This window comes from Eleutherodactylus coqui, chromosome 6, assembly GCF_035609145.1.
Source record: "Eleutherodactylus coqui strain aEleCoq1 chromosome 6, aEleCoq1.hap1, whole genome shotgun sequence".
NCBI lineage: Eukaryota > Metazoa > Chordata > Amphibia > Anura > Eleutherodactylidae > Eleutherodactylus > Eleutherodactylus coqui.
This window is the reverse complement of record NC_089842.1, coordinates 13,497,794-13,559,150: the sequence shown is the minus strand read 5'-3', so window position 1 is coordinate 13,559,150 and position 61,357 is coordinate 13,497,794. Positions and strand designations below refer to the sequence as shown.

At 47.9% G+C, this 61,357-nt stretch overlaps 1 protein-coding gene across 4 annotated transcripts; it reads right to left on the bottom strand.

The window, feature by feature from the left end:
- Window positions 1–3,136: 3,136 nt before the first annotated feature.
- Window positions 3,137–46,312, bottom strand: KIF17 (kinesin family member 17). 4 transcript variants are annotated; one of them, XM_066606291.1, is made up of 15 exons: window positions 46,264–46,312; window positions 44,302–44,698; window positions 44,030–44,176; window positions 43,750–43,851; window positions 38,709–38,898; window positions 37,981–38,433; window positions 33,623–33,711; window positions 31,290–31,437; window positions 29,217–29,269; window positions 27,124–27,254; window positions 25,639–25,870; window positions 21,939–22,197; window positions 9,380–9,444; window positions 6,084–6,201; window positions 3,137–4,018 (listed from the first exon to the last, which is right to left on the bottom strand). In XM_066606291.1, exons 2-15 carry the CDS (start codon window positions 44,530–44,532, stop codon window positions 3,810–3,812), a joined length of 2,427 nt encoding a protein of 808 aa, XP_066462388.1. In that variant the 5' UTR covers window positions 44,533–44,698; window positions 46,264–46,312; the 3' UTR covers window positions 3,137–3,809. The 4 variants fall into 4 exon arrangements, with proteins under 4 accessions (XP_066462388.1, XP_066462385.1, XP_066462386.1 ...); XM_066606288.1 differs by having other exon boundaries at window positions 46,213–46,306; XM_066606289.1 differs by lacking the exon at window positions 46,264–46,312 and adding an exon at window positions 46,027–46,125.
- Between the last annotated feature and the right edge of the window lie 15,045 nt (window positions 46,313–61,357).

Genomic DNA, 61,357 nt, shown 5'->3' with positions numbered 1-61,357 from the left:
GATAGATATATCAGGGGTCAGTACAGAGATCTCTCCCATCATCTATTTTACCCAGGACTGTAACAAGGGGGCGCTCTAATAACTATCTATAATTTATCAAAAGACAGTACAGAGATCTCTCCCATCATCTATTTATACTCAGAACTGCAACAAGGGCGCGCTCTAATAACTATGTATAGATATATCAGGGGTCAGTACAGAGATCTCTCCCATCATCTATTTATACCCAGGACTGTAACAAGGGGGCGCTCTAATAACTATGTATAGATATATCAGAGGTCAGTACAGAGATCTCTCCCATCATCTATTATACCCAGGACTGCAACAAGGGGGCGCTCTAATAACTATGTATAATATATCAGGGGTCAGTACAGAGATCTCTCCCATCATCTCTTATACCCAGGACTGTAACAAGGGGGCGCTCTAATAACTATGTATAGATATATCAGGGGTCAGTACAGAGATCTCTCCCATCATCTATTATACCCAGGACTGTAACAAGGGGGCGCTCTAATAACTATGTATAGATATATCAGGGGTCAGTACAGAGATCTCTCACATCATCTATTTATACCCAGGACTGTAACAAGGGGGCGCGCTAATAACTATGTCCTGCGGTTGTCTGAGGTTCTGTCTGAGTTTGCCTGTCGGTGAGTGTGAAGTCTGTTTCTCAGGATCCGTTCTCGTGGTTGGAGCCCGAGCGATCACTTATCCTTTATACTGTGGATAGAGGATAAATGTCATTCGTGGACAAACCCCTTTAATGTCGTTTGGTTAAAGTCACTCTTAGCTTTACATGTCACGCATCAGCGATACATACACTTGTAAACATGCATGCTCCTGCTCAGTATAATGTGTACTGACTGAGACTTGTAGTACCCAGATGCAGCCCCTGACACTCCGGGCACTATGGAGTAATACTCAACAGCATCGACCCATACACACGCAACTGCTGCCGCCAATCATTGGCCTCTCCGTCTCATGTCATATACTGCAAAGGCCGGTCACTGACTGCATCCATCACATGTGTATACAGAGTGTCACCGCTACAACCAAGTGAACAGACCAGCAATGAGGATGCAAGCGGATCAGAGTGGTGAGTGTGCTCTCGTTTGTTCTTTTTTTAACCCTTTTTAATGCCCTCTCCCAAATTTTTCATTTACTTAGAAAGCCCGTTTTAGAACGCAATGTAGGTCTCCTACCCCAACGGATGAGTGTCCCGGCCAGATCGTAGGTCTCGTACCCCAACGGATGAGTGTCCCGGCCAGATCGTAGGTCTCGTACCCCAACGGATCAGTGTCCCGGCCAGATCGTAGGTCTCATACCCCAACAGATGAGTGTCCCGGCCAGATCGTAGGTCTCGTACCCCAACGGATGAGTGTCCCGGCCAGATCGTAGGTCTCGTACCCCAACGGATGAGTGTCCCGGCCAGATCGTAGGTCTCATACCCCAACAGATGAGTGTCCCGGCCAGATCGTAGGTCTCGTACCCCAACGGATGAGTGTCCCGGCCAGATCGTAGGTCTCGTACCCCAACGGATGAGTGTCCCGGCCAGATCGTAGGTCTCGTACCCCAACGGATGAGTGTCCCGGCCAGATCGTAGGTCTCGTACCCCAACGGATGAGTGTCCCGGCCAGATCGTAGGTCTCGTACCCCAACGGATGAGTGTCCCGGCCGGATCGTAGGTCTCCTACCCCACGAATGAGTGTCCGGCCAGATCGTAGGTCTCCTACCCCAACAGATTAGTGTCCCGGCCAGATCGTAGGTCTCGTACCCCAACGGATGAGTTTCCCGGCCAGATCGTAGGTCTCGTACCCCAACGGATGAGTGTCCCGGGACGGCCAGATCGTAGGTCTCGTACCCCAACGGATGAGTGTCCCGGCCAGATCGTAGGTCTCGTACCCCAACGAATGAGTGTCCCGGCCAGATCGTAGGTCTCGTACCCCAACGGATGAGTGTCCCGGCCAGATCGTAGGTCTCATACCCCAACAGATGAGTGTCCCGGCCAGATCGTAGGTCTCCTACGAGTGTCCCGGCCGAATTGTAGGTCTCCTACCCCACGAATGAGTGTCCGGCCAGATCGTAGGTCTCCTACCCCAACAGATTAGTGTCCTGGCCATATCATAGGTCTCCTACCGCAACGAATGAGTGTCCCGACCTGATCCTAGGTCTCCTACCCCAATGGATGAGTGTCCCGACCTGATCCTAGATCTCGTCTACCCCAACGGATGAGTGTCCCAGCCTGATCCCAGGTCTCCTACCCCAATGGATGAGTGTCCCGACCTAATCCTAGGTCTCCTACCCCAACGTACGAGTATCCAGGCTTGATTGCAGGTCTCCTACTCCAGTGGATGAGTGTCCTGACTTGATGGCAGGTCTCCTATCTCAACGGATGAGTGTGCCATCCTGATTGCGGCTCTCTTTATAGAACTCTGAGCATCACAGGAATCTGCAACGCTCATTAGTTTGGGTCCGGAGATCTGCAGTTCAGCCAGGACACTCATCTGTATTATCAATGCATAACTGCTGCCAGAATACGCTTGTCTGTCCTTGGCCTTAATTGCAACCAACACTAGTGAATGTGGTCTTATTGCAATAAGGATGCTACCTCAAAACGGCAGTCGCGAAACACCCAACGGGACAACGTGGAATTCAATGTGACGGCATTCACTATCATTAATTGAAATGTAAGGGAATCTTTCACTGTGTTTATGCTGTGTGAACCCCAGGCAGCATGACCCCGGGCCAGGTACGCCTGTGCTCCGTGCACGTGTTACCCCGAAATGCTGGGGCTTTTCAGAATAAACAGACTTTAAAATTTGACTCGGCACAGAGCTCTGAGTGAAAGCATTGAGCTGCGCCGGCCTCTCCCTGCCGCAGCATGCGGTCTGACATGAAAATATGTTGTTTCTGAAACGCCGCAGAGTTTCAGTATAACGCAAGCACAGAGACAATAGGCAGCCCCATCCCGGATTCATGGCACCCGCGGTTCAGACAGCATGAATGCGGTGACAGGTTCACTGTAATAGAGGGACATTGCAATAGTTTCTAAGAGGTTTCCAAGGGCAACCAACAAACATCCGAATGGCGTAAAGAACGCAAACAGACTCCCGATGAGTAAAACTACAGAGAAGTATTTACAAAGTCCTTATAAACTGTGATATGAACTTTAATTAGTTTTGGAACTACATAACTAGTTATGACCCACGTGAGCCAATTAGATTCCTGCCCTCATGTCTCAAAAATGAGAGCATGAATGTGATTGGCGGCTACGAACCTCTGTTTTCCTCCACATTTATTTCTGGCTGTGGATTGTATCGTCAGACACTAGATGACTTATGTCAGGGTGATCTATGGCGCAGGATTGTGGTTCGAGAACGTTCACGGGAGAACACAACATCTCCTATAATGTACCATACATCGTGTTGTTGGACCGTTTACAATTATTGCACATAGTATTCCTTCCATAGGGCTTAAATAAAAATGACCTGTGATCACATTTATACACAATATTGCAATGCAATTTGTATCCCTCGAAATGTCTAAGTCACAGAAAATCACATAAATTGCATGCTATCCACCACACGTGTGCAGAGCCGTCTCGCACCCCGGCCGCTGGTGTCCGGATCGCTCCACATTGTCATTTATGAAGTCCTGTTCTTAAGCAGATTGCCCCTCCCAACTATTATACACCCTGTGTGCGTCATGCAAGGAGGGCGTCCAGGCAGTGCAGAAACATCTCACGGTCCTTACAGAAGGTTCCTTCTGTCATCTTGGGGGTTCCGGATCAGCAAGTCTCCCCCAGATCTTCAGACAGCTTCTGGATTTGCATGGCTTCTGCTTTTCTTGCGCTTGGTTTTGGCAGATGAGGTGGTAATCTCCAGGGACTCCAGTCTAAATGGCCGGGGGAGCGGTGCGTCCAGGGATTGAACCGGGGACACAGAGTTGAGACTGGCAGGCAGGATGGTTGGGGATGTGTTGAGCGGAGAGCTGTAGGCTGGAGAACTGCTGTGTAGAGCTGAATGGGGAGAAGATGAGAAATGACACGATGGGCGTTAGCTAGGACTGCGATGCGAAACGTGTCGTGTTGTAACGTCGCATCTAACTACGGTCTACGGTGCTGTGTTGCAACTAAGGGAGCGTTCTGCTATTGTAGACGCTGCGCGACTTCTGTCGAAAACCGTAATGTGACGGAAACTCCTAACGTAAAACAAAAGGAACCATTCACTTCTATTGTGGATCAGACACTTCTTTGGTAATTACTGCGCAGGACTTTGGGTTCGGCTGGTTTCAGATGATGCGGTTTTATCACAATTCAGTCCGGTTGCAACCAAATCAAAAAGTGCCATAAAATCGCGTGCGATCATCCAGTGAGTTTGTAACCACAGCATCTGAATACAGGCTAAAACCCAGATATTCACCTTATGGTATACTCCTTGCTGTGCGACCGCAGAGCCACCTGCATGTACCTCTAGGGATACGGCCACTTTTTATACTGCAAAATACTGCTTTTTTTGCCAAGATTTTGCGGTACCTCTAGTAAAAACCTGCAACAAGACTGTTGATAGTAAATATATCCTAAGGCCACATTTACATGGGCGTATTTGTGCTTTGTATTACACGTGTAATACGGAGAGCTTAAACCCCATTGGTGGGAAATAAGGTATTCAGATATGCGTTTTTCACACACGTAAATAAAAATAGTTATTTCTTTTGGAAGTGGAGATGAAAACCCCCCAAATATCATCAAGCCCTAAAGTCCAAAAATAGGATGTGTCACTAAGGGGTTAAAATGTTGGAGTAAAGGTTTTTTTTTTTTTGTTTTAATTTGGGGTGCTGGAGTTGCCCTCTTCACCTTGGCTTGCAGCCAGCATGGCGATTCCATGCATAATGGATTTCTTAAGGCCTCCTTCACACGGGCAACAAAGTCGCATGCATGTGAAGCCCATGCTTTTCTATGGGTTCCTTCACACATGCGATATTTTGTAGCATTCAACAACCCGACACAGTAACCTCGCAGGTCCGGCGATATGCCCGCGACTCGTGAGGTTTTGTAGCCAATGTTTCCCTATGGAGCCTTCCTCTCTGTTGCATCAGATGAAAACGAGATTTTCGTCCAGTGCGATGCAACTTTGACAGTAGAAAATCCTCCTGTCAAAGCCTAAACTAAGCCTTAGCTGCAGAAAAAAATAAAACATGCACATCCATCACCTTAGATGCGCCGTCAGCCCGGCCGCAGCTTCTCCCAGCTTCCCGGCACTGATCATCTTCTGTCCGGGGATTGAAAAATCCCCACCTTCTGGAAGAGCTGGCTGTGATTGACTGACGCTTAGCCAATCACAGCCAGCACTCGATGAATGCCTGTGATTGGGTCACGCAACTTTGTAGCGCTACAAAATCGTGGTATTGCCGCAAGAAGATACAGCGATATCGCACGGACCAGCAATGCGATATCGCTGTGATTTTCTCGCGGCGATGCTGTGTCGCCCGTGTGAACGAGGCCTAAAGCCCATTTACACGGAACAATTGTTGCTCAAAATTTACTCAAACTTCAGCCTGCATAAAAATCATCCGCGGCAGGAGCGCAAACAACTGCGAACGAATTAGCGGTGGCGCCACTCGCTCATGCGCTTGTTCAAATGAGAATTCATGTAAAAGGGGCATTACTGGCAGTTTGTGGTTTGTGCATCTTTATACTGTCCAGTCTAGGTTTATATTACCTATTAATTGGCTTAGTTTTATGCCTTTTTTGTGCATTTTTGGCATACAAGGCCACGCCCCTTTACATTAGAAAAGGGGTGTGTCTTTGTTGCAGCCACACCACTTTTGGAAATGGCAAAAAATGTGTCTGAAAGGGTCTAAATCACCATAAATGTGGCGCGGAGCGTGTAAGAAATTTTCTGGCCCAACTTGTGCCAGTAAACTGTTGCATCCTCACCAGTCGGTCTGCCCCGTAGATTACATCTATTCCTACTGATTGTTAGACGACCGTTATATAGAAGTGATTTTAGCGCGTGACACCGATGTGCTGCACTGATGACCCCGGCAGATCTGACCACCCCCCCCGGAGTCAGAGCACTCACCCAAGCTCTTCATGTGATCGGCGCTGAGGATTTGGCTGGCACGCTTGGACTTGAAGTAGTTGCTTGCGAGGTTTTCACTGTCACTTTTGTTGAGCATGACCTTGTATCGGTCTTCACCCTGAAAAGGAGATTCTGTATAATCCAGTTTGATACGATTTTCAGTACAGAACTGACATTTCTAAAGAATCCTGCAATGTTCCGGACTATCTGAGTGTCTGCGGTGCGCCGCGCTGTTTGTATTCATGTTACGGACTATCTGAGTGTCTGCGGTGCGCCGCGCTGTTTGTATTCATGTTACGGACTATCTGAGTGTCTGCGGTGCGCTGTTTGTATTCATGTTCCGGACTATCTGAGTATCTGCGGTGGGCCGGGCTGTTTGTATTCATGTTCCGGACTGAGTATCTGCTGTGCGCCGCGCTGTTCGTATTCATGTTCCAGACTATCTGAGCATCTGCGGTGCGCCGCGCTGGCAGCTATTACAGCCACTTAGTAGAACACAAATCAGTCCATCTCGGGATGCCTCTGATTCATTATTTTTCCTTTCAGCACTTACTGCAAGACTGCGATAAAATGTAACAGTTTTGTAGCGATTTGGCAAAAAATGGTGTTTTGCGATAGTCACAGCATTCTTGACAAAGACCCTTATGTATTATTGTATCTTGATGCCACCAGGAAGAACTGGTGGAGTCAAGATTGACAGGGGGTGATGCCCCTTGTACCTGATTGGCTGCAGAGGTGGATGGGCTGCAGCTCCTGGCAGCCCAGTAAGCTCATGCTGCAGCTGCAATCCAGGGAGCCCTTCACCTCCGTTCCTTCCCAAGGCGCTTAGCGGCACACCCAGCACAGCTCTGGAGGCAGAGAGCAGCCTGCAGGGATTTCTGACAGGGATGGAGGATTAGTCTAAGGGTAAGTGTAACAGTTAGCCTTATATTATAAAAGTGAGGCTAACTTGTTACACTTACCCCTTACCCTAACCCTCCATCCCTGCTACAAATTGCCGCACGCTGCTTTTCCCATGCCTCACCCCTGACAGCCTCTCCTGCCACTGTGTGCTTCCGCTCCCCCTGCGGCCGAAGCAGGCGGGAGCGCTGTGAGTGGCATCCCCACTGCTGTCCCCTGCTCCTGCTCACCCTGCACTGGCACTGTAGTCTCCCGCTGCCGCTCCCCCTGCGGGCAAAGCAGCTGGGAGCGCTGTCAGTTGCGTCGCCGCTGGTGTCCCCGGGTCCCACTCCTGCTGCACCGGCTAAGTTGCCTCCTGCTTCCACTCCCCCTGCAGGCCAAGCAGGCGGCAGCGCTGTCACTGGTCTCCCCGGTGAAGTCCAGCACTGTAGGCTTCCGCTTCAGCTCCCCCTGCGGCCAAAGCAGGTGGGAGCACTGTCACTGCCGTCCCTGGGGCCCACTTCTCCTGTAGCATGTCTCCGCTTCGGCTCCCCTGCGCTGTTACTGGCATCCCTGGCTTCTACCTCCTTCCAGGACCTTTGCTTCTTGAGCCAATCAGGAGCTAGGGGTGTGAGAGGGGCGTTCCTCCTGTCAAACCCCTAACTTCCGGTGGCGTCAAGATACAATAATACTGACCCTTATTTGGGTCAAAACATTGTGTGTTATATTTAAAAGGGTTGTCTGGTACTTAAAGGGGTTGTCCCGAGGCAGCAAGTGGGTCTATACACTTCTGCATGGCCATAATAATGCACTTTGTAATGTACATTGTGCATTAATTATGAGCCATACAGAAGTTATAAAAAGTTTTATACTTACCTGCTCCGTTGCTGGCGTCCTCGTCTCCATGGTGCCGACTAATTTTCGCCCTCCGATGGCCAAATTAGCCGCGCTTGCGCAGTCCGGGTCTTCTTCTTTTCTGAATGGGGCTCCGTGTAGCTCCGTGTAGCTCCGCCCCGTCACGTGCCGATTCCAGCCAATCAGGAGGCTGGAATCGGCAATGGACCGCACAGAAGCCCTGCGGTCCATGAAGACAGAGGATCCCGGCGGCCATCTTCAGCAGGTGAGTATGAAGACGCCGGACCGCCGGGATTCAGGTAAGCGCTGTGCGGGTGGTTTTTTTAACCCCTGCATCGGGGTTGTCACGCGCCGAACGGGGGGGGGGGTTTAAAAAAAAAAAAAACCCGTTTCGGCTGGGACAACCCCTTTAAGGGATTTATTTCTATTACTGACCTATCCTCAGGATAGAATATCAATAGATGATCAATGGGGGTCCGCCATTCAAGATCGGTACAATTGTATCTTGTCTCCACCACCAGAATGGGTAGAGACCTAGTGATGGGCTGTATCCGCCCAGTGTACGCCCACAAGCTGCTGATTTGATGCCTGTGGGAAGGTCCTAGCAGCGTGGGGATTTAGTTATGCCTGGGATGGAGGGTTAGAGTTAGGTTCAGTGTTGGGCTTACATTATTAACTGTAAATACTTCCATGTGAGAGCGGCGCAGTAACATGGAAGCATTTACAGCAAATAATGTAAGCCTTATGCAAAAACTAACCCTAACCCTCAATCCTGGCAAAAAATTACTACCCACACTGCGAGGACATTATCGGACCTGTAACATAATTCCCTCCCCCCGGCCACCTCCGCCACTGCCAAGCTGTTATCGGGGCCGTGCAGAGAGTGTGCCCCATTTCATGGGCACAGTACGAGGACAGGAGCTCGTGGTGAGTGGCAGGACCCGAAGCCCGACGGCGAAAGCGAGCCGTCAGCGGAGAAGGGAGACCAGAGTTGTGAGTGGCAGGACCTGAGAGGCTGAGAGCAGGGAGTGAGCCGTGCAGCCAATCAGGAACAGGGGGCATCACCTGGCTGTCAAACAGTACAACAGTACCTTCAAGATCCCCGTCGATCAGCTGATTTTCAGCACCGGAGTCAGTATGGACAGTGCAGCAGTCTGGTTTGGTATTGCAGGCACCGCTTACAATGTATTCAGTGCCGTACCACCCGGGCTGCTGCACTACACACACAAATCTCACATGATTTTCGTAGTTGTGTGAAAACGGCCTGACGGAGAAGAACATTAGAGATGCAACCGCAGGAGTGAAAGGGCCCTTAGTTAAATAAAACAAGGAAAATGGGAGCAAATAGAAATGTATGACACCCCATTCACTTACAGACCTAATGCATGCAATTCGGAGTTTTCACCAGTAGGTGAAGGTGCTGCTCTGGTTTCTGTGTAGTTAAGGACTGCAGCACTATCACCCCGTGTGACCTTGGCAGCCAGTTACCTATGACACTTTATATGTATACATATATATAAAATAGAGCGTACAGTTATCTACAAGCAGCGCTGAAGACGTACCAGGTGGTGCTCTCCGTTCTCGCTTGATGGCGTCCTCTTTGGTTTCGCTGATGGAAGACCTGGAGCTACAGAGGAAGTGAGAATAACTGTTATCTGCTATAGGACGAGCTGCACATTACTAATACTAGTAATTATTAGGAAATTATAGTAAAAATGTTTCTTGTGGCGCAATGCGCCATGCAGCTGTGCTACATATACGTCACACACACACAGCTCTGCTACATGTACGTCTCACACACACACAGCTCTGCTACAGGCACACTACACACACAGCTCTGCTACAGGCACGCTACACACACAGTTCTGCTACAGGCACGCTACACACACAGCTCTGCTACAGGCACGCTACACACACAGCTCTGCTACAGGCACGCTACATACACACAGCTCGGCTACAGGCACGTTACACATACACGGCTCTACTGCATGCACATTACACACACACGGCTCTACTACATGCACGTTACACACACACGGCTCTACTACATGCACGTTACACACACACGGCTCTACTACATGCACGCTGCTCACACACAGCTCTGCTACATGCATGCTGCACACACACAGCTCTGCTACATGAATGCTGCACACACACAGCTCTGCTACATGAATGCTGCACACACACAGCTCTGCTACATGCATGCTGCACACAGCTCTGCTACATGTACGTCACACACACACAGTTCTGCTACATGCACACTACACACACACAGCTCTGCTACATGCACGTTACACACACACACACACACAGACACGACTCTGCTACATGCACGTCTAATGGTCTGGGGCCTGGGTGCAACCACATCCCCTATATTTACGCCCCTGCTGGTGAATCTTTCACTGTCAGCGCTGGGCGGGAGTCAGGTGACCGCTGGGGCCAATCAGAGGTAACAACGCTCTGTCCAAAATCGCTGGCATCATGGCGCCCAGGATGTGGACACTAATGCCGGGACAACAGAAGGTTACGCTATGGCCTCTAATTGGCCACTGTGGTCACCTGACTGCTGGCCAGCGCTGACAGCAGAAGATTCACCAGAGCTGCTCTGCTTTTTCCAGGGAGGAAAAGAGAGGTGAACGTCTATTCTTTTGTTATTTTAGAGCATGCCTGGCCATTATTATATATGTGATTATACTGGGAACACCCCTAATGACGCGCCCCTTTTTTTTAAAAGTTTTTGGTTTGTCATGCTCACTTTAAAAAAAACAAAGAAAAAAAAACATAATTCATCTATTTATCAATCGACGTCGTTGTCTGAGTGTCGTCATTCGTGGGACGACTTGTATTTTTCAGTGATGCTATTTACATTACCGTATAACGGGCTGATAAACCTTTACAACTTTCTAAGTGGAGTGAAATGGGTGGGAAAAGATGCAGTTCGGCCATCTTTGTGCGGTCCGGTTCTCACTGTGTGCACATTGTCGCCAAAATGACTGAACTTTATTTTTGTGGAATAGTAGGATTGGGATTCCAAATTTATGCAGTTTTTCTTTAACAGCCAGAAAAGATGGGAAATCTGCCATATTCAGATCAATCGGAGACTTGCCCAACTTTCTGGGTACCTTACAACTACCCATGATAGCGCTGCCGGACTGGCCTATGGTACCGACGGTTCTGGCCCCCACAGCACAGGAGCAGTGGCAGAGCGCACACCCCAAACCAAGACGGGAAAAGCAAAAGGCAATGGACAGAAACACCTGATCTTACTGCGGGACCCCGCCACGCACTATGCAGTAGTGTATGATCCACCAAATATATCCGGCATACAAGCATAGTCGCATACCTGACTCATACGGGAAATAGTACAACACACTGCATGATCTTCAACTTCACCCAAATTGTTTATGTTTGGGGAAGAAAACGAACTAGATCAGAAGATACCCAAACACATTCACTGAAAAAGCCAAAAATACCTGAAGGTCTGCAAAGCAGACACGGTCGCCATAGGCACGATCGCCATAAGGCAGGCACAATCGCCACCGGCACAATCGCCGTAGGGCAGGCGCAATGGCCTTAAGCCCTGAGGATATGTAGTCAGCCAGACAATAATGTGTGGAGGAGCAACTTGTTCCTGGCAAGCTAATATGCAGTCACCCACTCAACCCAGCCCAGAATGGGGAGGAGTGACTGCATATACTAAAAGCCTGCACATGTGAACGATACCAAAGATGTCAGCCATTGATAGGTGGTGACCCACCATACAGGATATCAACCCTGGCTGATATGACAGCGGGTTGCCCTGTATCTCTAAGGTGGGCCACACTGGCTGACATCTTGGGCTCCCCCACCAACTAGCAAACTACATACAAAAGTACTAATGCATACTGATAAAATGCGGGTGTTAGTACTGCATTTTGGCCAAAACGCATAGGCTGACGGACCGCGTCGAGGTCACACCGCTTCCGTCAGTACCTACGCTAACTCACGATAAATTACATAAAATCACAGAGGTGAGGAAAAAGAAAAAAACAAACACATTCACTGAAAAAGCCAAAAATACCTGAAGGTCTGCAAAGCAGACACGGTCGCCATAGGCACGATCGCCATAAGGCAGGCACAATCGCCACCGGCACAATCGCCGTAGGGCAGGCGCAATGGCCTTAAGCCCTGAGGATATGTAGTCAGCCAGACAATAATGTGTGGAGGAGCAACTTGTTCCTGGCAAGCTAATATGCAGTCACCCACTCAACCCAGCCCAGAATGGGGAGGAGTGACTGCATATACTAAAAGCCTGCACATGTGAACGATACCAAAGATGTCAGCCATTGATAGGTGGTGACCCACCATACAGGATATCAACCCTGGCTGATATGACAGCGGGTTGCCCTGTATCTCTAAGGTGGGCCACACTGGCTGACATCTTGGGCTCCCCCACCAACTAGCAAACTACATACAAAAGTACTAATGCATACTGATAAAATGCGGGTGTTAGTACTGCATTTTGGCCAAAACGCATAGGCTGACGGACCGCGTCGAGGTCACACCGCTTCCGTCAGTACCTACGCTAACTCACGATAAATTACATAAAATCACAGAGGTGAGGAAAAAGAAAAAAACAAACACATTCACTGAAAAAGCCAAAAATACCTGAAGGTCTGCAAAGCAGACACGGTCGCCATAGGCACGATCGCCATAAGGCAGGCACAATCGCCGTAGGGCAGGCGCAATGGCCTTAAGCCCTGAGGATATGTAGTCAGCCAGACAATAATGTGTGGAGGAGCAACTTGTTCCTGGCAAGCTAATATGCAGTCACCCACTCAACCCAGCCCAGAATGGGGAGGAGTGACTGCATATACTAAAAGCCTGCACATGTGAACGATACCAAAGATGTCAGCCATTGATAGGTGGTGACCCACCATACAGGATATCAACCCTGGCTGATATGACAGCGGGTTGCCCTGTATCTCTAAGGTGGGCCACACTGGCTGACATCTTGGGCTCCCCCACCAACTAGCAAACTACATACAAAAGTACTAATGCATACTGATAAAATGCGGGTGTTAGTACTGCATTTTGGCCAAAACGCATAGGCTGACGGACCGCGTCGAGGTCACACCGCTTCCGTCAGTACCTACGCTAACTCACGATAAATTACATAAAATCACAGAGGTGAGGAAAAAGAAAAAAACAAACACATTCACTGAAAAAGCCAAAAATACCTGAAGGTCTGCAAAGCAGACACGGTCGCCATAGGCACGATCGCCATAAGGCAGGCACAATCGCCACCGGCACAATCGCCGTAGGGCAGGCGCAATGGCCTTAAGCCCTGAGGATATGTAGTCAGCCAGACAATAATGTGTGGAGGAGCAACTTGTTCCTGGCAAGCTAATATGCAGTCACCCACTCAACCCAGCCCAGAATGGGGAGGAGTGACTGCATATACTAAAAGCCTGCACATGTGAACGATACCAAAGATGTCAGCCATTGATAGGTGGTGACCCACCATACAGGATATCAACCCTGGCTGATATAACAGCGGGTTGCCCTGTATCTCTAAGGTGGGCCACACTGGCTGACATCTTGGGCTCCCCCACCAACTAGCAAACTACATACAAAAGTACTAATGCATACTGATAAAATGCGGGTGTTAGTACTGCATTTTGGCCAAAACGCATAGGCTGACGGACCGCGTCGAGGTCACACCGCTTCCGTCAGTACCTACGCTAACTCACGATAAATTACATAAAATCACAGAGGTGAGGAAAAAGAAAAAAACAAACACATTCACTGAAAAAGCCAAAAATACCTGAAGGTCTGCAAAGCAGACACGGTCGCCATAGGCACGATCGCCATAAGGCAGGCACAATCGCCACCGGCACAATCGCCGTAGGGCAGGCGCAATGGCCTTAAGCCCTGAGGATATGTAGTCAGCCAGACAATAATGTGTGGAGGAGCAACTTGTTCCTGGCAAGCTAATATGCAGTCACCCACTCAGAAGATCAGAAGATACCCACTTGGCGTCCGGAGGAGCAGAATGACCAGTTCCACAGAGATCGGGAAACGGGCGTTATCCGAGACTCTAATATAGTATATCATTCCAAGTTACACAATTAAGGGAGATGGAATAAATCCTCCACAGTGCCACCTATTGAAAGGCAGCATTTCTTCGAGTCAAAGTGGGACTTTTTATACAAGCCTTTCAATAGGTGGCACTGTGGAGGATTTATTCCATCTCCCTTATTTGCATATTACCCAGAGGAGCGTGCGTGGCCATTTGAGTCTCCTCACTTAGTTTATAGTATATAGTTGCTCTCCCTAAGGAGAAAAGAGCGTTTCTGACCGAAGTTACACAATGATACAGTACTAGTTAAATTGTTGTTTTCTCTTTTAGATTGCAAATGATGATTGGTGCCTCAAAAGCTTTAGACCAGGGCCCAACGAGGGGCTGCAGCACTATCGTAAGGATCGCGTTGTGGGGGGAGGCGCGGGGGTTCGGCGCATGTCTTAGCCGGTACCTACACGTCCCTCACACAGGGCGACCAATCACATTTAGTGTGAATGCGGGCATTGTATATGCCAGCAGTTCTCCCTGAAACCAAACGCAGTAGCTGGATACTGCGCAAGGTTCTACCTGATGAACCTTTTTCTCTCTCTTCTTGCTCAATTCTATCTTTCTTCTCCCTATCCAAACCACCCCACCACCCTCACCCCGACCTGACTGACCTACAACCATTAGCCGAGCTAATTTATCTTATGCCCACGGTGACCAATGGCTGACATCACATTTTGCACCTTTAATGTGAGAGGACTGAACGGACCTACTAAGAGGGGGCAGATCATGGACCACCTCCACCGGAAGGGGATCATGGTTGTTTTCTTCCAGGAGACCCATTTCCAGGATACCAAGATACCTAAGTGTAGATATCGCCACTATACTACCTGGCATAACAGCCCACACCCAGACAAAAAAGCAGGCGGCACGTCCACAGTAATCCATAAAAATTTTCCGCACAGATTACTCTCTTCAGAAATGGACGAAAACGGGAGATATGTGTTCTTAAAAATTCAAGTGAATAACGACATAATAACACTTGCTAATGTGTACTTTCCCAACCAGGACCAGAAGAAGTTCGGTATCCGAGTGCTGGGGGCCCTGGCGGCTTTCGCAGGCGGCTCCTCCATCATCCTCGGTGGAGATTTCAACTTAATCATGGATCCGGCAAAAGACTCCTCGGGGGGTAAGTCGGGGGTTTCCCCCTCAACGACACGTAGAATTCGCATGGAATTAGCAAAGCTCAAGTTAGTCGACTTATGGCGAACATTACATCCCAGAGAGAGGGACTTTAGTTTTCACTCGCCCGCACACAATAGTTATCACAGGCTAGACCATCTGTTTATTTCACACGGGTTGTTGGACAGAAGGCCGTCGGCCTCTATGGGCCCCTTCCTTTGGTCAGACCATGCTCCAGTTTGGGGGTCCTTGATGGGGGGAAACACTGAAAGAACAAACCTTACGTGGCGACTTAATGATAACTTGCTAGAGGACGGAGCTTGCCTGCAGGACATTCAACAATCAATAGAATCATTCATAGAAACTCACAAAAACGATACTACACCCACGCCCTTTAAGTGGGAGGCACTAAAATGCGTCCTTAGAGGGATCTTTATATCGCACGGGGCACGATTAAAAAAGATGAGGACGGCTAGGCTAGAAGAGCTGTTGATACAGCTCGACGGCCTGGAAACGTCAAATAAAAATTCACCCGCAGACAGTATAGCAGCAGAAATCTCCACAACTAGAATTAAAATCCTGCGTATACTAGATCAGGCGTCACTATGCCGTAGGGACAAATTCAAGGGACTGCACTATGAGCACGGAAATAAATGCGGTAAGGGGTTAGCGAGGGCCCTCAATCCTAGAGAAGCACAGACATACGTGTTTGAGGTCCATAAACCCGGGAAGGGGATGGTCCACAGCAACACGGAGATCTTAGAGAGCTTCCACACTTATTACCAGGAACTCTACAACCTGGAGGGGAACCTAGGGGACCCCAAGAATAACCTTGATGCAGAGAAGAACACATACATAACTGAAAACTCCCTCACCCACATAACAAGCGAGGAAGCGAGGGCACTAGAAGAGGACTTCACTCTGCAAGAGTTAAAGGAAGCAATCACTACATTAAAAATCGGAAAGAGTCCGGGACCCGACGGTCTAACCCCCCGCTTTTACAAAATATGCATGGAGAAACTAGCCCCTCTGATGCTGGAAACATTCAACGCAATCTCGAGATCATGTCCCTTCCCGGCGCAGGCCCTACAGGCGATAATCACGGTCCTCCCTAAGCCGGGCAAGGACCCGTCATGCTGTGGGAGTTACAGACCGATTTCACTACTCAATATAGACACCAAACTATTTGCTAAATTATTAGCGAGTAGATTAAAAACTCATATACCTAGCCTGATACATGGCGACCAGGTGGGCTTTGTGCCGGGAAGGGAAGCAGGAGATAGCACAATTAGGATCTTGGCCCTGATCTCGAGAGCAACAGAGTCTGGTGCACCATTGTGCTTGCTGTCCGTCAACGCCGAGAAGGCGTTTGACAGGGTCGATTGGGGATTCCTGGAGATGACCCTAAAGCAGTCGGGGATGGGCCCTAGATTCTTGGGGTGGATCAAAGCATTATACAGCAACCCGACAGCGAGGGTAAGGGTGAACGGTAGACTCTCTCAGCAAGTGAAGATCAGAAACGGCACAAGACAGGGCTGTCCGTTGTCACCATACCTGTACATCCTGGTAATGGAGACATTGGCAAATGCACTCAGGGCCAATCCCAGCATCAGAGGGGTACAGGTGGCAAAAAGTGAACAAACAGTAGCCCTATACGCCGATGATTTATTATTATACCTCACAAATCCAAGGGTGGCGCTCCCCTGCGTACTCGAAGAATTCCGCAAATTTGGCAAGGTGTCCAACTTTAAGGTAAATCTGAACAAATCAGAAATCCTAAATGTCAATATCCAAGAAAGTGAAGAGGCAGCCCTGAAGGCATCTTTTCCATTCAGATGGAAGAAAGAGGGGATTAAATATTTGGGCATAAACATTACCCCTAAAATGGAAGACCTGTTCCAAAAAAATTACCAACCGCTAATAACAAAATTAGAAGAAGACCTGGACAGGTGGCGCAGCGCGCCCCTCTCCTGGTTCGGTAGGATTAGTTCAATAAAGATGAACGTCCTCCCCAGGTTCCTGTATATGTTACAGACGGTGCCCATTCGTCTCCCAGGGACATACATGCATAGAATCAGGAGAATAATGATGAGATTTATCTGGGGTGGTAGGAGGCCGAGGCACAGCTGGAGGGCCCTTACAGGGCCAAGAGACAAAGGGGGTATGGGGGTCCCAAATATCTCGCTCTACCACAAAGCAACCCTGACCCGACGTATACTAGAGTTGACACATAACAAGACACAGAAAAGATGGGTAACTATGGAACAAGAATCGATACCATATAGGGGAGCAGGCCTTATCTGGATTCCAGGTAACGGACAACACAAAAAGCTGGGACTATCCCCATTCACAGAGGAGTTGATCTCGGTGTGGTTGGGAGTGGCCTCCAGGTTGGAATTAATCAAGAGGCCAGGACCACTAACCCCACTAGTGGGTAACACAAACATCCCGACATTCCTCAAGGGCTCACCTCTTGTTAATATGTTAACAGAAAACCGACCAGGGGATATACCAAGAGTAAAAGATATGATCACTGGAGAAGGTCTAAAAACACTGGAGGAAATTTTGGGGGACCGGGGACCCCCAGCTGGAGCATGGTATCAGTACCTCCAACTATGCCACTATGTCAGATCCCAAGGAAGTATAAGGTTGTTGGGATCAGCTCCCACAACGTTCGAAAGCCAATTTGTCCTCAACCCAAAAACAAAAAGTAAAATCTCTGATCTATATCGCTACATGGTAGAAACAGACACTGGGAGGTGCGGGATAGCCTTAGAGAGAGAGTGGGCGAGGGAGCTGGGCCGCTTGCCCCCCGAGGAGGACTGGAAAAAAGCCTATATTCTAACACATAAATTGAATATCTCAAGCAAATTTCAAGAACTGAACTATAAAATTTTGACGAGATGGTATAAAACACCAGAGCGGTTGGCCAAAATCTTCCCGCAGCACTCGGATACCTGTTGGAGATGTCTCACGGAGAGGGGCACATATACACACATCTGGTGGTCGTGCTCGATGATCGGCCCCCTATGGCGGGATGTGGGAGCCTTATATTCCTGGATCAGCGGGAAAACTGTCCGGCTGACACCAGAAATAGCGTTATTGTCAATGTTTCAGGGGTCACTGGCGGGGGCCAAGAGATCACTGTTGAGGTTCTTTGTATTGGTGACTAGACAAGTGATCCCACTAAAGTGGAAGGTACCGTTGGCCCCCACCAGGTTGATGTGGATAGAAAAACTGGATGAGATCGGATATATGGAGGAACTGTGTGCAAGAGATGAAATGCGTCTCAAGAAACACCTGACGACCTGGTATGCCTGGTCCTCGCAACGAGAAACGGTTGAGATCTCCAATTGGGTCACAAGTGGAATAATTCCCGCCCCCAGGATCCAACCGTCTCTTGACGACTAGAGGCATATAAAACGGACTTGAAGGGAAAGGAACACCAGGTCAGTCTATTCCCCCCCCCCCCCACTCACCCCTCCCCTTCATACTATTCTTCTAACTTTACTCTGTTTTTCTCTTTTCCCCACTCTAGATTCTGCTAGAGCTATATCTGACAAATCGTACCAACTATTGTATTAAAGGAGATGTCCCGAGGCAGCAAGTGGGTCTATACACTTCTGTATGGCCATAATAATGCACTTTGTAATGTACATTGTGCATTAATTATGAGCCATACAGAAGTTATAAAAAGTTTTATACTTACCTGCTCCGTTGCTAGCGTCCTCGTCTCCATGGAGCCGACTAATTTTTGGCCTCCGATGGCCAAATTAGCCGCGCTTGCGCAGTCCGGGTCTTCAGCTTTCTTCTATGGAGCCGCTCGTGCCAGAGAGCGGCTCCGTGTAGCTCCGCCCCGTCACGTGCCGATTCCAGCCAATCAGGAGGCTGGAATCGGCAGTGGACCGCACAGAAGAGCTGCGGTCCACGAAGGTAGAAGATCCCGGCGGCCATCTTCAGCGGTAAGTATTGAAGTCACCGGACCGCCGGGATTCAGGTAAGCGCTGTGCGGGTGGTTTTTTTAACCCCTGCATCGGGGTTGTCTCGCGCCGAACGGGGGGGGGGTTTAAAAAAAAAAAAACCCGTTTCGGCGCGGGACATCTCCTTTAAGTTAACAATATTAAATGGTTTATAAAATACCTTAAGGTATAATGTTCCAGATTACAACTAAGAACCAGACAGGAGGTAGTTGGTAATAGTTTACTGTTAACAACATAAAATTGTTTGATGATGCAATATGGCCAGAATTACTGGCCCCAGGTGATCTATGTTTTATTTCTGTTAAAAGACAAAATTGAATAAAAGTATTTTGAACCAAATTTATGTAGTTTTGTTTTTGCTGTAATTACTCTAAATAAAAAAAATATCTTTGGAAATGTACAATGTTTTTCCGCCGCCGTCGCCTGACCGCCATAACTTTAGCTTTCCGTCGATGCAGTTAGGCTCGTCTTCTGTGGGACGTCCTGTAGTTTCTATTAGTAGAAGTTTGGAGTTCAAGTGATTTTTGATTGCTTTTATTACATTTTTTACTTGGAGATGGGGGTGACCAAAAGAGCGCGATGTGGCATTATTCCGAGGTTCACCATGTGGGATAAATAATGCGTTTGATAGATCAGACTTTTACAGACACGGCGATACCAAATATTGTTTGGGGGAGGGAGGGCGTGTTTAACTTTGATTTTTCTATTATTAATATAGGAAATATGTGGTGTTTAAACTTTTATTACCTTTTATTTTTTAATAATAAATATTTAATATAACTTTTTCTTACATTCTTTATACATTTTTTTAGTCCCCATAGGGGAATTGTACTTGGGTCATTTGATCACTCATTAATAGAGATGAGCGAGTATACTTGCTAAGGCACATTACTCGAGCGAGTAGTGCCTTAGCCGAGTATCTCCCCGCTCGTCTCTAAAGATTCGGGGGCCGGCGCGGGTGACAGGTGAGTTGCGGCGGGGAGCAGGGGGGAGAGAAGGAGAGAGAGATCTCCCCTTCGTTCCTCCCCGATCTCCCCTGCCGCTCCCCGAATCTTTAGAGACGAGCGGGGAGATACTCGGCTAAGGCACTACTCGTTCCAGTAATGTGCCTTAGCGAGTATACTCGCTCATCTCTACTCATTAACTGTAACGCAATCCCATAGTAACCCAGCAGCACCCAACAATCTCATCTCAACGTGCGACCCCACTCCATATAAATCCCGCATGCCCAAGGTGTACAGGTTTGCCCTCAGGTGTGAAGGGGTTAAGGACCTAAAGGACCAAACACTCTGAAGCGGTTTTACTAGAGTTGAGCGAACGTACTCTGTCGAGCTTGATGTGCGTTCGAGTATTAGCGTACTCGATGGTGCTCATTACTCGAACAAGCATCAAGCCGTGTTCGACCCCGCCCCAGTTTTTGGCTCCTCCCCGCCGTGACATATAGGGCCATTTTTAATACTTTTATTCGATGAAATGTTTTATTGTTTGTTGTGTTTTATTAGGGGTATTGTGTACAAAAAGTTACACAAAATTCATTTATAATTCCTTATCTTTAAAATTAGAATATTTTCACTAAAATAAAGTACAAGAATGGGCTCGCCGTTTGGTTTTGGGCATTTTGATGTAGAACTTGTATAGTCTCTGCTTTAGCTGGCACGGCCGGCGGGTGGTTTTCTTTTTATATACCCATATGTACATTTGTTTTTTGTAATTATTTTTCTAACATTTGCAACCTCCGTGACGTCATGTAACATCTCTGGGGACAGTCACAAGGTTATTCATCTATGGGAGCCCTAATTATAGGGGAAAACATCCTCCTATGTAGTCACCATCATAGCTGATCTGGATCTAGTAAGACCCAGCAGCACTGCCATGCCAGGGTGCACTCGGTGATCACGTGATCGCCAAGTCCAATGGAGGAATCAGCTCTGCTACCTCCTCTATTCTCTACATAGTGCTCATTGAATGCTATGTACCACTTCTGCCTTCTCCTCTGTGTCCTCAGCTGTCTCTGACGCCGCTAGATTGCAGGAGCTTTAAACCCGCGCTATAGGCGAGGATTAGAGCCTAGGATACTCGGTCCTACATGGGTTACAGCTATGTTCACATGTAGTGGAGTTTGGAAAATCCACGCCTACATCTGCATGCAATGTGGATTTTGCTGCAGATTTAACCCCTCATCTGCAGAGGTGACATCCGTAATGAAGATCTGCAGCATAAACTGACATACTGTGGATTGAAGATCTGCAGGCCAATTTAGGCTGCACATTTTTCACAGCGCATGGATGGGATTTATTGAAGTCCAGTCCACGTTGCTGGTACCGTCAGGCCCCGCTCACGGGATTAGAAATCCGCAATGGAAAGATCAGGCACGAATTTCAATAAAAACGTGTCAGATGTCCGTACGGTCGGGGTACGTTCACACGGTGGAGTTCATCATGGAATTTTTCATGTCTGCCTCTAAAAGCCGCGACAAAATCCATATCTTTCTGTAGCGTTTCTGGCGCCGATCCGCTCACAGATTTAGCGCTGTCAATGGGAAAAATTTGTGTGTGGAATTCCGCCACGGAAATGTTGGAATAACACATGTGGATGAGTGCCGAAGACCACGGCAGAAAGATGCGAATTGTGCCAAGGCCTTTAGAGGTGGAATTCACTTGGGGGAAAAAAAAGATGTCATCCTTCAATTAGTAAGAAACCTTAAATCCAGGATGATGTGACCCCGATGAGCCCCGAAACAGTAGATGTGAAGTTCTGCCGCCTCTTACCCAACCCTTGCCTGTTCACCACACAGAGGATCCATTGGCATGAAGCCTCGTGGGTCTCCTGCCCGTCATCTATGCGAGTGACCGGGCTACACTGATGTAGGTCGGCCCAGCGGGTTGGGGGTGAAGAGTGACGGGCGCTTACCTGAGGGCAAACTAGTTTTCTGGACGACAACTTCAGGGATCCTCCAGCTGCCGCTGTCCTCGTCCCATGATGCCTCTCTCCTTATTTTATCCAGGTTGCTGTAATTACTGTCCCTCCGGATCAGCGGCTGGATCTGGTCTAACATCTGCTGGAAGAAAAGCAGCTCGCGTTCTTGGCGTCGTATCGTAACCAGGTAGTCGTCTCTGTCCCGGGCGAACTCTGCGTGGAGGTCTTCAATCTCCATCTCTGCAGCCTTTAGCTGTAATGCAGAAAGGAGGAGGTATGTGAGACGAGAAGATAATGCAAACTGCAGGGCCTGAGCTGTCACCTTCACAGTTGGCAATGCCTCTTGGTGTGTACAAGCTCCGAGGGGTTATCCACACAGCAGACCATGTCCACACGGAGCTCCTGAGGCTTAAAGCGACCCTATGAGCCTCGACAAACAAAGATGGCCGCAACGCTTCTCTGACTTCCTGATGCACATTGTGTATTTGTATGCATTGGTAGTCCAAATTGCTAGTGCTGCTCATGTAGTGTCTTAGATGTAGGCCTCGTCCACACGAGCGCTGTTTTGCGCGCACCTATGAGCGCACAAAACCACACGTCTAATGTTTTCCTATGGGGTGTTCACATGTCCGTGTTTTATATATATATATATATATATATATATAAATAATTTTTTTTTTTTTTTTTTTTTTTATTTATTTTTTTTTTACACACTAGGGATGATTTTCAGGGTACAGCTTATATTTAAAGCCCTTCCCCGAAAATCACTGCAGTGGTTGCCTGCATCCCATTGCTTTCAATGGGGCCGCTGCCAGCAGCGGCGGCCTCATTGAAAGCAATGGCCACGCAGCTTCATTCACACGCTTTTTTTGCACATCCGTGCAGCCCTGTTTTGCACACACATACGCATGTGCAAAACAATGCTTGTGTGAACGAGGCCTAATGATGCATACTAATATACAGTGTGCATCAGCTAGTCAGAGAGGCCGGTGTGGCCATATTTGTTTTGCGCAGCCTGGAGGGTCACTTTAAAAAGCTTTTCCAAGTCTGAACTATTAATGACCGATCCCCAGGATACATTAGGTTATTGATAGTTGATTGATAGGTGTCCACCACTCAGGACCTCCAGCGATCAGCTGTTAACCAGCCCACTCTCAGTGTGGATGGAGCAGAAAGCTGGCGGCTCCATAAACATTACAGCGGCTCAGGTTCATATTGCATTGAATTCAGTGGGAGCCATGCCTACACTGCCAACCTGGGCCTCTGAAGTGTGTACAGAGCGGTCAGCTTTCCGGCCTATGTTTCACTATGGGACCTGCAGAGCACAATGCAATAAGCTGTGGCAGTGTGCTCTGCCTGCACAGTCCCACACAGAACACTGCAGGACTTTGAAAAAAGAAGCAGGAAGACATTACCGATCTGCCGGCAACCTCCCGCTTCTATTTTCAAACTCCTGTACTGCTTTGTTAACAGGTTGCCACGGAGACCATGGGCTTGTCAGAAGCCAGCCCATGGTCTCTGTGGCAAGGTAAGGGCTGGTGCTTGGCTGTCAGAGGATAGCCAGGCACTAAGCTCTTACACAGCAGAGAATGGAGAAAACCTCCCATCTCTGCTGTGTTAACCCTTTACATGCCGCAGTCTATGCGACTGCAGCATGTAGAGAGCTGTCACCATCGGACCCCTGGAATGTAATCAGGGGGTCCTGATGGGTCTCAGTGGAAGTCCTCTAAAGGGACAAAAAAAAATTTAAAAGTTGAAAAAACAAGTAAAAAAAATTATAAATAAAATAAAAACACTTTTCTCCCTTTAGTTGTGTAATTATGTTTTTACATTTTTTATATTGTGGTATCCCTGCGTCGTAATGAGCCAGAGAAGGAAGTTAGTACATTATTTAACCCCTTAATGACGCGGTCCTCCCCCCGTTTGAAAAATCATAACTACTTTATTTATTCATCGACGTCGCTGCAGGAGGGCTTGTTTTTTGCAATAGTGCTATTTAAAGTAAGGAAAATGGTAGAAAGAAAAATGACCCCAGCGCTCGCTGGAGAGAAATTCCAATATGTATGGAAATAACTAGTTTATTTTGCAACGCGTTTCAGCCACTGCACGTGGCCTTTTTCAAGCATCTATTTAAAGTAACATATAATGTACTGAAAAACTTTTTTCCGTTGACGTACTTGAGTGAGGACTCATTTTTTGCGGGATGTCCTGTAGTTTTCGTTAGTACTCATTTGGAATACATACAAATTTTTGATCACTTTTTATTGCATTTTTTCTGGGAGACAGGGTGACTGAAAAAGTGCATTTCTGGCGTTCTTAATTTTTTTTTTTTCGGACTAGATTCACCGTGCGGGGTAAATAATATGCTACTTTGATAGATCAGACTTTTACGGTAGCGGCGATACGAAATACGTATTTTTCTTTTATGATTTAGATTTTTATTATAGAAAAAGGGAAAAAAACTATTAGAATTCGGTATTGGCATAATCGGACCGGCTGTAGAATGACTTTAATATATCATTTATATATATATAAACTGCTCAGAGGATGCTGGGAAAAAAATAAAAAAAACATGCCAGAAGTACAGATTTTGTTAATCTTGCCCCTAGAAAAAAATTAAATAAAAAGCAATCAAAATTTTACATGTTCCAAAATATTAGCTAAATGAAGATTAGAGTTCATCCTGCAATAAACACGGCCTTCTAGAGCTGGGAAAATAACATTAATACGGCTCTTGGAATGTGGCGACACAAAAGCAAACCTTTAAGGAAAAACATGGTTTAAATGTACAAAAATAGCAAAACATAAAAACTGTATAAACTTGGTATCGCCAGAATCATGTGACTCAGAGAATAATGTTATTACACTATTTATTCTGCATGTTGAACGCAGTAAAAATGAAATCCAAAAAACAAATGGCAGAATTTCTTTTTTTTCCCCCAATCTCTCTACAATTTTTTTTACAAAAGTTCTGCAATACATTATATATTCCCAAAAATGATGCCAACAAAAAGTACAACTTGTCCCGCAAAAAAACAAGCCCTCATACGGCCGTGTCAATGGAAAAATGAAAAAGTTATGGCTCTTGGAACGCGACTGCAAATTTAGTTGAAATTAATTGATTGGCCCATTTAAAGAACCTGCCCTGGTGGGTCTGACAGGGGGGGTAGGAAACCCGCCACTGAAGGGGTTAAAGAAACTGCCCTGGTGGGTCTGACGGGGGTAGGAAACCCGCCACTCAAGGGGGTTAATACAACATCCTACAGACTGCTGCTGTAATATGGAGCCTTAAATGAACTGGCCCACGAAATTAAGTTATTCCCTACACTGTAGATAAGGAACAACCATTTGACTGGTGCGGCTCTCACCATTGAGACCCCAATTAATCGCAAGAGCAGAGGTCCTGGAATGTATGGGGTAGTGTTCACACATGCACATTGCCACTCCATTCATTTCAGTGGGACTGTCAATGATAGCCGAGTACTTGATCTTGGCCATCTCTGAAATTAATGGAATGGCGGTGAACATGTGTGAGCACCGCTTCATTTGGCACCTCTGTTCTCATGAGTGGTGGAGGTCCCAGCAGTCAGACCCTCACCAATCAGCTATTCAGGGATAGGTTCTTTTGGGGGGCAACCCCATTTATACACTCAAGTCCTATGGTGTTTGTTTAGAGGATGAATGGCCCGCTTACCTTCTTCTGGATCTTCTCTAGATGTTTGCCCTTGGCCTGCAGCTCCTCCTGGATGGACTCATAAACATTAAGCAGTATTCTGTCACCGCTATCTTCATCCACGTTCTGCAGAGCAGCGATCAGTTCCCTTTTCCGCTCATCCGCATACTTCTTCCTGCGCTTGTGTTTCTCCTTCAGGTCCTTGTTTTTGGCCTGTTCCCCTCCGACCACCTGCTGCTCCAACATCTGCAACCTGCAGTTACAGCCCCTCTTATAGTTAGGATACGGCACTATGTTCACATCTGTAAGACTCCCTCCCATAGAGATCATCTAAGAGCCGCTGATCATCGGACGCCCCCTCGCTGCACAGTGCTAAGTGCTCATGACTACCTGCAGTCCTGCTGAACTTACCTCCCCATAGTTTATCCCCAACCATCATCGACTGCTGCAGTTATATGGATATTGGTTGTTTTTTTTGCAATCCAAACAAATGCCCTGAGTGGCCACTTTATTAGAGACCCCCATCTAGGAGCACATTGGACCTCCTTTGGTCCAACATGCTACCATCGCAGTAATTCATCATGCCATAGATTCCAATAGGTGAGGACATCATTCTGCAGGAATATCGGCCCCTGCGGACCGGAAGCCTCTTGTAGTTGCTGCAGATTAGACGGAGGTGCTGACATGTTCTGACCAGCTGACTGGAAGGGGTCATTGATTCATGCTGCTTGCGCCAAATTCTGCCCTCCCATCAGCACGGAGCAACAGAAATCTGGATCCATCTGACCAGGAGACGTTTCTCCACTGCACAGCAATACAAGTTTTGCCCCCTGGAGTCCCTCTGTTTCTCTTAGACACAATGGCGCTGGAACAAGTTGCTGCTTTTATAGCCCATCCGTGTGCAGGAACGGCGAGTTGTGCGTTCGGACACGTTAGTTGGAGCTACAGGGTTGTATTTGCTGACTGTGCAGCCTGTTGGTCAGAACGATTTCTAACATCCTCCTCCGACCCGTTTTGGTAAGAAGTTGTTTCCTTCCACAGGATCCCCTTTCACTGGGTGTTTTCCCTCAATCTCACCATTCTTGGTATATTCTCCACACTGTTACACAAGAAAACCTCCCGCAGTTCCCACTAACATGCTGACCCCGGCTAGTCTAGCACCGATGACCGGCCTCGTTGGAAGTCGCTCAGAGCGCTGGGTTCTCCCATTTAATGTGGATTCACACTGAAACTGATCCACAGAAAACTTGTCACGTGACTTTATGCCGCACTCCGGGGTCACGGGGAGAATGTCCATACAGGGAAGCGCCAATTGTGAGAGGGCCGGGGCTCTAATTAAGTGGCCATTCAGTCTATACTTGTGATGAAGCCCATAAATGGGATCTCAGTTGGCTTTTACTTGACTGAAAACTAAATGATGGTCTGAAAGATGGAACTTGCTGCGGCGTCCGCCATCGGGTCTACAGGCATCCCAGGAAACATCTAATGGTGAAACTACCCTCTCACCTGGCAAGTACTTGCTGGGGGCTGACCGACCGCATGGTGTCCGGTGGCGGGAGGAGTGTGGTCGCCGTAGCCTCCATCCCCACGTTGTCTCTTGTTACGCTGCGGAGATGTACGGCCACTTGTGCTTCTGGCTAAAACGAGGAATAATACATGAAAGTAGCAATAATGGAAGAAACAGACGTTTTGCTTTCCTTACGTAAAGCTGATCAGCGGTCTGCATGTATATTAGCATGTGGAGGTTTATACTAAATGTTCATGCGTCTCGATCAGGGCGCCTTCGCACTTGCGATAAAATCGCGTGATGCGAGAGTTAGTGAAAACGCAGAATTCTGAAACCAATGATTTTCAATGGTTTCCTTCACATTTGCGATGTTTTTACTCACGCGATGAAAAAAAATTGTGGCATGTCCTAGTTTTCTGCGTTTTGTATTTTTTTCATCTCCCATGTTTCCCAATGGAGCCTCCTTTTTATCGCATCGCAAAGCAACTTTTGTGTGATGCGTTTTTAACATTAGAGGAAAAAAAAAAAGCGGCAAAATTGTGCAATAAAATTGCAAATGGCAGTGATGTTTTTGCCAGGAAAAAGCAGCATTGGCGCACTAAAATCGTGGGGGGATTGCGATTTCTGTGCAATAATGCAGTCAGCACAGTCCATTATGGAAGGGGCAGCGGTGGATCAATCACATGGCTGCATGCTTCTACTGTGATTACTGATTGTAAGAACATTCATCATCGGCAGGTCCTGCAGTGCGCAGATATGTGATATCATCCTGTCTCGCCTGCCGACTAATATAACTGGCAGGACCGTCCCGTGGGCTACTGCAAATGGAGAGTGCAATAACAGCTGCGCCCGGGCCTCAGGGCTTATACACGAGTCATTTTCACATCTGTGCTGACTGCACTCAGGGAGCACACGGACCCATTACAGTCTAACACAGACTAAAAAAATGGCAGCACGTACGGCCGTGGTCCAACCTCCCGGACGACAATCACCCATTCAAGTGAACGGGTGCACAAAAACCAAGCGCCTACAGAGGACATCCGTCATCACTGATCACTACTAGCAAATCCGCCTTCAGATTTGTTTTTGCACATGAGAACAAAAGCACGACACGCATAGATGTCACACGGATGTACAGTCATTAAGGGTTTACATCAAAATCAGACACTCGTGTGAATAGGACCCAAGTGTGTATTCAGATGGGAGACCGCGTGACGTTTTACCACAATTTTCTGTGCGGTTGCGGTGGGGCTTTTTTTTTCTCTTACTTTTTTTTCTCTCTATACAACAACTGCATAGAAAACTAAACTTTTTTTTTTTTTTTTGCTGCAGTTTTCCCTGGGGTTCTGACAGCACCTCAAGCGTCTGACTACAGCCCGAGGCTACATGCGCACAAGTGCAACTCCAAGTTTCTTCTTATGCTTGGCGTTCAGGTCAGAATAGCGCCAAAGTGCCCTGGAGTGATGTGTGGCAAATTTATAGAGACGCAAGTCTCTTGATAAACGTGGCGCGTGTCTGCTGGCCAGTCCGTGCGCCAGGATATGAAATCTACCCCAACTACCAGCTGTGGTAAAGAACAGTAACTCTCGGGCTGCTGGAGACCACATCACCTGGGGACTCTTAGAAAAGTCCTGAGGGGCACAAAGGTCAAAAATTAGCAAATTCTGGTGCAAGTAATTTATTAGCCGTATGTACGACAAAAGCCGTCAGGTTCACACGGCGGACCGCGCCTCTGATCTCACATGGGATCCACGTTACGTTTGCAGCAAATCCACATCAAGGCCGTGTACATTGCGCTCTAACGGAAATCCGTGCCGTCGATTACGTGGTGGTTTTTCCGGGCACAGATTTAAAATCCGAGTGCAAACAGAAGGAACGGACGTCTCACTTCTCGAGGCGGATATGTCAGCAGGTTTTCAGCATGTGAATGAGCCCCACTGAATGGATCAGCAGCCGATAATATACAATTCTGCTGCTGTTTTCTATTCATATCCGCTTCAGATTTCTCCCTGTCATCGCGGCTAATTGGATTTCCTTCCGTCGCGATCAGGTGACATGGGTTGACATTCACGCTGCGTATGACTTTACTTACCTGCTGCTCTGCTGCGGCGCTGGAGCCTTCATGGGGACCGTTAATACTGGCATCTGTGAACAATGAGGAAGGTCATGTCACACGTATGTAACACGCTATATAATGTCAGAAGTGTCCTGACTGCTGAAGGGATGTGAGGCGGCGCTCACGACTATCGGCCACATCGTGGTTTATTTTTCATTGTGTAGGCCGTATTCACACGGGAACCACATTGGGAAAACCATGTGAAAACAGCCTTATACGTAGAGGAGGATGTGTGTGTGTGGAGGGGGGGGGGGGGGGGGGCAGGTAGATATTATTCCCTTTTTTATCTTTCTGTCGATAATAACTTTTATTACTTTTTGGGTGGATGGGGCTGAAAGAACGCATCAGGTCTGCCATGTTTTTATAGGGGTTCAGTATGTGTAGAAATGACCACATTTTTTCTGCTGGTCAGTACTTTTGCAATGCTACCAAAATTGTATTTTTTTTAGGTTTTTCCACTTTGCACAATAAAAACTGTTTTTTGGGAAAATCATTTATTTTCGGCACCGCTGCATCCAAAGACTCTGAACTTTTTTATTTAGCCTTTGAGGGCGCTTTGTTTTTACGGATACCATTTCATGCAACTATTTATCACTTTTATTGTGTTTTATGGGGTTTACCATGTGGGATTTTAAAAAAATGTGTCATTTATTGTACCGGGTGTTACGGATTTAGTGATACCAAAGATGGTTTTTTTCATATTTAAAAAAAAAATTAAACTGTGCAAAAAATGTTTTTTTAAAATATTTTGTATACTTGTATATTTTTCTCTTCTTTTCCCATTTTCCTGTGTCCCTTTAGTGGACTTGAACTTGTGATCCGATGATTACTTAGATAATACACTCTTATGACAATACGAACCATGGAAGACCTGGAGGCTGCTATTAGGCTCACTCCCACTGTTAACAGCTTACGTGCCACAATGAATATTGAGTGTCGCATGTTAGGGGTTATCACCGGGATTTGGCGTTATCGTCAATCCCTACCATTGGGTGATGCGGGCTTGGCTCCTGAGCAATCTACATTGCATATGTGTATGGCACTTCGTGCTCACAGTTCTCCTCCCAGGATGCACTTGTACATCATAGGTCAAGAAGGGGGGCAAATATTTTTGTAACATTATATATAATGTTATTTGTTTTAGCCATTACCATCACTTGTCTATATTCGGCCTTACATACTATGTCACTATGTATAATAGGCTGCAATACTTCTGTATTTCAGTGTATTGGGGCTAACAACGTTAACCTAGAAAGCTCTCATTATGCCCCCTCGGCTGCCAAGACAACCCATAGTCCCCCCCTTGATTGTGTGACAATGCGAACCCCCTCACTCTGTCTAACCACTAAGATGCCACGGTTGCTATTGATGGCGGTGTCTGATGGGTTAAGGCTGCATCATACATTCCCTGAGCACATCCGCTGTAAATATATGGCAGGTGGCAATGAGGGGTTAAGTAGCAGAATTACAAGTGTACGGCTCTCCATAAAGTCCTAGAAGGGCCCTTTGACGCGGGCAGCATTTTTCCAAATTCCGCACTGCTTGCCAAAGTAAATTCAGCACCAAAATCCGAATGTCTCCGTGTGGATTTGGATGCAGAATGAAAATGGCTGCCAGCAATTCCGCATGAAAATCTGCAATGACACGTGCGGAATGTATAGTGGTGGATTTGAGGTGTAAACGGGCCCTTAGGCCTCATGTCCACTAGCAAAATTGAATTGCGGATTCCGCAGCGGATTCCGCGGGTGAAATGCACATTCAATTTTGCCCATAGGGAATCATTGGCCGTCCACAGTCAATTAAATTGAATTTTGCACCCTCGGATGGCATTTTAATCGATTTGCGTTTTTCACGCACGGGAAAAAAAAACACGCAGCATGCTTCATTTTGCCGTGGATTCCGCGCGGTTCGGCCACATTGCTATCTATAGGTAGGGATATCCGCATGCAAGAAAAAATACCATTTAAAGCAAATCTGCGCGGAATCTGCTGCGGAAATCTGCGCGGATTGTATTTTTCTAGTGGATGAGGCCTAAGAGGTAAACGGCACCTGCTTTCTTCCGCAGGTCTTGCTCCATGTCCGCCAGCTGCTGATTGTACGAGTTCCGCAGATTGTTGATGTCCTCTTCTAACCGAGCGCGAGACTTCTGCTCCGCTTCATATTCCGCCTTCAGACGAGCAAACCGTTCCTCGTATTCCTGCAGAGCGGGTCAGGTAAGGAGTCAATTTATTGTGATATAAGGATAATATAGGTATAATACAGTCATACATATAAGGATATGTTTAATATAGGGATCATATAGGTTTGATATAGAGCTGGAGATAATATAGGGATAGATATAATATAGGATTGGTATAACATAAGAATAATATAGTAGGGATAGTATAGTAATAATATAGAGAGGAGGATAATATAGGGATTATATAAGGATAGATATGATATAGGGGGAGGTGTAATATAGGTATAATACAATCATATGTATAATATAGAATAATATAAGGATAGATATAATATAGGGTTGTGGATAATATAGGGAAAGATCAAAGGGATAGGTATAATGTAGGGTTGGTATAACAGAAGTATAATATAGTAGGGATCATATAGTAATAATATAGAGATGGGAATAATATAGGCATCATATAGGTTTAATATAGGGATGGGGATAATAGTTGGTGATAATAGAGGGATCGATATAACAGGAGGGGTAGGTATAATATTGGGCTGGTATAAGATAAGGATAACATAGTAGGGATCGTATAGTAATAATATAGAGATGGGGATAATATCGGTATAATATAGATTTAACAGCACAAAATCTCCAGAATTAAGAAGAGTAAGATAATATATTCCTTCGGTTTAATAACTATAAATGTATCCGGCGCCCCCTGATCTGATGGAACGCTTATCACAGTTATATACAGTACATGTTTTCCAACTTGTTGAAGCTTTCTAGCCACCTCTAGATCACATGTAGTATAGCCCCCTCTACTGGCAGACAACACATATACAGTAGGATTATGTTTGTACAAATGGGACCCGATGTGTTTATGACGAGGCTGATGAAGGTGAAGGACAACCTGCAATCCCATCTTGTAAAATGGTTTTCGGTTGCGCAGAAAATCCTCCTCCATAATGATGCCCGTACAATGAGGTGACCACGGGGTTGGCTTAGACTTTGGCCATGACAAGGGCATGCAGTGTAGTCCTGGGACCTTGCACTTTCATGTAAGTCAATGGGGTCGCAGTGCAGCCTGCAAGTTGCCACAACCGACCTGCAGATCACAAACAGTCCGACCTTGGGGAGTCTAATTTGTTGGTTGCAATTGGGGCAACTTGCACCACAAGCCCATTGACTTCAATGAGAGTGTGAGGTTGCAGGGCTACACTGCAATCTTTGGTCACACAAACCCTGTCGCAGCCAAAGTCGCATGTGGCCCTAGCTTAAGGCCTTCTTCATACGGGCGACAAAGTCGCGTTGCTACAATGCTACAAATCGCATGCGATGTTTTGTAACATGCAACAACCCGACACATAAACCTCGCGGGTCTGGCAATATGCCCACGACACGCGAGGTTTTGTAGCCCATGTTTCCCTATGGAGCCTTCCTCTGTTGCATCACATTGCACAAAAACGCCATTTTCATGTGCCTTGCGATGCAACTTTGACAGTAGGAAATCCTACTGCCCTAGCTGCAGACCAAAACACATACATCACCTTCAGAGCTCTCTCCAACGCCGCCGCAGCTTCTCCCTGGGTCCCGGAACTGCTTCTCTTTTTTATCTTTTGTCCGGAGATTGAAAAATCACGCCTCCTGGGAGCGCTGGCTGTGATTGGCTGACGCTTAGCCAATCACAGCCAGTGCTCGATGAATAGCTGTGATTAAACCAATCACAGTCATTCATTGAGTGCCAGCTGTGATTGGCTAAGTGTCAGCCAATCACAGCCAGCACTTCCCACCCAGAAGATGAAGAAGAGAAGCAGTGCCGGGACCCGGGGACAAGCTGCGGCGGCGCCCAGACAGTGCAGGAGAGGTAATGTATACTTTTTTTTTTTCTTCAGCTACAGTTTGTTTTAGGGGTAGGGCTTATATTTCAAGCCCCCACCCCAACAATCCTTGCATGTGATGCTACAAAGTCATGCAACTTTGTATTGTCACATACGACTTTGTAGCACTACAAAATCGCGGTATTGCCGCAAGAAGAGGCAGCGATATCGCACGGACCAGCAATGCGATATCGCTGCGATTTTCTCGCGCCGATGCCGTGTTGCCCGTGTGAAGGAGGCCTAAGGACAGATTTGCACTTTTCTGCAGTAAGTGGAGTTGGACTCCTCTGCCTGATTTCTCTGGTTGGGCACGCAGGTTCTGCTACGGTTGGACTTGCCTGTCTGATCATCCGTTTCTCAGACTCCATGTCCACTTCATGTCCGTTTACTTCTGTGTGTTCAGCCTTCTCTGGAGGCGTCTGGAACGCTGCGGATAGAAGAGCGACACTAATCATATTATGGATGACAGCGAGCGGACTTACTATAGATGACCCTCAGCAACTTATGAGCCCCAGCTCCCCCTCCTTCCCGCCCGTACAGGACGCACCTCATAAACCTCCTGGTAAATGCTTCCCCTGCCACAGGCAATACAATATTCGCAAATACGGAAGCGCACAATTTCCTGTACTACTCATAAACAATATCACTGGCGATAATGCCCAATATTGTACAATAATGGCGGGGTGTAAATCCTTCAGCATAGACCAACTCTGACAATCTGCTGGGAGAAAGTCTTTACAGACTATCACACAGGAGCGGCAGACCGCAGCTGTATACGTGTGGAACGCCTTCAGCCAGGGCTCCTATGGTGACCATCTCTGGTCGCGGCCCAGTTTTAGGGTCTCTTCACACTTGTGTGCGGGTCTCCTGCTATTCAGCTCCGTCATAGGAGCTGAACGACGAAAAAGCTGAACTGCCAGATATGATATATGACCGCCACAAACCGCCCCTGACGGACCCCATTAACTCTGCGGCAGATGTACAGCGGAGCTCTGAACAGAGACACAGGGTGAGCAGAGTCTCAGCGCACGCTCGCACATGGCGGATGTTGGTGCGGATTCTGTGGATCAACACTAAAGTCGGATTAAAAATCCACAACATTTGGTACGGAGTTTGACGTAGATTTTGGTGCAAATATTTCCACTACAGAAAATCCACAACAAATCCACCTCCGACCCTCCGGGCGGATTCACACGGCGGATCCTGCATCAGTACTTTGTGCGCCAAAACCAGGAGCCCAAAATCTGGAAGACATGCAAACCTTTCATTACGTATCTCTGGATGTTCCTTAGGGCTCCCTTACATGGGTTATGGGGGCTGCGTGTTATGCGTGTATTTGTCACACACAGTACGCAGTACACACGGCAAATTCGCATGTAACGTGTATTTATTGCATATGTTGAATCCCCATAGTCTATACTGCGGTATATTATGAAACAAAATAGGACACGCTGCATTTTTTTTTTCACATGTGTAATATACGTGTGAGTGGCCCAATATAGATCAGCATCGTGTATTATGTGCGTAAACATAAGCGTGTAACATGCAGCGCCCATACCCCCGTGTGAGGGAGCTGTACGCCACCTCAATAATCCACATCAAAATCTGTGGCCTTTTTCCGCAGTTTTTGGCGCAGATCTGTACACGGATTTTGCTCTGTCATTGGGCAAAATCCACGTGCAGGATTCCAACGCAGAAAGTTATGTTTCCACCTGAAGAAGGGACGTGCAACGACAGGCCTGTTCACACTGACGCATTCCGCAGCAAATCTGTATCCCATTACATCCAATTGGAATCCGCGCCATAGCCGAAAAGTCAACAATTTTTTTTTTTACCACACGTGGACTTCAAATCCGAATGCGGAAACAAAGCCAGTGATGTCACTTTTGAACCGGATTTCTGCCTTTTGCGCATCAGGAAAGTAGCATGCGGATTCGTCCATAGAAAAGGATCAGCGGACGAATATCTGCAGTTTAGCGGTAGATTTCTGCTGCAGTTTTTAGAGGCAGAATCCCGTCTGAAGGATCCATGTCAGATTCTGCTGTGTGAACAGAATAACCTGAGCGTATACTCAGGTCAGAACATGGCTGTGGATATGATGTTGGATCTGCATCAAAACCGCAGCAGATCCGCGCCAATAACGGATCCCATTCACCGCAGTGAATCTGTGCTGCAGTCTATAGGAGGGTTTGTTCTCCACACAAAGAAGTTACATGGCAACGCTTGATGCGGCCATCAACAAGGCAAATCTGGGGCAGACGTCTGCTGTGGTTTTTGCGGTGGAATCCACGCGGAATAAACGGCTGGGGACTCTGCGGTGTGAACAAACCCTTAGGGCGCATTCATACATGACGGATTTGGTACCGATCACATAATTTACACTGCAGATTTTGAAGTGGCACCACACCATATCGGATGGGTTCTGATGCGGATTTGCAGCCGGCTGCACCAATAAACGGCATCTACCGTAATTAAGAAGATTCCACTTGGTGAGCCGAACTAAACGGACTGTTCTGATAATGATGGGTATTGGATGGAAGAAAAAGGGTCTGTTCAGACCTAATCAAACAGGGCTGTACAGAGTGGGCATAAACCCCTTAGTGGGCATTAACCCCTTAGTGACACAGCCTATTTTGGTTCTAGGGAAGCAACGCTTTTTAGGGGATTTTCGTCTCCACTTTTCCACAGCCATAACCTTTTTATTTTTCAGCTGACGCGGCCGCATGCAGACCTGATTTTTGCGCAGAGAGCTGTCGTTTTCATTGGTGTCATTTTTTGGGTACATAAAATGTATTGTGTAACTTTTATTCATTTTTTTTGGAGGGCAGGGAGAAAAAGAACATCAATTTTGCCATTTTTACAGCGTCAGGGCTATTTCAGACGACCGTATATCGGCTCGTTTTCATGCCGATCCGATATACGATGTCCTTGTCTGCAGGGGGAGGAGGATGGAAGAGCCAAGAGCAGGAACTGAACTCCCACCCCTTCCCCGCCCCTCGCCACTATTTGCAATAGGAGAGGGTGGGGTGGAGCTAAGTATCGTCACTTAGCTCCGCCCCTGTCCTGCCCCTCCTATTGCAAATAGTGGCAAGGGGTGGGGAAGGGGTGGGAGTTCAGTTCCTGCTTCTGGCTCTTCCATCCTCCCCCTTCCTGCAGACAAGGACACCGTATATCGGCTCCGCGTGAAAACGAGCCAATATACGGTCGTCTGAATAAGACCTTAATCATGCAGCATAAACGTCATGATACATTATTTTTCATACATGGAGCTCTGAGAGGGTTTGTTTTTTTGCAAGACAGGCTGTAGTTTTTCTTGCCACCATCTGGAGGTTCATACACTATACATTTTTTGATTGCTTTTATTGCAATTTTTAGGGGTGGCAAAATGAACAAAACAAGCATTTTGACTCTTTTTTTTCTTCTCTACAGCATTTGCTGTGCAGGACAAAGAGCGTTCAAGTTACTCTATGGGTTGTTTCGGATGCAATTATTCCGAACGTGGGTTTTTAAATTTTTTTCACATTTTTATAGAAACAAAAAAGAGGAGAAAATGAGCAAAAAAGTTTTTTGTTTTTTTTTTGTTTGTTTGTTTTTTTGGGGGTTTTTTTACACATTTTTCCTGTCCCTGTGAGGCTACGATTGCTCTGATAATACACTGCAGTACTTCTGTATTGCAATACATTATCACTTCTCATAGCGATCACAAGCCATGGCAGACCTGGATACCATTGACTGGTGTCCTGTTGCCATCGGCCCTCTGCGATATTACAGCAGGGGATAGAGGACATCACAGAGAGAGCACCCTCCCTCTGTGAACTCTTTACATGCCGTGATCAACATTGATTGCAGCATGTAAGGGGTTAACAGTGGGAGATCGATTGCAGCGGGAGGCCGACTATCAGTCACAGCCAGCTGGTGCGGACTCAGCTTCTCCATTCATTTCAATGGGGTTTACAGAGAAGGCCGAGTACAAAGCGCTCCGCTGTCTCCATGACCCCATTAAAATGAAGGCAGCAGCGGCCGCTCCAGCGCAATATTATCTTTATGGTTTTTTGTGATCATTTATTTGTTTTGCTTCTGCTTTTATCATGTGACTTGGATTAGCTACACATCTATATAAGCCCGAGGGTTTGTGAGGATATGTGATGACAAAGGAGTTAATCCACGTAGCGCTCGCACCTTGTTCTTACGGAGGCTGCACTGCATGTTTTCACCTATTCATCAATAAAGCGCAGGATTTTATGGTTCGCCGCCCGCTGCTGGATTCTTGCCCTTTACTACATGCTTTGAATTCCCAGCGCTCCGGGATTGTTCTGTGCACTCGGCTGTGATGGTGAAGGACATGACTACTTGAACTTACGCTGTAAAATCTACATCAATGCTGCAGATTTTGGTCATGGAATATCTGCATTAATTCCACTTCATGCAAATATATCCTTACCGGGAATATGGGGGCGCCTAGAAGGGCCGAACCGCACTGGTTTTTGTTGCATTTTACGTATGGACTTCAGAAGTGTGTCCCAGCTTGGCCGTGCGTCTCCAGACCCAAACTTAGAGCATCATGTGTGTATGATGCGCCGGGTTCGGAGACCCATGGTCAGGCTGGGAAAGACTTCTGAAGTCCTACGTAACACTGATACAACAACCGTAAGTGTGGTTAGCCCCTAGTCCATACTCAGCATTGCATCACAAGTACCTGGAAGCTCCCTGATGTCAGACTGATCAGCAAGCATGGCTTTGAGCTTCTTGATCTCCTCCTGGAACTCTCGGAGCAGGGCATCCTTCGGGTCTTCATTAATACGTGGCTTGTTCTTGATGTTTTTGGCTCGGTTTGCATAACGTAAGGTGCTGAGGGTCTCGTCGTAGTTGTTGTCGGCAGGAGACAGACAAGCCACCATTAGAGTCTTTGTGTTTCCTCCCAAGGAGTCCTGCAACAAGCGGGTCAGTTTGGAGTCCCTGTAAGGGATGTGCTTCGACTTCCCATCCACGAGAGCGGAGATGACGTTGCCCAAAGCCGAGAGGGACAAGTTTATTTTCGTAGCTTCCTTTAGTCTCTCTCCTGTGGCTCCAGTTTTAGATTGTCTCTCACTGCCGGCAAGATCCACCAGATTGAGTTTCCCGGCTCGGAGATGATCTTCTCCACTCTCATCTGTCAACAGAGACAAGTCACATAGTAACAGAGTATGTTAGACAGTGTCCATCTAGTTCAGCCTGTTTCAACACCCCCTCCATCCTTGCTGATCCAGAAGAAGGCAAAAAGCCCCCAATGAGGCAGAAGCCAATTTAGCCCACTTGGAGGAAAAAAATTCCTTCCCGACTCCATAATGGCAGTCAGAATAATCCCTGGATTAACGTTCGAGTTCCTACCTACCTCCACATGTCAACGGTGTAACCCCCACCCCATTACCTGCGTGGCCCTCTTACCTGTAGTGCAGATCTCTATGGTGATAGTGAATATGGAGTGTGACCGAGACGAGTCTTTGTTCATCAGGGTGTATCCTACAGAACGATTTCTCCAGCCCATGTCCATGATCTTCTCACACTCCGTCACACTGTGCACGGTGTGCTGCGACAGCGCCCGCACGTACACCCCCTTATCTGGATGCTCCTTCAGCTGGGAACATAACCGTACAGGGATTGTAATACTCATCTATATTGTGCCCTACCATGACAGACAAAAAGGTCATCATACAGGGACATGCCAAAACTAATATCCTGCACGACCCCCTCTGACCCTGGTGAAGCCCCCCACAGCTATAGGGTATCTGTAGGTGCAGGATTCCGGGTGTGAATGGACCTCTCCACCACATCCCATAAATACTTGATTGGGCTCATGTCGGGTGAACCTGCAGGCCGGGGACCCAATCCATGTCACGAATGCCTGCCTGGCATGATGAAAAGGAAGCGCGGGTGCTCCGGTGGCAGCGGCTCCTTCCATCGCTTGTGAGCGGTTTCTCCTTGCAAGTGGTTGTCGGCAGCTCCTCGGCTGAAGGCTCCATCTGAGGTGTTTGTGTAAATGTGTGCCTGTATATATGTAAGTATGCGTGTGCGTGTGCGTGTATACATGGATATATGTAAGCATGTTTGAATGTAAAAGCTCCTCTGAGTGTCTATGTAACGGCCTGTGGATATATTCACACGCAGCTGAAAATCCGCACCCAAGTCTGCGTCCTTTCCACTACGTGTGACGTATCATAATTATGCTTCATGTATGTGTAAGGCCGCCTGCAGACGAGCGGGTCGGATCCGGCAGCGAGAATTCTCGCCGCGGGACCCGACCCGAGAGCCTGCAGGGACGAGCGCGTACTCACCCGCGCCTGGCGGCCCCGGCTCTTTCATGTGCCGGCTGCCGCGCAGCCGGCGCATGCGCAGACCGGAGCCGGCGGCCGGGTGAGTGCGAGCCCGGCACAAAAATAGGACATGCCGCGGTTTGTTTGCCGCACGAGATTTCGCGCGGCTAAACCGCGGCCGTCTGCATAGGAGTGCGTATTGTAATGCACTCCTATGCAGACTTTCAGTGGCGGAAATTCCGCGGGATTTCCGCCCGTGTGCAGGCGGCCTTAGGCCTCATGTCCACGGGGAAGTTATATTTAGCAAATCTGTACGTGAAAAAAAAAAAACGCAAATCCGCATCCCATAGGAATGCATTGACCATCCGCGGTTAATTAAACAGCCGCGGATGGTATTTTAAGTGATTTGCAGATTTCACGCGCGTGAAAAAAAAATGCAGCATGCTCCATTATATGCGAGCGGGAGATCGTACAGCTCAATTAATCTCCTGCATTAAATAAAAAGACAATTATAGTGCATCCGCAGCAGAAATCCGCGCGGGCCTGGTTTTTCCCGTGGACATGAGGCCCAAGGCTTCCTTCACTCTTGCGGGTTCTGTTTTCTTGCTCCGTTATGGCAGCCGGAGAACAGAATCGCGGACTGAAAGCATCCGTGTTGGGATGAAACTGAACAACTTCAAACGGAGCCGACTGACTAACGGGGTCCATTTGATTTCCGTGCAGCATGTTCTCTGGATGAGAGAGCGCAGCAGTGGAGGCTCTGGACGGGACACGGATGTTAACGAAGTCTTACTGAAGGTGATTGTGGGAAATATCGTTCTCAGTGGAATAGGAGATACGGATTTTGCTGCCCGAGGATTTGTAGCAGAATGTGTCTGTCGTAGAGACTGTTCACACCGGCAGAACTGTTTCGCTTCATTCTGCATCAAAATCCACAGTCAGACATGTGGATTTCCATGACAGAACATCGCGCCGCGTCCGCCGCTACAGTGTATTTTACAATGAAGGTGAATATATTTTTGTTTGACAGAAGCAAACCTACTCTTGGTTCTGGCACTGTGGCCATGTAGTAAGCTTGATGCAGTTATTGTATCTTTGTAGTAGCCTCAGTTCTGGTACCGTATCTATATAGGAAGTGTGACTCTGTTATTGTATGTGTTTAATAAGCTTGATTCTAGTAGCAGGTCTATTTAGTAAGCTGGATTCTGGTACTGTTATATATATAGTAACCTTGGTAGTCTTGGGTCTCTTACCAGTTTAATAGTACTCTCTGCAGGGCGTGTATGGGAAATTGGGAGTGATAGCGGTTGTCTTAATGAATGTTTTGCCAGCAGCCCTAGTCTGACTTAAAGGGGTTGTACCAGAATCTCAAGTCATACCCCATCCACAGGATAGGAGGAAACTAGCTCATCAGTGGGGGTCTCACCGCTGAGACCCCCACCAATCCACCAGAAATTCCAGGTTCCTCCGTCCTCACTGGCGACTTACTGCCCCCCAGCAGTGAGGGGGAGACTGAATGGAGCGTTGGTCACACAAGTGCGCTGGCGCTCCATTCACTTTCAATGGGACTGTCGGAGATAGCTGAGCGGCAAGCTCTCGGGTATTTCCATCACCCCATTTAAATGAATGGAGCGGCAGCCGTAAACGCATGGCCAGCGCTCTAGTCATTCTGATGATACAGCGAGGGGTGAAGCGACCCCACAATGACAGGCAGAGGGGTACAGGGGACCCCGTTTTGGGATCGGTGGATATCACAGCAGTAAGACTCCAACCAATGAGCAACCATCTCCTGTCCTGCGGATAGGGGATATCCTGAGATTCTGGTACAGCCCCTTAACAACAGGAGCGCAAGCAGCATAAACTCTAAATATGGCTCTGGGTGTTCGTAAGGCGCCCCCTGCTATCTCAGGACATTTGGCATGTCCGTATATAATGGGCGGACCCCCGGCCTAAGGATCTATAGTAACGTGATGTGGGGAGACACAAGGAAATCTTATGGGGTCTCCCGCAATGCAGAAGCCCACAGAACCACTGCTTCAAGAACCATAAATCGGCGACCCCTTCTGTCAGCTGGTGACAACATGTCAGCACCGCCATCTGATCTGTGACAACTACAAGAGGCTTCCTGTCCGCGGGGGCCGATATTCCTGCAGAACGATTTCAGTGGAATCTACGCCGCAATGAATCGCTGCGGTTCTGAAAGACGAGGGGGTCCAACGCGTCACTAGATGAGGGGCTAATAAAGAGGCGGGGCGTACTACCAATACAAACGTGACGGCAGCGATCACCCCACCGCCAGGATTGCCCCACCGGGGGGACGCTGGCTGCCGCGTTCCTGGTGGCGGTCTCCAATCTATGTTGCTATAGGGACGATGGCACGTTTGTCTTCGCCGGGAAGCAGGGACTGAGCCCACGGTTGTTGTGGAAACAAGGGTCACGGAGAATACAACAAAGCGCGACATTTTAAGCCCGGAGGAAACCTAATCTTGACAGACTTGTTAACCTCGTCCTATCCAGAGCCGCTGAGCAGGGAGGGGGCGCTGCTGATCTCCAGTATACGACAAATGATTATACCGGGAGACCGACGGAAAGAACTGCTGGGTGAACGCGGCGCGGCGTACATTTCTGGAACGGATCGCGCTGTCGGACGGGGATCGTGTTGTAGATTTGGGAGGTTCGCTTCCATAGTCACAGTCAGGCCAACCATCTGTAAGGTTTCTTCACACATGGCGGATATGTCGCTGCGCATTTTGGTGCGGATCCACAACAATATCCGCACAGAACACAAATGTCACCCCCGTGAAATCCACGCTGAAAATCCGCGCCACAAAGTGCCATGCTGCGATATAATGTCTGCACCGCAGGTCCGTTCTGCTGAGGGGCTCATGCGCATTGTTTTCTGCACCATGTAGGTGACACTTCTTAACCCCTTCAGGACCAGACACTTTTTAGGGATTTGACTGCCTATTTTTTTCCATTTTGTCTTGGACGCTGTGATATATATAATACGTACGGTTTCTGATTACTCGGCGATGGTTTCGGTTGGCGTCGGCTTTGGGTCATTTTCTTTCTCATGTATACATTTTAATTTCATTCTGTAATTTTTTTTAACTTATTCCTGTAATTATGTTTTTTACCATCTATGTCCCCCATGATGTAATATAAGACCTCTGGGGGTCATTGACTTTGTCTTTTTCTTTATTTCACACTTTTCCACTGAAGCATCCGTAGTAGCCCCAGTTACAGGGTGAACATCCCCCTGTGGTAACAATAGCCACTGGCAGAGTTGATCGGGGTCTGCTGGGACCCTGCTGCTGTGCTGTAACACCCAGTGGTCACGTGATCGCCGAGTCGCATAGTGGAAATAACGCTTCCACTTTTTACTACATAGTGCTTATTGAGTGCCATGTACCCCGGAAAGGAGAAGGCAGAAGTGGTTAAAAACTGCTTGTCCCTTCTCCTCTGGGTTCTCAGCCGTTACTAACAGCCAAGGACCCAACCTGCCCTGCTTCTGCTTGATTGCAGAAGCAGAAGCTCTAATCCCGCGCCGTACTTCTGCAGGGATTAAACGCCAGGACCAAGTGCCGTAAATTTACAGCATTTGGTCCTTAAGGGGTTAAATGTCACCCGCATCACTCGCACTGTATAGCCGGACGCTCCGCACGGAACATGCGGTATTTACAGTAGCAGCAACGTGGAGAAGATTTTCAAAGTCACTTCCACACGCCGTGGGAAAAATCCCCACTAGATCAGTGCAGACATCGACCTGCGGAGCAGAACGTAAATCCGCAGCAGGTCAATCTTAGCAGCAGGTTTGGCGCAGAAAATGTGTGGATTTTTGTCGCAGGCGTCACTGGGGGGGGGGGGGGCAAATCTGCAGCAAATCCGCAACAGGAGCTACAGATTTTACCCCTTGCACATTTTCCGAGTGGCGACTCCCCCCCCCTGTGAGCGGACCCTCGCACCTCTAAACTGACACTTGCTTAAAAATAAAAGTTTTATTTCTGTGGTATCCGAAACTTTTTAAAAACAGACCTGATTGGGGGCGGCAGCGCCGCTACAGACGGGACCGGAAATCACGTCTGCCCTGCAGCGCTGCTGGAGTTTCTACATTTCAGGATACCCCCGAATCCCCACCAGTTCTTTGGCGCTCAACAGAAGTCCCCCCCGAATACCTCCAGCTTGTGCTTGGTGTCTTCTCCCAACAGATCCCGGATCTCCTCGTTGTAGATCTCCAGATAGGACGCTCGCACCAAGAACTTGGTGTTCTCCGCACACTGCAGGACAAAGACCGGCGTTACTTACAGCGCAAGAATGGCGTTGGCGCCCCTCGTCACGTGAAGGCAGAGGGACTTCTCTTACGGTGGGGGGGCTGCAGGTTTTGCTGCGTTCCCGTGATTTTGAGTGCAGGTAAAGTTACGGGACTCGTCGGATTGTTGGATCATCGGTCCTCACCTGGATACTTTCAAAGACGTGCTCAAAGGCCCGAGGAATGACTCCCCTCTGTGCAGGCGGATCCGAGACCCCCTGCATGCTGAACGACTTCCCGCTCCCGGTCTGACCGTACGCAAAGATTGTGCCATTGTATCCCTCCGTGACTCCCTGCAATGAGGCCACAGAATGTGAAGAGGCTCCCGCTGCCCCATATATAAGCCGTACGGGCATAGGGGGCGTCAGCAGACCGACTCACACAGGAGCGCCCCCTGGTGTTGGGGGTCATCACTTACCTCCACCAGCGGGTAGGCGATCTCATTGTAGATCTGCTCCGTGCAATGCTCCATGTAGTACGCCCCGTCGAAGGTGAACTGTTTGGGGGTCTCCTCCACCCCCTCGGGCTTCCTGATGAAGCACTGGCCCCGGCTGCTGTCCATGGTGACCACCGCCTGACACTTCAGCTCTCGCTCTCTGTCGTTCATGGGGCGGCAGCGGACCACCACCTTCACACACTCCGAAGCCATGATCCCTGCAGGGGGTGCTCTGCTGCTTCCCAGGCTGATGACAACTAACCTTAGTAGTGTCTAGTAGGCGCTGCCCCCGGCCTCACGGCTCCGGTACTGCCCGCCATCATCAGCTCCACCGCCGCCAGAGTCTTGTAGGGTCTCCTCGACCTTCCAATGTGTCCTCCTGGGGGGCGGAGGGGCGGGAGAACAACACAAGCCGGATGAGCGGAGCAACTGGAACCTCTCACCGCAGGGATGTCTCTACCAGAACCAGGCTGTCTCTTCTCACTAGTATCTAAGCTTCTCACTAGTATCTAAGCTCCTCACTAGTATCTAAGCTCCTCACTAGTATCTAAGCTCCTCACTAGTATCTAAGCTCCTCACTAGTATCTAAGCTCCTCACTAGTATCTAAGCTCCTCACTAGTATCTAAACTCTCCAGACATATCTAAGCTGTCCACCAATACCAAGCTGTCTCTTCTCACTAGCATCTAAGCTCCGCAGACGTATCTAAGCTCTCCACCAGAACCAGGATGTCTCTTCTCATTAGTATCTAAGCTCTCCACCAGAACCAGGATGTCTCTTCTCATTAGTATCTAAGCTCCTCACCAGTATCTAAGCTCTCCACGAGAACCAGGACTTCTCACCAGTATCTAAGCTCTCCGTCAGTATTAGGCTGTCTATCCCAGTAGTATCTAAGCTCCGCAGCAGTATCTAAGCTCCACAGCAGTATCTAAGCTCTCCACCAAAACCAGGGCTTCTCACCAGTATCTAAGTTCTGTCAGTATCAGGCTGTCTCTTCCCCACAGTATCTAAGCTCTCCACGAGTATCTAAGCCCCTCACCAGTATCTAAGCTCTCCACCAGAACCAGGATGTCTCTTCTCATCAGTATCTAAGCTCCTCAGCAGTATCTAAGCTCTCCGCCAGTATCAGGCTGTCTCTCCTCACAGTATCTAAGCTCTCAACGAGTATCTAAGCTCCTCAGCAGTATCTAAGCTCTCCGCCAGTATCAGGCTGTCTCTCCTCACAGTATCTAAGCTCTCCACGAGTATCTAAGCTCCTCAGCAGTATCTAAGCTCTCCGCCAGTATCAGGCTGTCTCTCCTCACAGTATCTAAGCTCTCCACGAGTATCTAAGCTCCTCAGCAGTATCTAAGCTCTCCGTCAGTATCAGGCTGTCTCTCCTCACAGTATCTAAGCTCTCCACGAGTATCTAAGCTCCTCAGCAGTATCTAAGCTCTCCGCCAGTATCAGGCTGTCTCTCCTCACAGTATCTAAGCTCCTCAGCAGTATCTAAGCTCTCCGTCAGTATCAGGCTGTCTCTCCTCACAGTATCTAAGCTCTCCACGAGTATCTAAGCTCCTCAGCAGTATCTAAGCTCTCCGCCAGTATCAGGCTGTCTCTCCTCACAGTATCTAAGCTCCTCAGCAGTATCTAAGCTCTCCGCCAGTATCAGGCTGTCTCTCCCCAGCAGTATCTAAGCTCCACAGCAGTCCCGACTCTCTGTCCTCACCAGTCTCGGGCTGTCTCTCTTCAGCCCCTGAGCGGTCTCCCTGGCGGTGCTGTCAGGCTGTCTCTCCCCAGCCGTCTCCGTCGCCCCCACATCCCCTGAACCCCCTTCTACCCCCACACGGCGTTTCCGTTTCCTAGCAACCGGCGGCCGCCGCTGACTGACGTCACGAGCGGGGGCGTGGCCTACCGGGTGCCCTCCTCCTACAGACGGGACCTGTCGGGTCTCAGTGCTCGTTACCGCTGATCGCTGAACTACCGATCCCAGCGTCCAGACATGTGCGGTCAGCGGGAGATGCCCGTAGCAACCAATCAGAGCGCTGCTGTCAGGTTCCACGTGATTGGTTACTATGGAGAACACTTCGCTGTCTCCTATGGTTGCTCCAGGTGGGCGGGGCCGTCAGCAGTCACGTGTCCGCCCCAGAGGCAGCAGGCTGTGTGGGCGCTGCTGGCCTTTTTTTTACCCCCCATTTACTAGTCCAATGGACTCCTCAGAGCCGCAGGGATTCATCATGGCGTAGATTCTAAGAAGCGACGTGTCAGACTCGGGCCCAACACCCACGGGCGGACTTTATAAAATCTGCACCTCTAGCCGCCGATAGGGATGCATTCGCATCCGCAAGGCAACTTAGTGCACGTGGATGGGATTTTTTCCCCCGACGTGCGGATCGCACTCGCGGGACGAACTCGCAGCATGCAGATCCTGCGGGACGCTTCCATTGAAGTTGATGGAAGGCGTCCGATCCGCGGCTCAGCTGCAGCTGTGATTGTGGACGGGCCGCGGGAAAGCAGGAGGTTAAAAAAAAAAAACGCACTGCGCAATGCGGCCGGCACGTCTGAATGCATCCGCTGTGCTGAAAAAAGAAGATCCGGCCGGCACGGAGGAGACCCGCGCTGGAGCCGCAGAGGTAAGAAAATGTTTTTTTCTGTCCATGTCCGCGGGCATAGCTGGATCCCGCTGGGGGGCAAATCCGGCCCTCAATGTCATTGTATGAGGCAACGAGGTCTGGATGCAGAAGGCCCGCTTCTCCGCTCTCCCCGGAGGACGCAGCCAGCGAGCGGGGCCATCTTTTATAAAAATATGTGCGTAATATGAAGCACAAATACGCCCGTGTGGAGGAGCCCGCATAAACGGGCAACAATCATGCTGAAAGTGAGTCTGACCCCCTGCACCCAGTGATGAAGTCGTTCTGCAGTAATATCGGCCCCTGCGGACAGGAAGCTTCTTGTAGTTGCTGCAGATTAGACGGAGGTGCTGACATGTTCTGACCAGCTGACAGGAAGGGGTCAGCGATTCATGCTGCTCGCTCCAAATTCTGACCTCCCATCAGCAACAGAAATCTGGACCCATCTGACCAGGAGATGTTCTTCCGCTGCTCCGTGATACAAGTTTCGCCTTTCTGTTTCTCTTAGACACAATGGCGCAGGAGCTGGTCATCTACTGTTATACCATCCGTGCGAAGAAACGGCGAGTTGTACATTCGGACACGTTAGTTGGAGCTCCAGCGGTGTATTCAGCTGACTGTGCAGCCTGTTGGTCAGAACGATTCCTGACATCCTCCTCCGACCCCTTTTAGTGAGGAGTTGTTTCCTTCCACAGGATCCCCTTTTGCTGGATGTTTTCCCTCAATGACGTCATTCTCGGTATACTCCTTGCACCGTTACATAAGAAACCCCGCGGTCGGCAGTGAGCCCCCGGCTAGTCCAGCGCCGATAACCCGGCCTCGCTGGAAGTCACTCAGTTCGCTGGATTTTACCATCAAATATGGATTCACACTGAAACTGATGCTGCGATTTAGATCCTGAGAGCGGAGTATCGCTAGGATTCTCCGCTCGTGGACGCCAGCGTTGCTATGGGAAGCTTTACACAGTGTGATCGCCGGCAGATCATCGCCCGTGGACATGCACCCTGAGGGTGGCTTAAGAAAAGCTGACTTGCACCCGGCCACTTCTTACTTAAAGTGACCAAACACAAGAGTGTAGAGTTGGTCTGTGTGATGCTGAAGCCTCTTATTACAGAGTGTTAAGGCAACAGAATACAATCCTAAGCTTTCGCTCACAACCTGAAGGTTGTGAGTTTGATCCCTGCATGGTTCAGGTAGCCATCTTAAGGTCGGTATAATGAGTACCCATCTTGGTGGGGCGGAATAAACAAATTACCTGAAAGCGCTGCGGGATAAGTTGGCGCTATACAAATAACAAGATTTATTTTTGTTTTGTTTTTGTTCATGTAGCCCCCCCTACAGAAGATGGGAGTTTATGTAGCGTCTCCACCTAATAGGAGCTCGCGAGGGATACGGAAGGGCTTCTCTCCTCTGCCAGGCGTTGATTCTGGACGGAAAAATCAAAAAGTTACGGCTTTTGAAAAGTGGAGATGAAAATATCCCCAAAAATCATCACGTTCCAAGTTTTCAAATAGGCCGCCGTCACTAAGGGGTTAATGTCCAGTAAAAACATTTGGTACCTGTGAGCCCAGCAACCTGACAAGCATGTAACTCACTTGCTGTGAAGTTCCGGTTTGGTGGGGGGCGCTCTCACCCCCAATGAAGGACAGTCTTCGGGGACAACCATCTGATGAGGTGACCGTGGCTGTGAAGACCTGGGTACAACAGTGGGCACCTGAAGTATTTGAAAGGATCCGTGAGTTGGGTTCAACAATGGCACAAATGTATCGCTTGTGATGGAGGCCGTGTTGTCTAGTACTCCTGTATAGATGAAGACTTCCTCTACCAACATGGGCAATTTGAGCGACCCATGCCATATAATAAAAAAGTTCTGACTATTTTTGCATTACTTTTGGTGACCCGCAGCAGGCAGGGGTAGACCGCAGGGTCGACTTATCTCCAGATCCCCATATTGGACTCATACAAGGTGGAGCTCAGATCGTACCCTGCAGGGTCCAGTATGCGCCAACACACCACTGCCACTACAGACAGGTAGGTCAACCACCTCGGATTCCATCAGCGGGCACAATTAACACACTCCGGGGTTATGGATCGCTTAAAGCGTTTAAAGATGACTAAATAAATGTAAAACTTTATTCTAAAAAGGGTCAGCGGTGCTTCGGTAAAAACATACAAAAGGAGAGATTTCCAGAAGGGTCAGGAGCTACAAATACACACAAACCGTGTGAAAGCAAAAAGGTGGCACTCCAATAGGGAAGCTATGGCCGCCATGTTTCCTATCTCTATGGCCGCCATGTTTCCTATCTCTATGGCCGCCATGTTTCACATCACTATGGCCGCCATGTTTCATATAATTCACCTACAAGTGGATACCAAACATGACCTGCTATGGATGATCCCCTTTCGCAGGTATATGATTCTGTGGGTCCCAGGGGTTGTACACAGCAATGGGAGAGAGTGCACTACATCCGTCAGGGGCGTAACTAAAGAGGGTGCAGGGGATGCGGTTGCACCCGGGCCCAGGAGCCTTAGGGGGCCCATAAGGCCTCTCTTCTCCATATAGGGAGCCCAGTACTGTGAATAAAGCATTATAATTGGGGACCCAGAAGCTTCAAGTTATGCCTCTGTGCAGCATGGTTTAGGTATGGGTACGGGTACAGATACAGATAGAGGGGGGGCCCAGCTCACCTTTTGCATCAGGGCCCCTGAACCTTTAGTTACGCCCCTGACATCCGTAATACATCCATGGTTTCGAAAATATAATTGCTGTTGAGGTGAGACCTTTGAATGACTCATATTCCCGTTATTTATTTTTTCTTTGTTCCATCTCAGTGGAGGGAAATTGCGATCAGCAAGTCTAGAAGATGCGTATTGGAGGGTCTGGGAGACAATGGGATCAATTGCAATTGGCTAATTTTGTTATCACTACAACAGAGGGCTTACTTGCTGGTCATCAAAGGAGAAAATGGGATGAAAGGATCCTCTGGTACAAGTGTGAAAGGCAGTTTAATGAATATTAATGAGCTCTGCTGGCAGAAAAAATACAGTGAAGGCCCATTTACACGCAAAGATAATTTTTCAAAGAACTGAAAGATTTTGCGATCAATTTGCATAAAATGTTAATGTCCATTAACACTTTATTATCTTCATTTGCATGTACGAGGGCCTCCAGGAGCTGTTTGCAGAGCACAGCATGTGATTAATCACACGTCCAGCTGTGCACACAGCTGCATTGTTCTGCTTGCGGTTGCCGGAAAATTACAATGTTATCTGCCGACTTCCCGTGGAGATAACAGCGTGCGGTCTACTGAGGGACACCTTATCTCTCAGGGTCTGAAGAATGGATTTTAAGTTCACCTTAAAATCATCGTTCAAACATAAAGTACAGGATGCTCGCGTTTACACATAACGATTATCGCGGTTTTCGGTTGTTTGAACGAATTTTGAGGGATAATCGTTATGTGTAAATAGGCCTTTAAAGATCTGCCTAGATCCCAGACCAGAAAGGTGGCACATAAACACACAAAGATGGGTGTCAATCTACCGCTATTGTTTCCTCACAGACGGGGCTAGTGATGAGCTGATATTTGAAAAGCTCGGTTTTTGCCAAATTTTAGCAAAAAGTTTTTGGCTTGGTCCCAATTAGTTTGAACCAAAGCGTAACTTCACCAATATGCCTAAACCTGGTGTATAATGCTGTCTAGGAGCCATAAAGCCTGCAGGACACTCGTAGATCCCCTTCAGGTGTAAATAGAAGAAACAGCAGGAAAATGGAGAAGGACAAAGAAAAAGGGAAAAGGACATTCTTTTTTGTCTCCCCCTTTCTTCCTTGCTTCTCTTATTCCTTACTTCTTCTTGAGACGAGCTGCTTGAGGTTCAGGTTCTCACAAAGCCAAACTTTTAGCAAAATTCGACCTGAAAGAGGGTTCTACTGTTTCAGTTCACGCAACCCTAGCCAGGCCCGGTGATCGCGTATCCGTTGTGTTCGGGCGCCCGTACACGTTACACGAAAGTCGATGGAAATGTCCAATTTCAACTTAAATGATCGTTCCTTGGTGAAATCTAACAACAAACAGTTCTTGCTTTAGCTGAGTGATGACAGAACGTCATTGTCTGTAAGGGCTCATGTCCACGGGGAAAATAAGAATTAAAATCCGCAGCGGATTTTAACTCTTCTCCCGCGCGCGGATCCGCACCCCATAGGGATGCATTGACCACCCGCAGGGTAGATAAATACCCGCGGATCGTCAATAAAAGTGATTTTAAAAAAAATGGAGCATGGAAAAATCTGGACCATGCTCCATTTTCATGCGGGTCTCCCGCGGGGACGGCTCCCGCAGGCTTCTATTGAAGCCTATGGAAGCCGTCCGGATCCGCGGGACACAAAAATCATATTTTACTTACACGCTCCGGTTCTTCTCTTCGGCGCCGCGCCATCTTCTCTCCGACGCGACCGGATCATTTTGCTTCGGCCCGGCGCATGCGCGGGGCACGTCACCGACGTCATCATGCACATCCGCCGAGCCGAAGAATGAAGATCCGTCCGCGACGAGAGAAGATGACGCCGCCGCGAAGAGAAGAAACGGAGCGGATGGGAGGTAAGTTTATTCTCATTTATTTGTATTTTCAGCGCTCATGTCCGCGGGGCAGGAGGGACCCGCTGCAGATTCTACATGTAGAATCCGTAGCGGGCCCGATTTTCCCCGTGGACATGAGGCCTAAATCAGTCCGCTGCGCTTGAATTTTCTATCTGGATGATCTTTCTGCCAGGAACCATCTTCCTTTAACCCCGGTACTGCTCTGGAGAAGTCGGAGGCGGGAATGAGAAGTTTGAATTAGAGGGGCGCTCAGTCTGGTTTCATTAGCAGAGCGGAGAGCACAGGCTGGGTCAAGAATTGAGATGAGGGAGGCAATACAGGGTGGCGCTGCGCTGTGGAGGGCTTTGTGGATGAAGGTGGCGAGTTTAAATTGAATTCTGTATTTGACGGGCAGCCAGTGCAGTGACCGGCACAGGGCAGAGGCGTCAGAGTAGCGGCTGGACAGGAAGATGAGCCTGGCTGCCGCATTCAGGATGGATTGGAGAGGGTAGAGTCTGGTGCAGGGGAGGCCGATCAGCAACGAGTTGTAATAATCAAGGCGGGAGTGGATGAGGGCAACAATAAGCGTTTTTAGCGTGTTTACAGTGAGAAAAGAGCGGATTCTTGCGATGTTCTTGAGGTGCAGCTGACATGTTCGGGCCAGAGATTGGATGTAGGGGGTAAATAAGAGATCAGAGTCGAATATGACCCCAAGGCAGTTGCCGTGCTGTCTGGGAGTGCTGTATGGTAGCGCCACACACTGAGGATGTCAGGAGGAGGTCGGTTAGTGGAGGGTGGAAATACCAGTAAGTCAGTTTTAGAGAGGTTTAATTTTAGGTAGAGAGAGGGCATAGTGTTGGAGACAGCGGACAGACAGTCGGTGATGTTTTGGAGGAAAGGTGCAGAGATGTCACGGGAAAAGGGGTGTATAGTTGGGTGTCGTCAGCGTAGAGGTGGTATTGGAGGCCAAAACTCCTGATGGTTTGTCCAATAGGGGCTGTGTAGATAGAGAAAAGGAGGGGGACAAGGACTGAGCCCTGGGGGACCCCAACAGCAAGGGGAAGAGGAGGAGAGGTAGAGCCAGCAAAGGAGGCGCTGAAGGAGCAGTCGGATAGATAGGAGGAAAACCAGGAGAGAGCAGTGTCCTTCAGGCCGATGGAGCGAAGCATACTGAGGAGGAGTTTGTGGTCAGCAGTGTTGAATGCTGCGGAGAGATCAAGGAGGATCAGTAGGGAGTAATCACCCCTCGATTTGGCTGTCAGTAGGTCATTGGATAGCCTTGTAAAGGCAGTTTCTGTCGAGTGTAGTGGTCGAAAGCCAGACTGTAGGGTTTCGAGGAGAGAGTTCTCTGATAGATAGCTTACAAGGCGAGAGTAAACCAGGTGTTCCAATAGTTTGGAGATGAAGGGGAGATTAGAGATGGGTCGGGAGTTGGCAGCATCAGTTGCATCAAGAGTCTGCTTCTTTAGCAGTGGGGATATGATGGCGTGTTTGAAAGAAGAGGGAAAGTTGCCAGAGGTCAGAGAGAGATTGAATATAGTGGTGAGATGGGAGATGACCACTGGGGAGAGGGACCGCGGAGGAGGTGTGAGGGGAGAGGGTCACTAGCGCAGGTGGTGGGGTGAGCGGAGGAAAGCAGTTTGGAGACTTTTTCCTCTGTTGTTGGTCTGAGTACAGGCAGTGAGCAGGAGCTAGATGCAGTGCTGACAAGACTAGGGTCAGGTCTAGTCTGAGATTGGGAAGTTATTTCCTGACGGATGATTGGAGCAAGGGGTTCGGGATTTAATACACTTGGAAGCTGTTATCCCAGTACTTGTATAGGAACAGTATTTTGGTTATTACTTCTTTATTTTTGGTTCCTAAGCCTAACAGTTCCTTCAGAACAATACTTAATTTAAAAGCCCTTAATCAGTATATCTCTGATTTTCAATTTAAAATGGAGACTATTAGGTCCACAATTGCCCTAATTAGTCAGTCCAGCATCATGTGTACAATTGATCTTAAAAACGTCTACTACCATATTCCCATTTATCCATCATACTATGAATATCTCAGATTTGCAGTTAAAATGGGTTTACAAATATTGTCTGTCTGCCCTTCGGTATATCTTTTGCTTTTTCCAAGGTTATGATTGAACCAATTGGCTTTCTCAGAGGAAGGGGGATTAATATAATTCCTTATCTCGATGACCACCTAATTATCTTGGAAAGCTTGGACTGTATGGAAGGTCAACTGGGGCAGACACTTCAACTACTTTCCGAGTTGGGTCGCCTTATCAACTTTTAGAAATCTAGCCTAAATCCGGACACTCGAAAGATCTTTCTCAGGGTTCTCCTCGCCTCCTCAAAATGTTATTCCTTTTTGTCTTAATCAAAAAAGGGAAGATATCATCCTCTTTATTAGAAGATTTAAGAATAGAGACTCCATCTCCATAAGAGAAGGCATGAGGGGTCTCGGTCAGATGACGGCCTGTCTGCAAATGGTCCCTTGGGCGCCCTCCTTCAGCAAGAAATCCTGGCTATATGGGATAGAAAGCAATCATCGCTAGACAAAAAGTTTAGATTGTCCACCCCATTGAAAAAAAAATCCCTAGAGTGGTGTCTGTCACCCCCGTAACCTTAAAAAAGGGGCAAGTGGTCCCTATCCCCATTTGCTTCAGTAACCACCGATGCTAGTCAGTCTGGTTAGGGATTACAGGTGGCATATAAGATACTGCAGGGTTCCTGGTCATCTTATGTCTGCTCTCAATCCTCCAATTATAGAGAACTTAGAGTAGTTTGGGAAACGTTGATACAAGCAGAGGGCATAATAGATGGGAAACACGTAAAAATATTGTCAGACAACATAGCAGTGTCTTTTATTCGCCATCAGGGCAGCACCAGACACCCCCATTGTAATGGCCCAGAGTTAGAGACCTTCTTGTTCTGTGCTTATCCATCCCATATAGATTTGTCCTTGTGCATTCATGTGTGTTTGTGTTATTTGTGGTCACATCTTGGGGTCAATGTCTTATGTTAGTGTCACCAATCTTGGTGGAGTCCATGTGACTGTCTCGCTAACGTGCTCTGTGTGATGTGATTGGTAAAGCGATTGGGGGCGGAGTGGTTGGTAGAGAGGAAAGATGTAGTCGGAGGACATGTGAGCAGGAGGCTCAGGCTCTGACGCTTCTGTCTGGGTTAGGCCCGGACGCATCTCATTTATCGTTGAGATGCATGCCCTCAGGGGACTTGAAGTGAGACTCAGTTCTAGGAGTAGGAGTCGGCGGAGAATGCTACACACTCCCCCGCTTAACTACAGCAGGATAGTACCAACAACACTACTGCAAGTCAGAGGACAAGTTCTGGTGTTAGTGTTTGCCCCATGAATGTCACTAGGTCATCAGGAAAAAGGCGCGAAGAGTAAGGAAAGACTGCTCAAGTTTGTTTCTCCATGTCTGGAGCGTTTTATCGAGAACCTTCCATCAGATAACAGAGACTGATAATTACTATATCTCGGGAGAAGAGTGTTTGTCTAATGCAAGTGTGTCAAAAGGTAGTGAAAGGATAAGGTGCCAGTAATATTGTACCAAAGACTGTTGCCGTATTGTATTTGGAAAATCAAAGTTGGAAATATCCAGTAAAAACCGTGTGCCTCTGGTTTTCTAAAACTACACATTGACTGTGGACTCTTTATTTGGCTTTATCGATTCATTACTGGAAAGGGGCACTGGTGTCACGACAGTTAAGTTGTCATTTCTCTACTAGCACCACTACTAACTTTTCACCTTACATGCTGCCGGGCCAGACCGCATTTTGGGATGTGACGAGAGAAGATGGTAGAGCCATCGTAATCCACCATTTTTGTTTCCCGCTTTCTCCCTCCCTAAAGGTCTGACTCCTGGCCGCTGCACCATCTTCAACGCTTATCAAGAAGAATATCCTCCTTGATCGAGAACAAGATAAAATCCTTATCAGCTGCTTACTTAACGCCTTAGTGACCACTTAGTGTTTTTACGTCCCGGCCTGCTGGGCTTTAATCTCCGAGGACGTAAAAGCATGCTTCCTTTGGGGATTAAAACCCTGCAGGCTCTGGGCATGACAGCTCCATGCTGTCGGTTACCGGAGCTAGCCGACATCCTGGAGCTGTTATCCCCGGCCGCGGGACCCCCCTCCCGGTCACGCGATCGCCGTTATCCGCCGGATACCAGCGATCGCATTAAAGTCAATAAAAAGTAAATAAAAGTTAAAGTTTCAGCTCTTCTTACGGATCCTATCCGTAAGGGGAGCTGATGATATTCACCCCCGTCCTCCACAATGTTCTCCTCTAGATTACATTAACTCCTGAAAAAAAACGGTGGATCTTTTATTCTGACACCTATGAGCCTTTGCAGTCTTGGCTTGGTGCAGGAAAACAAAGTGTTTCTCAAAATGTTGATAATCAATGTTAAATTAGTATGTTTCCTGAGTGGTTAAGAAAAAATGAAAGTTTTTCAAATGTGCATCCAGAATAAAGTAAACAGATGGAAATGTATATCTTATCAAAAATTTGTACAGTATGTTTGCACGTATTTGAGATATTGCAATTGAAAATGTGAAAAAAATGATAATGTTTTCAAAATTTTCCCAATTTTGGTGCTTTTAATAAATATACATAAATTCTACCGGTCTATTTTTACCACCTAAATGAAGTATAACATGTGGCGAACAAACAGTGTCAGAATCACTGGGAGATGCAAAACCTTTCCGGAGTTATTCTATCTTAAAGTGACGCCTGTCAGATTTCCAAAATTTGGCTCCGCCACTAAGGCACAAACAGGCTTCGTCACTAAGGGGTAAGGCATCAATTCAGGAGGCATATGAAGCCAGAAGTCTGCCTCCCCCTAAGGGAATAAGAGCCCACGCTACAAGGGCTCTCGGCTCCTCATGGGCTGAAGACTCTACAGAGCAGGTTTGTAAGGCCACAACGTGATGTAGCGTCCACACATGTTCTAAGCATTATCACTTGGATCTCCATTCTGGTAGGGGGCTGACCTTTGGGCGGAAGGTCCTCCAGGCCGTGGTCCCTCCTAATGTTACCATTATAATCTGGTATTGCCTCCATGTGTGCTGTCAGGATGGACGGAATGGTAAAACCAGAATTACACTCACCGTTAATTCCATTTCTACGAGTCCATCATAACAGCACATACTTACCCACCCATAAACTACTGTATATTGCGCATGTAACATAATAGTAAGTTGAGTTTTTCAGCAGCAATATCCGTTGTGGTAATTTGGAGCCACTGGGGACTGGTGGTAGGAGGGGGCCTAAGAACTCTCCTCTTCCTGTCCCAACAAGGTCAAGAAAGCAACAACCTCCATGTGTGCTGTTAGGATGGACTCATGCAAAAGAAAGTAACTGTAAGATCAATTCTAGTTTTTGCCGTCCACATAGTTGCGCAAGGGCTCGTTTTTCGTGGAAGGTCTTGTAGTTTCCATTGGTACCATTTTGGAGTACATACAACTTTATGATCACTTTTTAATTACATTTTGTTTTGGAGACTATTTGACCAAAAAACACAATTCTGAGTTTTTTTCTGAGGCAGCAATACCAAATATGCTTAGGGTTTTTTTTGTTTCAATTTTTTTTATTATAAATATGGAAAATTGTTTTTTTTAACTTTTTAATACCTTTGAATTTTTCTAATAATTATTGAAAAAATGTTAAACCTATTTTTACATTTTTTTTTCTTTTATTCCTCATAGGGAACTTGAAATTGCCATCGTTTGATCACTTAGAGTATAATGCAATGCAGCGGCGTGGCTTGATAGACTGACTGTCAAAATGCGGTAATAGGCCCAAGGTTGCCATGGCAATCAAACAGTAACTCGCGTTCTCTTTGCTGAGGTGGGTGTCCTGGATCTTGGAATACCAAGAAGGGCATTTAAATGAATTGACTGCAACATTTTAAGGGTTAACAGTCACAATCGGCATTCACGCTGGTCGCTGCTGTTGTGGGAGGGTGTCAGCTATTAAAGACAGCTAGCACCAGCCAAATATTGAGCGGGATAGACTTCCGATCCTGCTTACAAAACCGACACACCCAGGACTTAAATGTATGCCCTGGGACTTGAAGGAGTTAAAGGGGTGCTCCATGTGAACAGGGCGGCGGTGTGCATGGTCAATCACCACTCCATTTACATGGACATTCGGGTGCGTCAGGCTCAGAAAGTTTACCCACTGCCCTGTGGGTAGGGAATACATATTTTTCAGCTGAAAACCCCTTTCAGGCCTTTGTTCCATCGCTATCGTGTCGCAATAATCTTTAACACGGCCTCTAACATCTTATGCACCGGTCATTGTGACGTCCATTTCCAGGTCCCAAAGAAGATATCTGCGGATCCTGCTACTAAACATTAATGTGGTCCGGCTTCTAAGCTGGCCTAGAGGGGGCGAGCAGCAGGTGTGAAGCTGTATGTGCTCCTGCTGCCCGTCTCCTCTACGGGGATGGTGAGCATGTCCCATGATAGGAGTGTGAATCAGCCGAAAATGACACAAAGTGCAAAAATATAATAATTTACTGCAATAACTTAAGACCCCTAATATGGGAACCAGACATGTGAAATGGTGGGTCACATGGAGGCCACGCTCTTCCTGCCCTCGCGATGTAGACATCAGCCATCCATATTCTGCTGTCCTCCTGGTAACGGGCAATGTGGCGTCTCCTCACCACTCCTGTAATTACTAATCATTAAGGAAAATCTACAAGGAGTCAAATACACGGTGGAATGAAGACTGGAATTCACCGGCTTTCTGTTCACAGTTCTCCAAGTATTGCGCTTTAAATGACTTCTGCCTAGTTGTTAGCGGGCCATAAACATGCGTGAAGTGCACTCCCCACTCCGTATTTTCCAGAAGAGTAAGGCCGGCTGCACACGGGCATATTCGCACTGCAAAATCCTGAGCAGACGCCCGCCTCCGGACTCTGCAGCAATTACCGCCCATAGCATGCTATGTAAAAATGCTTTTTCCTCTACAAGAGCGGAAATCAATTGCGATTTTCCACGGGCGGATGAAAAAAATTGCAGCATGCTCTATTTTTGTGCAGATTCCTCACGGACGTCTCCCATTGAAGTCAATGGAAGCCATCCAACCCGAGGCCCTTCTGCAATGACATTGTGGAAAAGGTTGCGGATTATGCGTCATCGTTCAGCAAAGACGCAGGAAAAGTTGGGATTTAAAAAAAACAACTGTACTACACATGTCTGACGGCTCGCGATGCTGACCATCCGCAGTACAGGAAAAGAAGAAAAGCAGGTACGTGCGGATGCCGGCTGGGCACAGGGTTGGATTCCGCTGAGGGATCCGGTTGTGTGCAGCCAGCCTAAGAATCCTCCTTCCAGCATTTCTGATGAGTATTTCAAGGTGGGGAAGGGGACGCAACCCGCAGCAATTCAAAATAACAATATACAGGTACGTGTGGGGTTAAACACTCACTGTATATGCAGGAAAGCGTTCCTAGAACATCTAACAAGGCTTCCTGCATAAATACAGAATTGGAGAATTCTATAGTCATTTTATGTCATACATAGAATATACGGCTGGGGGAGGGGGGCCCAGAGGCAGTAAGTGGTCACCAGTCCCAGGTCCTACTAAAGAACCAAGAAGGTCGCAACAGCTAAAGAGGTAAGACCCAGATGGAAGAGATGCAAATCTGGGGTGAAGAAGCAGTAGCGCAGTTAGGTGCTCGCTGTGCAGATACGTCAATATGAAATGTGATGCGGAAAACCGAAGAAACTTCAGAGAGACTTGCAGAGTGTAAGAGCCCTTATGGAGACGCCCCAAAGGGAAAAAGCAGGATTACATGAAAGAAGCTGAGTGTCTAAAGGAAGAGATTAAAGAGCTAAGTGTCAGAAGGGATGTGATATTAAAAACTGGGGGACCCATGTCCGAGAAGTTGCCAAACCAGGAGCGGTTTGACACTTTTGGAAACTTGTCTACCCCTGAACTCCAGAAGCCTGCCTCGTTGAAGGGGGAGGAGTCCAGAGAATGTGTAATATTAACCCCGTGCACAACCTCAGGCACGTCATCAACATCAGCATGGGAGGAGGAGGAGCCGCTAACGCAAGCAAGCCTTCCCGCTAGATAAGTGGACCCGCCCTCCTACGGAGCTACGTCATCTGAGGAGGACACAAGCGATGTGGGAGGTTATTTAATAGGGGAGATTCATAAGATAGAGGTTCCTACTAATCTAGCAAATTTCAGTTCTAGTAATGATGGGCCGCAGGAGGACCATCGGATTTGTACCACATGTGGTGCATGTAAACTAGTGGAGGTGGTGAGTACCAGGTTTGTGCCCCTCCTTCATGATGTAACCCCTGCAGTCCAGGATTGTCAGTCATCTGAAGTGATGTCTGGGTCCGGGCAGTCAGGAGAGAATATAGCATCCCAGAACATGTCAAAAGCCCCCTCTGCTCAGATCAGCCAGATGCCCATCGTGGGGTCGGACCCTGGGGAGGATGGGCATAGTGTTGGTTTGTGAGGTTAACAATTAGCTAGCATATATAAGGCAAGAAGGGAGTGGATGCATGGGGCCTCCTATTGGTCTCTTGCAGCCGAGTGGTATAACAGAGTGGCGGTCGTTTTTAAAAACACAGATGTAACATGCAGAGGGATGATTGAGGCTGAAATGGGGATGTGTTTGGTCTTCGATGTCCTTGTGAGGGTCAAGAGCACAGGCTCATTAATAACTATGACCCTCAAAGCAAATTTGAGAGAAAGGAAGGACCTCTTCACAAGGATCAAGCTCTATCTTTTTACGAGCTGGCTAGTAGTCTTTGGTCAACTCAACTGGGAGAAGTGTGAAAGTCTCTGGCTGAGAGAAGGAGATCCTGATTTTAGTCTCTTGGACATCCTCCCAGAGCCCCAGGAATCAGCAAAAGTATTGGGCATCTGTCTTGGCCAAGGCAATTACCCTGCAAAAAATTGGGAGGGTAGGCTGAAAGATGCCAGTCAGAAGGTCGAGCAATGGAAAGGATGGTCATTGTCCCTGAGGGAAAGGGTGAGCCTTATCAAAACTTTCCTGCTCCCCCTATTCATCTATTTGAGCAGAATTTGCATTTTGTCAGAGCCTCTTTGGACATAGGTCTACAGTCTGTTTTTTCAGTTGTTATGGGCAAACAGGCTGAACCTAGTGAAGCAAGAGGTCACATACAGTACAAGGAGACCTGGGGGAACGGGTATGGTCAATCCCATGGTGTTTCTAGTAAACACCTTTTTTTAAGATCAACTTGGCCAACTTCAGGAATACAGAAAGTGTTCCTTGGTGGGTAGTCTCCTCCAAGACATGGAGGGCGTGTAAAAGACTTCCGCACACCACACAGACATCTCCCGGCGTATGTTGCTCCGGCTCAGAAGCTTATCCGCCACTGGGGATTGGGGGCTGTGGAGATCAGGACTCTGTCAAGGCGACTCCTTGACGAGAGGGTCTTGGCCTCCTGCTTCCAAAAACCATTGGCATTGGCCCTCAGGGACTTCCACGGCCAGGACCTGGAGGGGGGGGGGAAGCTAATTTTGTTAAACTCTAAGAGGGTCCCATTGAAGTTTTGGGATTTGGCCTGGCGCTCCTTTCATGGTAAGCTGTATGTGAAGGAAAACCTGAGGTACAGGAACACGTAGAAAAGAAATTTCCCTCGTAAAGAGTGTGGCTCCACGGTGTAGACCATGGAGCATTTCCTACTTCGGTGCCCCTTTAATGCAGAGGTATATAGAAAGGTAGAGGTTTCCATCGACTGGGCTCAGCTAGCTGTCCTCTCTTACCCGGAGTGGGCCTATGGGGCTTTTAGATTTTTGGGTGGTAGAGATAAGTGCACTTTATATCTAGTTAGTCTAGTTG

Coding starts and splice junctions, on each gene's coding strand:
- KIF17 (XM_066606291.1), bottom strand. CDS start 44,532: ATGGCTTCGGAGTGTGTGAAGGTGGTGGTCCGCTGCCGCCCCATGAAC. Junction 44,177..44,301: donor TCGCCTACCCGCTGGTGGAG/GTAAGTGATGAC, acceptor GCCTCATTGCAG/GGAGTCACGGAGGGATACAA. Junction 43,852..44,029: donor ACGTCTTTGAAAGTATCCAG/GTGAGGACCGAT, acceptor TTTGTCCTGCAG/TGTGCGGAGAACACCAAGTT.